Consider the following 72,089-nt stretch of genomic DNA (forward strand, 5'->3'; position numbering starts at 1 on the left):
GATTTTTACAAGAGACTTTTTTATATTATTAAACTAATAAATAAGATATGTTGTTCCGCGCTTTTTAGTCACAATTAAAATTTTGTATCTCCTAATTTATTTTTTATTAGTATTTTTTAAAAACATAAACTAATATGTAAAAAGGTATTTTTTTTTTTCCAATTAATATACATTATTTTAGGTGTTCCTTAAACATGTTTATCAAGATAAAAATTATTCTCCTATATCTCATTTAATAATATATATATTTTTTCATAATTACATGTAAGAATACATATCTTATATAATTTTTTTTCTTCATAATTACATGTAAGAATATTTTTATAATTGTGTAGACCCCCTCTTTTGGTCTCGTTTCTTTTTTCCTCTACATATATTATGTTTGTTTTAGCCATTAAAAACTTTTCCGGCCACTTCGGAAGCACCTGGAAGAGGTGTTAGTGCCTTGAACGAGTGGGGGGACCTGGCTGCTTGGAGAGATGAGCTGCGTGGAACACGTGGTGGAGCAGTTGGCCACAGCCATGGTGGTGGTTGGGGCTCCAGGTTGCTGAGCGGTGAACAGTATAGTAGCTAATGGCTTGCGGGAAAAGCTTTGACTGAGAAAGGAGGAGTGCTTTAGAGGGAGAGCTTGACGAGAGGAGGAAGGCAGGGAATGGGTTTTCTGAGTGTATTGGGTAGCTAGGAGAGCTAGGAGCAGCAAGCTAGAAAAAAGGTGGCAGAGAGCTTTTGAGGAGGGGTATTCGTTTGGAGGAGGCTACGAGAGGGTTGGAAAAGAAAAAACAGAGGAGATTCCTGGAGTGGCAGGGAGGATTCTGCAGAGAGAGAGAGGTGATATTTTTTTAGAGGGGAGCAGGAGGAGTGCTTTAGAGGGAGAGAGCTTGCTATTGAAGAAGAGGGAGGTGAGGAAGGTCGCTCGGTGAACTTCCAGGTATAGCTATTTTAAGTTTGGTATATTTCCTCTCTTAAATGCCCTGCATCATTCTTGGTTGATCCATGGATATCATTTTATGTCTTGTTGTGGACGTATTGGGCCACATGGTGGTTTGAGTTGAGCATCACTACCTGCAGATATTTTGCTCTGTTTTTTTTTATTCACTCTAACATTTTTAATCTCATCTCCTGTAAATTGTTGAATCCTCCTTTTGGTTTTGGTTTTGATAATTATATTGAGTATCTCCAGATCATCCCACCTGTTTGGAGCCCATGCATTGATTTTGAGATGTATCTTCAGTGGGTTTTCTACTCTTTCATAATTTTTCTTCATTCTCTGTTTTCTTCTCTCACTCTTTGTTCTCTTTGGGAGGGTTTAAGGGGATTTTTGAGTTTCACGGTGCCTATTTCATTTGTGTTTTATATGGTTTGAGATTTGTGAGAGGGTATACAAACCATCTGGACCCTGCTCGATATTCTGAGATGCTGCGGATGAAGCTGCTCGCAATTGGAGAGGTCTATTTTCAGGTTCTGGCGCTAGGCACCATTTTTCTTAAGGAAGCAGTGTTTTCATTGGACTCTGTTTCGCTTATATCAGTGAGATGATGAGTAGGGAATTTCTGGGCCACTTTGAGGAGATGAAATGCATGATACCCATATGTGCAGAGTTCAAATATCCTCCCAGATCACTTGTCTCTATCATGCATGCACTTATGGCTATCCTTCAACGTCCATTTCATGCCCATACCCACCATGCCCCTATACATACCTATTTTCTTTCACCAGTCCTTACCACCTATTACGTTCCATCTCATAATCTTTGTCTTCATGCCCCCAGCTCATACTCGTACCACTATACAACCCATTTGACTCACCTCATTCATGATACCCATTTTTTTCATACCCATCCTTCCAAACCTCCATGCCCATGGCTCACTTCTTCATACTCATTTCTCTTTAACACTACATGTCTTATAACCCCATGCAATATACCCATTTCTTTCCACCACCTTTCCTCTCTCTAAAGACCACACCCATTTTCCACTTGCATATATGGAGTCTCGTTTGCCCGGTTGCCCACCACACCCGTGTCATGCTCATCCCCATAGGAACCCCAAAGCCATGCATGCAAGCTCCTTCCCCCGCGGTTCCTATTCGCCCACACCACCGGCAGCCCTCCACTTCCCAACCAGTCCGGCCACCTCTCTACGCTTATTTTTTTTCTTTTTGCTGGGTGAATGACGCGAGTAGGAGCTTTTCTGTTGCCTTCCTAGCGCCGCCGGAGGACTTTGAAGGCCGGTCCCATGGGCTAAATCCCACTGGCAGCTACTCCGCCATCTCAAAACCGCCGCCCTTTCCTTCCCATCCATGTCGCTGATGGTGGAGACCTCATCTGAGGGTGGCGCCCAGCTGGAGATGGCTGCCTTGGGCTTGCCCATGCATGGCAGTGGACTTGGGCTCAAGTTGGAGCCCAGGCCCGAGCTCTAATGGTGATGGTGTTTTGGGTTTGCTTTTGGTGACAGTTTTGGGCCTGATTGGAGCCCAAGCCCAGTTGCATTGATGAAGGGCCTCATGCCCCCTGTGCTGTTCACTCTCATGGCCCATACTCATTTCAAGCTGGCCCATCTGATTGTTTCCACCTTATATAGTTCACTTTCTCTAAATCACTCATTTCTCAATAAACTCTCTAATTTCTAATTTCCAAGCTCAACTTACAAAAATTCAATCTTCAAATGACATTTCAAAATTCAGATTTTTAACGTTTAATTCCAATTTTCGAATTCCCATATTCTCATTAATTTATTTGATCATTAGTATTTCATTTATTTATTTCAAAGCTCCTTTTTAAATCAAATTTTTTTAAAAAACTTCTGATTTCCGAATTAAATTCCTAATCCCGAAAATTCCCATATTCCCACTAATTTATTTAATCATCAGCATTTTATTTATTTATTTCAAAACTCTATTTTAAGTCAAATTCTAATCCCAAAAGTTCCCATATTCCCATTAATTTATTTCAAAACCCCATTTTAAATCAAATTATTCAAAACCTCCAATTTCCGAATTAAAACTTCAATCCCAAAAATTCTATCATCCATCTTTATCCGCCTAAATATTATTTTCGTTAATTAGTATTATAATCTCATACCTATCTATTTATTCAAAGTCATATCCTTTAAAAATCCAACGCCCTAATTCAAATTCTCAATTAGAAAAATTCCACTAATCTTTTCTTTTATTATTCGTTCAAACATTATTTTTGTTAATTAGTATCATTATTCCGTGTTTATTTATTTAGTTATTTCAATCATTAAAATTCAATTCTTCAATATCGGATTTCCAAATTTAATCTTGAGACTAAAAAATTCCGCCATTCACTATCATTCCTTCAAATATCATCTTTGTTATCATTATTATAAATTCCACATTTACTTGTTTCTTTCTTTTGAAAATCCCAATAATCAGAGTTCAATTATTCAAAGGCCCGACTTTCAAAATTTAATTTTCAAAATCCCACCATTCACTATTCATCCGCCCAAGTATTGTTTTGATTAATCAGTAACATTACTCCATACTTACCCATTTATTTCTCTTAAAAATTTCAATCATTAGAGTCTAATTCTTCAAAATTCCGATTCCTAAATTTAGCTATTTGAAATTCCAATTGTCCTATCTCCGAACTTAATTTCCCGTTTCCCATGCTCCAATTCCCGTATTTACCCCGCTACTTATTATTATCATTATTATTATCATCTTATTCATTATTTTTATAAATTCTGCCTTCGAATGATTTCTAAGATTTTCCATTTTTACGCATCAACTTTCATAATTTCTATGCCTCAAATAGCTTACGATTCTGATCCCTTTCGAAATTTAACTCCCATAATCCCAATTTTCGTAACTTAATTTTTCTTAAAAATCCCGAACCTTAAAATAATTCTTCAAAATCCCAATTTTCTTTCAAATTTAATTTCTAAAAGTTCTCATTTCTTACATATAATTCCTAAGAATCTAATTTTCAAAATAATCTCTAAGATTCCGATTCTCAAATGAATTTCAAAAATCTAGCTTTCCATCGAACAATTTTAATCCCTGCTTAGTGATGCATGTGGTATGTTTTGCGCTCTATATGGTGTACTAACTCTCTCTATTGATAGCGCATGACGGTTTGTTGCCCAGGTATGTACCTATTTTCCCTCTAATCGTTGTCTATGCATGTCTCGACTCTTACGTGTGCATGATCACTCTGAGTATTCATTGATTTTCCTCATCAATTACCATGATTGCTTTATTTTATTAGTAGAGACCCGACTTTAGGGACTTAAAGGGGTGCTACGGTTTGTACCGTACCTTCCCGATAAGTAACCTAACCCCCGAACCCGATCCGATTTTTCGCAGACCGCCTTTTCCAAAATAAGGAGTCATACTTAGAGTTTTTCTTTCTTATTTTGTTTACCCTTTAAAAATAAAACAAAAATAAGTGGCGACTCCAAGTCATTTTCTTAATAAATAAAAATCATAATTTTTCAAAACAAAAATCGAGCTCGCCATCGAGTGGGAAACGCATGAGCCGAAATGCGGGGTCCACAAATTGATAATACAAAATGCAATTTTTACAACTGTCTAGAATAATCCTATAACAAAGAATGCTTTTCAAATGAGTAGATGTTATGGAGTTGGTTCTTGATTTATAAAATAGGAGTAAAAGGGAATTTGAATATATATGTTGACTGCTTTTGAGTAATCTTTTAAGTGGTTATTGTTATTCTAGGCCCTATTTAGTGGGTTTGAATGGAGAGTTATCGGCGGTATCATAGGATGTTTTTGTTCTTCTCAATTCAAAGAGGGACTCTACATTGTTTTTCTTCTTTTACATTCGATGTAAATAATCACCACAATGAGAGATTTGTGCCAAATGCCAATGAATAAAGCTTTGAATGATAAGTGTCATGGGTTTATCCTTGGTTTTAAGGCTACGTTTGATTTCAAGAGCTTGAAAGGACAAACATAGAGAGAAAAATATGAATTTATAAATTTTTTCCCAAAGAAAATTAAAGTATTTTCTTATACTAATTTTTATTTTGGAAAGAAAATAGAAGATAGGTCTAAAAATGTGTTTTGATAATGTTTTTCCATATTCCAAAAAAGTGAAAACATTAAAAAAGATTCTGAAAAGAAAATAAAATAAAATCACATAAAAAAATATCATGAAAGCCATAATATAATATTTAAATATGGTGTCTTTCATATATATATATATGATGGTTTTCTTATTAGTTACAAATATTATTAGGGAGATTCGAAATATTATATTTGGTAATTTTAATATTTTAAATTAAAAATAAGTTAAGGAAGTTTAAAAAATCATATTTGGTATAAAGTTCTAAAACATGGAAGTAGAGTTATGGTAGTTAATATGCTAAGATGGTGTTTGTTTTTTAACTTATTGTTGAAAATAATTTGTTTTCAGATTTTAGATGTTAGCTTTTAGCTTTGTATTTAACTAATAACTTATTCTTAATTATTATTTTTCATTAAATAGAAAAATGAACATTTTTAAACCCACAAAAAAAATTTCATTTAGTCTATGTGCTTTAGTATTTAGTTTTTTTTAAAAAAAAATAATAATTAATTCCTTATTGAAATATTCATGCTCTCAAAGTTGTCAAATTTAGTTTTTTTTTTTTTTAATTAATCTCATTTAGTCTATGTGTCTTAGTATTTGTTTATTTTTTTTTAAATTTAATTGATTCCCTGTCGATATAATTGTGCTCTCAAAGTTGTTAAATTTAGTTTTAATTAATATTGTTTAGTCTATGTGCTTTAGATTTTTAATTTAATTTAATTAATTCCATGTTGATATATTCTTGTTCTCAAGTTGTTAAATTAATCTCGTTTAGTCTATGTGCTTTAGATTTTTTTAGTTTCACTTTATTTAATTTTATTAATTCCATGTCAATATGTTGGTGTTTTCAAAATTTTAAATTTAGTTTTTCGATTTGTCCCATTTAGTTTAAAAGTTTTTTAGGAATTTGTTTTAGTTTATTAGGTTATTTGTTCCCATGAGAATAAGTTGATGAATACATTTGTGAACTTTAAGAATTCAATTAAGTATGTGAAATGTGGCAGATTATAAGATATGTTAGTAGCTTGAATTTAAAAATAAAAGAATTAATAAGCGAATGTGAATTGTTGTGAGATGTTAACTTAGTGGTTTGGCTAAAGAAGTAAAAATCAATGAATTGAAATAACACATGCTGCCATGGATTGCTTGGTGTTGGTGGCCTACTAAAAAATAAAAATCAATGAGCTAAAAATGACGGCCTTGGATTTATTTGTGTTAGTGGTATTTGTTGAGTAAATAAAAATAAAAATGTGTTTTTATAATTTTTAGTTAATTAATTTAGTGAATCTCATGTTTGTGTTTGTGTGTTTCCGAATTTGTTAATTTTAGTTTTAATTTATTAATATTCAATTTTGTAGTTGATTATAGTTTTAGTTAGTTAATTTAGTTAATCAAATGTCATTGTTTTCGTGTTTTAAGTTTGGTAGTTTTAATTTTGATCCATTAATATTTAGCTTGAGCGTTTTAGATTTTTAGTTCATTAATTTAGTTAATCACATGCTATCATTTTCGTGTTTTAAGTTTGGTAATTTCATTTTTGATCCATTAATATTTAGTTTGAGTTTTTTTTTTTGGAATTTTAGCTAATCAATCTAGTTAATCACATATTATTGTTTTCTTATTTTCAAGTTTGTTGAACTTTAGTTATTAATTCATCATATTTTGGTTGAGTGTTTTTTCAGAATTTTAGTTAATTTATTTTAATTGGTCCCATGTTATTATTTCCATGTGTTAAGTTTGTTAGTTTTAATCCTTGATTGATTTTATCTTAGCTCATGTGCTTTTTGAATTCTAGATATTAGTTCTTGGTTAATATTTTGTTAGTTTGTTTGATCCGGAAGTCATTAGTTTGTTTCCTTGGGGATTGTTTGTCAAATCAATTTTTTTTTTTTGGAGGCGATCGGAAACTCATGAAGGTTGGCCTCTACTCTCACCATATTGGTTTGGTTGGTTGTCAAAAACTTCACTTTGAAATTTTGTTTTCCTTTAGGTTGCCTATGTTTGATCCTTGTGTATTGTTCTTTGCAAATAATTTCTTTCTTTTAAAAAGAAACCTTTTCTCAAAAGATCCCTTTGAAAATCTATTTAAAAAATTCATTTGCACTTTTTTTTTTTTTTTTTTAAATGTGAAATTATATCTCATTCAGTTTGCACCCTTTTGTTTTCAATAAAAATCTGGTTTTGAGTGGAACACGAATCTAAGTTTGTGGTCCCAAATAAATGGGATAATTATAAGCTAAATTTGTGCATATCAATTGAGGATTTGGTACGATCACTACATGAAAATCATTTTTCAAAAACATTTTATTGTCAACTTGTTGGATTTACTACACATCTGAAATAAAAATTTGATTTGACTCATTTAGAATGCTCCTAAATTTTTTCCTATGTTCTTATGATTTCTTTTTTACTTATTGAACTTGAATTTAGAACTTTTTTTTTTTAAGTTAAAAAACATTTTCAAATTGGACATATGAGTTAATCTTTTGACAGGTTCTGTTTCTGCCTAGTTTTGGACACCTAAATTTTTTTTATAAAAGTAAATTAATAGATGTCTTTATAAATTTGATTTGATATTTTTCCTTAATTTGTGACTTTTGGAAATTGAATTTTGACACATAAAATGTTGAAATACATGTCTTCTAGAGGGAGATATTATTTTTCAAAGTCGCACCTATTGCATGTGACCAAATGCGGATAACTAATGGATTATAGTGTTTTAAAAATTCTTGTGAAGGCTTTCTTACCTTGGATTTATTTTTTTTTTTTACAATCTAGACATCTTAAATGACTTGTATGATTTTTTTTTGTATGAATTTATAAGCCTTCTACCTATTTTTTAAACTTCAGTTTACACTAGTTACTGTTTTTTGCTTGGTTCTGGACCATCTGGAACTTTTGGGTGTTTTTGCTTAAATTTGTTATTTGAAAGAGTGTTTGGGAATTTTTATATTGTTCCATACGTGTAGGAGATTTTTTCTAAATTTGTTTGCAATTAAATTCCACTTCAAGGTATTTTGTTTTTTAAGATTTGTTTTGTGATGCTTCTTATTTTGACTACATGTTGATGATTTTGTACTTTACTCGAGTTTGTTATTTATTTTGGAGTTATCTGACTTATCTTAGCTCGACCTTGGCTCTGGTATTGTATGTTAGACATAAATAGGATGTTATATAATTCATTCCATGATTGAATAATGCTTCTAGGAATTTAATTAAGATTTTTCTTGTAAATGCTATTATTCTACCCCTTTGTCGCATGTCTTGTCTTGGTCACTAATTATGATTTTTCTTTAACTCTCTTGTACATTAGTTTAGGTTTAACCTTGAATTGTATGTATGTCATATACAATAGTTAATTTTATTTAGGGTCTCAAACTAATTTTTAACAATATATGAAGGTTTGTTTTGTTGATTGCATGAGATGTATGTCTTCGAGTTTATTTTTTTCCTTGTCATTCGATCTTGCTAAGTTCTTGCTATTTCATTTGAATTATGCATGTACAATGTGTATTGTGATTCATTATCATTATTATTTATCATTATACTTGTCCTAACCCATTTTAGCATTTTTGGAAGCACTTTGTAACTTATGCATGTTATCCTGGTATGCCTCTCCCTCTTTTATACTTTTAAATTCTATAAATTAATATGCTTTGTGTGTAAAGTACCTTTATGCTTGATTGTGTTTCAGATTGCTTTGACTAGTGTTTGGTCTTTGGAATAGAATAAAATGTATGTTTTACGTTATATATCTTGTTGCTTAAACTAACTTTGATGTCTTGTGATAGCTGTGGACCCTCACCCGATCCACCGAGGGCATAACTTGCTATTCTAAAAGTGAAAGGGAAAGCTGGTTTTCGAGTTTTTAAAAAAATTTCCCAGTACATAACGGTTTTGTTTGGAGTCGCCACTTACTTTTTATTTTTATTTTTAAATGGGAAAAATTTAAGTAAGAACAAAAACCCCAACATGACTCCAGTCAGGAAAAAGCGGTCCGCGGAAACTAGATTTTGGGTCCAAGGATCAAGTTACCTATCGGGAAGGTACCTCATGCGAGGTAGCACACCTCTAAGCTCGGAACTCGGTCTATACTAATGAACTGGGTATATGGGAGCATATGGGTCAAAGATCAAACAAACCTTGGGCTAAACAAATGACATAAATCACATAGACCCGCCTAGTATTTAGCATGCACATACACTCAACAAGCCAAAATTAGAGTACGCACCTGAGGTCCCCAGCCAAGCGCTATATAAGAGGTTAGTCAATAAGCTCAAATTCACAACAAATATGCATAGCAATCATGCACCAATCATTCAAGTGAATTTCATTATCCAAAGTCGAAGTGCATACCTGTGGTCCCCAGCCATGCGCTGCAAGGAAAAGGTGAGGCAAGTAATACAAGCATACAACATGCCCTCTCAATCAAGCATCAAATCTCATACCCAAAAGGGAGGGAAGTAGGTTGAAATGAAATAAATGGTTTTCTTTCTTTTGCACACATTCCTCTAAATTCCATCAAACCAAACCATGCTCGCTTAACCCATATTCTTCCCATCCATGAAGTGGGCTCACATGAAATCTAACCAAACTGAACTCTGACCCTAAAGGTGGCCCACAAGTACCTTGGAGCCTAAGGGCTCAAGCCACAACAAAAATGGGGGTCAAAACATGCTAAAATTGGGGCTGCCTAGCAGAACCTGTTGAATAGGTTGCCAATCGGTCCAACCAATTGAGAAAAATTCTAAAACTTTATTAGCAGATTCCTCGAAGAATAAGGAATCCAATAAAAAAACGGTGCTCAATTCCTAGCCCGGATGAGGGAGAACCGGCTAAAACAATACAATGTGTTCATAAAACAGGGCTGCCTAGCAGAACCTGTTAAACCAGTTCCCAACCGGTTCGACTGATTGAGAAAAATTCTGAAACTTTACCAGCAGATTCCTCGAAGAATAAGGAATCTAAAAAAAATGGCGTTCAATTCCAAGCCCGGATGAGGGAGAACCATCCGAAACAATACAACGTGTTCCTTGTAGAAGGCCAAACCCAAGCCACCCAACCTTTCTATAAAAACCGGAAAAACTTCAAAACAGAGTCTTCCTTCTCACTCTCTGAAAAGACTCCAAGAAGTTCTCACCAATCAAGAGCTCCTTACTCCCTCCTCTCTTTCCATTCTGGCTTTTTATACCAAAATCCCTGCTCATATGTATCCCGACGAGAGAAGGTGACCACAAAAGATAGGCGTCGCCCATGCCATGGCGGCAAAGGAAGCCATCCTGTTCGGGCACAAAACCTTCCAGAACTGGACACATTGATCTCTTATATCCAAGCCTTTGTCATTCTCTAATACAGGCTCAAACACATAGACAAGGACTTTAACACCGTAAAAAAGGAGTAGAAAACATAGATGAAAACATTAAAGAAAAAAAATCCAAGGGAAGGGTGAGCAAAAGATGAACATAAATAGCCTCATTTCAGGGGTAGATTCATGGGCTGAAATAGGGAAACGATTCAAAACATATTTTGAACATGAACAAAGTTAAATGGGATCAATGGCATCAAGTGTGATAATGCCCACTGGTAAGTCTCCTACAACTCCCCATTTAATCTTGCTCGCAGGTTGATTTTGGATGAGCAGTTGGGGGGAGGGGGGTTTGAAATAGTTGAGGAAATGTTTAGCGGGTGAGAGATCATGGAGGGGAAGAAATATTTTAGGGAGATATATTTGTACCCATAATTCAATGACGCTTTAGAAAAGTGCCAAGGTACATTATTAATGCTACGACACTGTCATTATATACCGAGTTATGCCTAGATGGCCCTTATCAAACAATGACGCTTCTAATAAGCACCATGAATTGAAAAATATTACACTAAACAATGATACTTTTAATAAGCACCATTGAATATAACATTATAATCTAAATAATGAAGCTTTTTAAAAGTGTCAAGGAATCAAACGCCTTTTTTTTTTTTTTGTATTAGTGTTATATCCACAGTTAATATTTAATGAAAATAAACGATTTTGTATCATATTTATTAACATATAAAAAATTAGAGATAAAATTTTAGGATCCATTATTTAATTGAATGAAAATCTTACCTTTATCCTTAATTGGTACTATTGTGTCATTTCCAAATTTTACCTCTAAATTAAAAGTCTATCTAACTTGGAAAGCATATCTTCTGTACCACACATATGACTACTATAGATTGTATCCAAAAACCATGTACTTTTGTTTTCATTCTTTCCAACACTATAAGCTAATAATAAGGTCTCTGAATTTTTACCTTTACCTTTTATAGCATTAGCATAGAACTTCCTTTCATTCGATCTCCAAGCCCTACGTTTTAACTTGCAATGACCATATTGTTTTTCAATTATAATACTATATATGAGATTTATTATTTCCTTTAGTTGAAATATTATCTCTTCCTCATTTTTAGCCTAATTTGGAATTTCCTTGTCTATTTTTCAATTCTAACCTTTCTTGCTTGATTTAGAATTATATTGAGACTCCTTTTTTCTCTTCTTAGACTTACTTGGCTTTTTAGTGCTTCTTTCGCCTTGATTTGAGACCTTTCATCCAAGCGTTGTTCATGGGTTTGCAAGGAACCTATCAATTCATTTGATGTCATGGTACTATGATCGTTATTCTTCAATTATTGTTACCTTATACTCAAATTGCATGGTTAAGGTCTGAATAATTTTCCACATAACTTGGAGATATGAAACATTTTCACCATTAGATTTCATTTGATTTTAATAATTTAGTCACTAAGGAATGTGATTTCAATGCTCATGTCTAATTTTATTGACTAAAAAAATTGCATTGGACAAGTATTGGGTAAAACCAAAGGTGGAGTTGTTCCCTATAAGGGGGAAGTTTTCATGTATGCTTTGCATGATGATGATGATATGCCAAGGAATTTCAAGGAAGCTCTCCTTTACTTATGAAATGTGAAAAGCTACAACCAACTCCATTTGGAAGTTGGTTGAACTTCCATTTTCAGCTTAAGATAATTAGGAGCAAGTGGGTTCTCAAGGTCAAATTCAAGATAGATGGTTCAATAGAGAGGTATAATGCTTGACTTATGGCAAAAGATTACATTCAAAGAGAGGATGTAGAGTATAAGGAAACCTTCTAATCGATTATGAGGTTTGCCTCAATTTGCCCAATTCCCTTCACTCCTTTTGAAGTAAAAGAAAGCTCCTCTATTGATAAGAAAATTTAGAGAGGATTTTAATTATTTGATATTTGAAATTCTTTTTAAAATTTAAAATTTAAAATTGGAATTCTCTAATTACAAACTTGCTCTTGATGTTGGCACATATGACATGGAGAATGTATTTTGATATGATTTGGGTCCACTAAAAATTTGAATTTAGTCCTAAAGGTAGTACTATTTATATGAATAAGTCCTTTTTTTTTTTTTTTTTTGCTTCAATATACTAGAGAAAGAGAAAAAAATTCAATAATGGAAATTAACATTTTTTTAAAAAAAAGGAAAAATTCATCATATCCAATACTTCATCTAAATAACCACAAAATATTCTTTGAGTATATTTTAGGTGATATTTCCTCAAAAGTTGGGAGTCTTATAAATTCATTTTATTGATGGCATATATAAATTATCAATTACTTATTAATTGAAATCATATAAAACCCACTTCGGATTATATATATATATATAGATGTACATATGTATGTATGTAGGTATGTGATAGATTGAAGATATTTAGGTACAAAAAGTACAAATATTGTTAAATGTATGCTCTAGTAAAAAAAATACTTGTCCAACTTTTATTTTTCTTTTTTTTTTGAATTAAAAACCACTTGATTTATTAAGATGATAAGAAGTTTTTAAAAATTTATAATTTACGGAAAAACCAAATCCTTATAATAAGATAACTTAACTAATCTTTAGGGTTTTTTCGTTTTTTTGTTTTTTTAATTCTAATACATAAAAAAGTTTGATATATAGTTTATTAATATATTAAAAAATTAGAACTCATATGTGTTGTCTTTGCTCGCAAACCTGAATGGGATATTATTCACCTATAAGATTAGAACTCATATGTATGAAATAAAATTAATTTATTTGTGAGATATAAAGCAAAATATATGATACTCCACCCAACAAAAATTTGACATGAAATGCAATAGAAATGGACAATATCCACTTGAGTTTTTAGATTACCATCAATAAGTATACCCAAAGCTTGTTTTAGGACTAGTCCAAAGGTCACATTACCTCTACATATATAGACAATCAAAATTTATACAAGCCAATTTTCTTCTTCTTAATCTAAATGTTATATAGTCTTGAATTTTTGGCATAAAGCCAATAGCTAGAGATTTGCAAAAAGGTCAATCTTACAAGAAAAAAAGTAAAACTTACTCATTATTGATGTGCCATTGGATGGTGTTGGAATGGCTATTGGAGGCAACATCTATAAGAGTAGCAAAGAAAGCATGAAATCTTGCAAGCTAAGATTTCATTACAAGTTATACATAAATTAATATAAGACCATAAAAGAAAAAGTACTTGAACTCTATTATCAATTTTTTGAATTGTTCATGCATTGAGAATTGATCATTTTGATATTATATTTTCTTATAATATAAAAAAATTATTAAAATTATCTTTATAAATATTTCAGGTGGGAAAATGTTGTAGGATAGAGATGATAAACTTATGAAGACTATATGTGATGGATAGAAATGTGACGACGAGTAGTTGGAAACATCCAGTGGAATGAGGGAACTAATAATACTTCATACTTTAAGATATAGATATAAGAAGTGTTGAAACATAAGATGTTTCAAGACTTAATAATTATATGTAGTTTCTATCCTCAATAATATGTTTGCACCAAGGAATTAATCCTTTGAGAAAGCTCAATGATCTAATTTGAATTAATAGATGTCATGAAATCTCAAATCTTGAAACGTAACACATTATATGAGGTATGCATTTTGGATTAATATGGTAATTAACTTTTATTCAAATGTTATTTATTTATTGCAGTTCAATCTCAAAACAATCAAGTTGTTTTTTAATGGGATAATCTCTAGCATAATATTTGAGGGCTCCATTCACTCTATTATACCAAAAGGAGCGTTCCTTTATTATTATTATTATTATTATTATTATTATTATGTTATTTATATATTTATTTATGGCAAATAAAATTTTTACTAATCTATTAGAAAGTGATTAGAGATTAAATTTTGGAAGGAATGGGGCAAAAGATTTTATGAATAATAGTTATTAGCCAAATTCTTTTATTTAAATATTCTCTAAATAGAATCCTTTAATGAGATATAGAATACATTTCTTTTTGGTAAGACATTGTTAGCTTGAATCAAGATTAATCAATGAATATAATGAGGGATTTCATTAACATATATATGAGATCTAATTGAACTGTAAACAATTTATAATTGAAGTACCAATTTTTAACTCATGTACTTATATTAAAATGATTAAAAAAAATTTATTCAACGATGTTTAATAAAAAAAGGCTCCACACTCCAAAATAAAATTACTTGTCCAACTTTTTATTTTTCCTTTTTTGTTAATTAAAAACCACTTAATTTATTAAGATGATAAGAAGTTTTTAAAAATTTATAATTTATGAAAAAAAAAACTAAATCCTTATAATAAGCTAACTTAATTAATCTTTAGGGGTTTTTCTCTTTTCCTTTTTTTAATTATAAATACATAAAAAAGGTTTGATAGCCTATTAATATATTAAAAAATTAGAACTCATATGTATTTTATGTATGAAATAAAATTAATTAATTTATGAGTTATAAGCAATATATATGATAAATCTTTACTATGATAAATCGGACTCTTTTCCTTTTTTTAATTATAAATACATAAAAAAAGTTTGATAGCCTATTAATATATTAAAAAATTAGAACTCATATGTATTTTAAGTATGAAATAAAATTAATTAATTTATGAGTTATAAGCAATATATATGATAAATCTTTACTATGATAAATCAGAGCAAGTATATTTTTGTTCGATTTCTCGTTTACAAGAGTACACCCCATAGAGAAATCAGGCTAACAGAATACAAGGGATTTATAATGACTACGACAACTAATTAGTCCTAGAATCACTTAATAAAAAAAGGCTCCACACTCCAAAATAAAATTACTTGTCCAACTTTTTATTTTTCCTTTTTTGTTAATTAAAAACCACTTAATTTATTAAGATGATAAGAAGTTTTTAAAAATTTATAATTTATGAAAAGAAAAAAAAAACTAAATCCTTATAATAAGCTAACTTAATTAATCTTTAGGATTTTTCTCTTTTCCTTTTTTTAATTATAAATACATAAAAAAGTTTGATAGCCTATTAATATATTAAAAAATTAGTACTCATATATATTTTATGTATGAAATAAAATTAATTAATTTATGAGTTATAAAGCAATATATTTGATAAATCTTTACTATGATAAATCAGAGCAAGTCTATTTTTGTTCGATTTCTCGTTTACAAGAGTACACCCCATAGAGAAATGAGGCTAACAGAATACAAGGGATTTATAATGACTATGGCAACTAATTAGTCCTACAATCACTCGAAGTTAAAAAAGGAATCACAACTCATGCCAATGGCCCCTCAAGTTTGAAACGGCCTTTATAATAAGCATATCTCTAAGTTGATCTTCTAACCTAACGAAAGGAAATTGAATGACTTTTTCTTCAAGATTCTATTTGATAAAATGTTGATCTACCTCAATGTGTTTGGTACGATCATGTGGGAATTCTTTTGGTAAATTTTCTTTAATTTATTTAATAAAAATTTTAAAAAATATTAATTTTTTGGGTAAAAAGTGTGATTTTGTTACTAATTTTTCTTTTTCTTTTTCTTTTTTTTATAAAAGGGGCAAATATTTAATTAGCAAAAATAAATATGACATGTTTAGATAATGAGAAAGCTATATGAAATACAATAAGAAGTGGATGTAATTAACTACTAATGGTATATTAATAGTGCTAACAAATAAAATGGCATAACAATTCACTAATTCTCTTCAAAACTTAATTTTCATATTATTTTCATTACTGCCATTTTATCAAGGATGTCATAAAAGCCCCAAGTAGGAGATTAATAAATAATTAATATTTTTTTAATTATAGAAGTGATATGGGAGAAGAGTTTCCAAAGTTGAGATAAGATTAAACTATCCAAATTATTTATCATATCTTCCTTTACCTAATGAAATCCTTATTTTTAAATTTAATTTGTTCATAAGATTTCAAAATATTACCTTTCATTGAAAAAAACAAACAAACAAACAAACAAACAAATTGTGCATGTTCCAATAAAATAAATTTCAAGACAATATAACTATTCTCTCCGTTACTTTTTATTAATGATCAATAAAACCAACATTATTTTTCTCTATAATTTTTTTTTTCCTTCATAAAGAAATGTAACCTCACTTCACAACCGTTAATTATTAAAAAAACAAAGTTGAAAATTAGCTAAAATAAAATAGGGAGAGTTGTGTTTTCAACTCATATAGGCTTAAGAATTAAGGTAAGGTCCTCCAACCACCAATAATTGATTATAAGGATATGAAATAGTAATCGACAAAAATACCAACTTGATTCATTTTTTTCTTTATTCTACCACTCTTCACATGTTACTATTCTTTCTTATTTAACCACTTTTGGATTTTTCATTATTTTTTAAAACTCTTTTATAAATAATTGAAAATTCAACATTATTTTATATTTTTAAATTATAAATAAACAAAAATTATATTAATGATTCAAAGACTATTTTGGAAAATACTTTCTACAAAAAATTTAATTTAAATAAATAAAAATTATCTTTTACATTTATTTTTATCTTTTACATTTTAGAAGTAAATAATTTAATGATTAAAATAAATATATTCACTATTTTAATTTCTTTTATACTAAAAAGTATTTTAAAGTTTTTTTTTACTATTATAAAATAAAACGTTTAATTTTTTTAATCTTCTTCCTTCCTTATTTTAATAACTTTTTAAACATGACTTTTAGTAATAAGTTATATGGAATGTTACAAATTAATTTATTAAGGATTTTTTTTAATGATTTTAATTAATTAAAAATTTATTAAAATAAAAAAATAAAAAAATAAAAAGAAAGAAAGAAGATGAATGGATAGTTTTTATTTTAAGTACTCAATTAAAATGTTTTCATATGACCTAATTTTAGAAGTTGATTATATCAATACATAGTAGAGATTGAATTTTTCTTATATGAAAGGGTTGAAAAGAATATTTACTTATTTTAGATGAAAACAAGTAGTTAAAAATTATATAGATTATATTTGAGTTTGGTTTTAAAATATTTTTCTAGTTTTTATTTTTTATTTTTTATTTTTTCATTTTTTAAAATAATTTTTATTTTCTATATTGTCTCTTTTTGAAAATATGTTTCATTAAAAAATGAAAACTATTTTTAAAAATGAAAATTGAAAACCTTGTTTAGTACTATTTTTTATATGAAAATTTTAAAAAAAAATTATTTATTCATTTATTGCACCACTGTACAATTATATTACACTAACTGTACAAGGGAAATGTATTAAGTTTACAAAGGTGTACAAGGCTACCATTTGTAAAATATTATAATTGATTATGAATCATACCTTTATTTTTCTGTTCACTCATGAATTGTACACATGTCATGCACTTTATTTAATTCTATCATGGAAATTCCAATATCTTTATTCAAAAATATTTAGGATTAGTACGGAGAGCAATTAGGTAATTTTGGAATGGAGAAATTTTGAATAGTTTGAAGACTTTAATTTAGCCAATTACCCTATTTACACTTTCAAAATTACTGTAAAGTTGGTAAATTAGTCTTAAACTTGATTAATATTATATATATATGCATGTGAGTGTTTACATTATTTTCGAAATAATATGAGAAATAATAAACACCATGTGTCTCATTTGCAAGTTAGAAAAAAAATAATTAATAATATTTTATGAGGTATATTTAATTTGCAAGTTAGAACGAACAAATAATACTAATATTTTATGAAGTGATTAAAAATTATTTAATATATATGAGAAATAATATAAGTTTGAAATAAAGAATAATATTTATTATATATTATGTAAGTTTTCAACATATTTAAAAAATATTTATTATATATTATGTAAGTTTGAAAAAAAGAATAATATTTATTACCCAAATTAGCTGGGTTCAAAACACAATTCTCCTGATAAAATATGATCAAGAGTATTTGAAATATTACAACCTATCAAAATAGCCCAAACATTATAAAGATAGGCCCAACAGCAACAAAACTCATCGTCTCATACTGGAACACTTTTGGCTGTGAATAAAGGGTCGAGAGCGGTGATTTCAGCGAAGAAAGAGATCTTGTGTTGGAGTAGGGTCCGGTGTTGGAGTTGGATTCTGATTTTGTACCTGATAGATGATGAAGAAGACTCAGAAGAAATTGCCGAATGAGAAATTGCTGATTTCACATTCATCAATTTTTTCTCAGTCTTCATCATCTATCAGGTACAAATTCTTTAATCCTATGTTTCTTTTTCTTGATATCCTTGACAAGTTAATTAGCTGTGATTGACAAGTAAGATCCACGACTGTTTCTTTCTCAGTCTCTTGGTCAAGAATCTGAAACTCAATTTCCCTTGGGAGTTGTTAATTTCTTTTTTTCTAATCAGATTCCCTCTTCACATGGAAGCAGTTGCTTTCAAATTAATCCAACATGTGTACATTCTAATCAGATTTCCTTTTCTTCCTTCCTTTCTTTCGTTCTCTCTTTCTGTAGAGATCCATTACAAGTTCATGTGCTTTGTTTCCTATATAAGATTCATAACTATTTCTCTATCACTTTCGCTCACTTTCTCCAGAAAATTGAATTGAAGTTTGCCAGTTTTCAAGAATCTGATTACTTGGCTGTAGTTGATTTCACATTCAATAATTTCTTGTCTTTTTGGTCATCACTCCGGAAAAATTCTCCTAATGCTTTACTTTCTTTCTTTCTGTAGAGATTCATTTCAAGTTTATTTGCTTCGTTTCCTATATAAGATTCATACTGCAGGATCCGTCAAGAAGAGTAGCTGTTAATCTTTGATATTCCAAGTTCCAATGGCGCTTCCACCAGAAATTGCTTTTGACAACAATTTTATTCAGTTAGTGTTTCTTTTCTGTTATATACATGATTTGTGATTTTAATTAAGATTTGATGCTTAATTAATTAATTAATTTCTTTGCTGTTCTTGTATGATCTTTTCTGTTATAGTACTTCGCTTGAGAATTTGTTGAACTTCCACTTAGGCTCAAGACTATTAGGGTGTGACTATGAGGAAACCTCTCATCGATATTGAGATTTGTCTCAATTTTCCCCATTCCCTTTCTCCACCCCTTTGGAGTAAAAGAATGTACCTTTATTTATATGCATGAGAGTGATTGTGACAATGACAATTATTGTGATTAGACTGATGAACAAAACGGTGCTTATCAAAATCATCTAGCTATTGAGCGTGAGAATCTTATTAAAAAATATTTAAAAAATCATGATATTCTTCATGCTCACAAGCTAAGATTGAATTGCTTAATGAGGAAACGACTAGTTGCCTCGAAAAAAAATTTGATTTCTCAAGTCTAAACATAATTCTTTTCTTGAGAGAAATAATGCTCTCATTCTAGAGATTGAAACGATGAAATCCTCTTCTTTTGTTAATGAAATCTTTCGCCCTAGAACTAAAGTACTTAATGTAATCTTTGATAAATGTAAAACCTATGGTGATAAGAGAGGTTTGGGATATGTGAATAAAGTTGAAATTGTCACTAGTGGAGAAATTATTTTTGTTAAAGGCAAAGATAATTTAATTCTTACTAATTAAATGAATATAATGAGCATGTTTTACTTAAGCAAATATTTTATTATTATCTTTTTTGTTTTGAAGTTGACTTTGTGATTTTAATAATTACATTGGATGATTGAAAAAATTACATTTGGAAACACCCCTAAAAGTGGATATAAAGGTAGTTCCGACTTTTATAATTTTTCATTCTAATTTGCTCCATTGGGCTTAAAAGACATTTTTATTTTATAATTTTTTTTATAAATAATATTGATTTGAAAATGACACATATTATAATAAGATCGAAGATTTTTGTTATTGGTGGGATGAAATATAAATATTGGAACAAAATTGATACTACATGTTTCTCCTAAATCAAAATATATTTGAATTTTTAAATAAAAAATATATTTTAAATTGATTTGAATAATAAATTATCTTAATAAAATCATTAAAAAAGTTTATTAAATATTAAATAATTATATATAAATATTAGAATATTAAATAATTATACATAAATATTAGAATATGGATGGAGATTTATTTATAACAATAAAGTTGGTGTTTAAATTTCTAAAATCAAATTGATATTTATAATTATTGAAAAATAAACTTTCCTCCGTGCCCAGGGGCAATGAATGATCCCACAATGACACGATGGGATTGATTAGAAGAACGCCGCTCCAAAGCCCTAAACACACCAGAAATTGAACGAGTCCTACACTGTGGGGGACATCACGAGTACGAGGGTACAACGTGCCCATTATTATTCACTGCTGTAAATGTTATGGTTAATTGTACGAAAAACACACTTCCAGCCACTTAAAATTTTTTAACTTAACTACGAAGTAATCATTCAACCTGGGTTTGGACAATTCTTAGGTGGCATTTGTTTGTTTTTTTGTTTTACTTAGTTATAAATAGAATTTAAAATTAAATAGTATTTAATATAATTAAATATTAGTTTGTTTATTTTTATAATATTTTATTCTATTAAATATTAAAAAATAAAAAAAATTCATATATTATTTTTTTATTAAAAAAAAGTAAAACATATTGATTTTTTTTATTTAGTAAAAAATTTATAATAAAATTATAAAAAATAAAAAACCCAACAATTTAAAGTCTAAAAATAAATTATTTTCAGTAAAAAGCTAAATAAAACAAACACCCTTTGAATTCATTCAATAATTTGCTTAATCAAATCAGATTAATATTCAAATTTTTAGGAAATAAAGCATTCAGAAAAAACATATGTTGAATTTTTGAAAAAATTAAGTAGAGTAAAATTTTATTTTATAGTTCCTCCAAATTATTATATATAGAATTTAATATTTTATTGTACTAATGCTATAAAGTTATAAAAAGTTGAGATTTAGATATTACCAAAAGGGTTGGATGCTTGAAACTATTTTATGTTGGTGGATAATTTCTGTATGATTTAAAAAAGGAAAGAAAAGGGTATGGGCATATAAGGGCAAATACTAGATTTAATGCTGTTGTCAAATATTACTTCACAACAAGGACAATACATATGAGAGAAAGTAAAAGGAGGAGACCCTGTGTTTGGCCATAGAAAGGAATCTTCTCTTCTCCAACAGTGGTCACTGCTCTTTCTCAATCTTTCTTTTTCTCTCTTCCAAACAATTGGTGGCTGGGAGTGTGGGGTTTGTGACCTGTCCACACAACTGGAAGCAACATAGAAAGGTAAAAATGGAATGGAAATCTAGATAGCCAATCCACTATGCTAGCTCCATCTGTGAAAATTGCAGTGCTGATCAGCCCAATGTCTTTGGAATATTGCTAGGATTTTTCTTTTTCCTTCAGCTACCGCCTGGCTCCTTCAACCTTGGTTTCTCATCCAAGTCATATCTTTGGCTTTCTTTTTCTCTCTTTAGGCTTGGTTTTAGATTCTTTGCTTAATTTGGAAATGTGCTTCTCTCTTTTCATGTATGGTCGTTCGTTTATTTTTTCTCTTATCTCACACCCACATTTTTTTTTCTCTCTTTCCAAACCCCCATTTCTCTTTCTCTCACTCTATTGAATTCTCTTTGAAGTACCAGTTTGATCTGTGAAGCGTCTGATTTTTTTTCCTTATTTGTTCTCTCTCTCTCTCTCTCTCTCTCTCTCTCTCTCTACATATAAGGAGTAAAATGGTCCTTTGGTCTGATACGGATTTGTGTTGATTTTTTCTGTGAAGGTTTTGGTTGAAAATTTTCGAATGGCGCGGCAGAAGATTCAGATCAAGAAGATCGACAACACAGCAGCAAGGCAAGTGACCTTCTCAAAGAGGAGAAGAGGGCTTTTTAAGAAAGCACAGGAGCTCTCAATACTGTGTGATGCCAAGATAGCGCTTATTGTCTTCTCAGCAGCAGGAAAGCTCTTTGAGTATTCAAGCTCAAGGTTAGTTTTATCATCTCTCCCATTCCTTCTTTTTATACATAGATATATGAATCTCAGTGCATTTTGCAGGCAATCCTAGTACCCTTTCTTTAGTTGTTCGCAATTTAAATTTTTTTTTTTTATCAAGCTCAAACCCTAGTTGTCCTATGCATTTGGAAAAGCATCATCAAATCTAATAAACAAATGGATACCCTCCCAAATGCACAGTAATGTCTGAATTGTTTGGTCAGAGTGGAGAGTATTCTACTATTTAACACTGTGTTATGTTACGTATAAAAAATTAAGTTCAACATCATTCTCTATGATGTAGCTGCTTGTTAATGGTGATTGTGCTATCCTGATTGTCTTCTGCTTACCCTCATGTTTTATATATCATTTTCTCAGCTGGTTTCCCAAGATCACCTGACAGAAAAGAGAAGAAAATTTAACCTCAGAAGCATTTTTTTCCCACTCCATTGGAGCAATCAAAGCTTTACAACCAAGAAAAAATAATGTATAATTTTCTTTCCTAGACATACACATTGGAAAATAACTATACATGGTACGTTTTCTGTGAAATAGTATTTAGCTTAGGGCAGTGTTTGATCCAATGTTCTTGGGTTCATTTGAAGGCTCAAACTTTTTCAGATCTTTCAGTTTTCCTCACACAGTGGTTCTATTTCTTGCCAACTGTAAGCATGTGATAATATATGATTTGTGAGTCACATGCATGTACTGTAGTACTATTAGATATGATACTCTAGTGAAGTATGAGCTATGAATTAATATTCCTTAATAATTAATCATAATCAATAATTAAGGTTTCTTCCTGCTTTTAATTAAATTAGGCATATATCTAATTATCCTAGACTGAAGATATGGTTTTTTTTTCTAACTATCATCTTTGTGTTTTGTGTATTGTCCTTCATTTTGACAAGGTGCTGGTTTTCTTCCTACTGACAATCATTAAGATGATTTTGTAAGGAATAAGAGGGATTAGGGAGACAGATGGAGCTTGAAAGAGCATCCTTTGTTGGGTAGATGTCACAGAATAATTAGTTGGCTAAGCTTGGGTTTGAATTGGTCCCATGATTAGCTTGGGTTTGACTTGACTTTAAGAAACCTATTATTTTTGTATACCTAATCCGAGTTTGAGCTCTGTGAGAGGTAAAAGCTTGGGAAATCAATGCCATATTAGATACTGTAGGGCTTTGAAAAAGGAGTTTTACATCCAAGGAGTTTTACACGGAGAAGAGATATATACATTTATGAACATTTACATACAGTTCTCTCAGCTTTTGATCTATGAACTTTTGTTTTTGTAAAGGTAGTCTCCTTACAAAAGAGAAAGTACTACAAATGCTCAACAGTGAGATTACAACATATCATTGCATTAAATCTCATTACTTCATTGTACTACCTTGGATAGCTTTGAAACTAGGATGTATGAAAAATACTGAAAATAGCTTCAAAATTTGGCCACACATGCATGGAAAAATCAGTCCAAAAAAAAATCAGACAATAAGTACTGCATTTGTCCAATTACATGCATGTTTGTTGTGTGTATATATAGACTGGAGTGTGCTAAAAGCCTAGGTGCCATTTGCGAAGTTTACTTTCTTGTTTTTTCTCATTTGGTTGATTTAGCAGAGAAGATTGGTGAAGGTAACAGGAAGTTTGAAGCTTTCCTGAACTCTTGTTGTTTAGTTGATGAGTGAAGAGATTCAGAAAAGAAGTTCAACTCAAATTTGAAGGGAAAATTTTCCCTAGACAATTTAAGCACCATAGTTAATTAGCATAAGGTATATATGCAGAAATGCCTGCTTACACAAACAAAGAAAAAAATAAAGGAATAATCTCCTCTTTCTTTGTTTCTGTTCCTCTTTCATTTTCCTTTTCTTTCCCTTATTTAGTTATGAACCAAAATTTTCAAACAATGATGAATATTTTCATTTAGATTATAAGAAATTTATACAAAACGACAACATAGAGTAGTACCATTCTGTAAACTGTATTGAGAAACTATATAGACCATCAAAATCATGTGTGTACAGCCCTCTAACAACTGATGATTAATGAGCTTGCTAACAGTCTCTAATAAATAATCATAAAGTTCTTGAGAACATAACTTGGTAATAGTTTTATGATTTTAATCATTAAGCTTCTACCGATCACTTTGTATTGAAGCATACAGCTATTGCAGGAAACCTCAAAGCCAGAAAATCATGCCAAGCTTGGCTGATTCTGTTACCTGATCAGTCACAAAGTCATTCTCAAAATCCATAAAATCATGCCAAACTTGGCTGCTTCTGTTGTCTGATCAGTCATTAAGTCATTACAGCCTCTGACTTCCATTTCAATATTTATCCCAAAGGGCTTCATCACTTGTATGTCATTGTAGCCAAAACTATGCATACCCTACCTTCATTTTCTGTTCTTGTAGTTTACTCATCTTAATTTCTTCTCCTAAACCAATGCTTTGGATTCTAACCCCAAAATTTCTTCATTCTCCCTTGCCTTGAAAAATATTTCTCAGTCAGATCTCCATCAAACTTGAATAGCATATCCACATAGTTTAGAGTGATGGCATCAAGAAAGTCTTTTGAGAACATATCTAATGTACAGCCTCCTTTTCACCATTGCCAACTACATTGCCAACATATTTCATAGAATCAATAAATGACTTGATAAAAATTAGTTTGTGAAGAGTTGCATGAACTTGATCTAGAGTACTTGGGAGCTCAAATACCTTCAGCATCCCTATGGCAAAAGAGGTAATCAATTAATCGTCCTTTCAGCTGTTATACCAACAATCCGTAGCCTCGAAACCCTGTCTTTGTAATAAATTAGAAAATCTGATGAAAGGGGAGATGCTGGCCTTCAACTTTGCTGTTATTCGGTAACAATCATTCATGCTTGCTCTTCCAAATGTTGTTTTTGTTGGCAGCTCAAACCTACTAGATATATTCCAAAACATACATGTGATAACAGCTGTTTTGCTGAAAGCTCTTCTACATGATTTTTTGTTAAGTATTGCCAATCCAAAACTCCTACACTAAGGCAACCGCTCTTTATCTTTTCTGACTTATTACACTTTTTAGAGCATTAAGAAGTAATTAGCATGCTGCGTGTCTTTGTTCTTATTACAAACTTCTTTGCTTACCCAGAAAACTTTGATCTGCTAGCTGTTTACAACAAAAGAAGGGGTTCCTTTTCTGCATCTATTAAAATTTCAGTTGCCTTTTGAAACTCTGAAAATACCATATAGATGCAAAAAGGGACACTACTACTGTCACATGTGAATCAGTTGATGGAGTAGCCACTTGTCACAATTATCCAAGATTTCATAGAGAAGTTATTTGAAAAAAATGTCATAAAATTAGGCATGGCACCACAATTGTTGTCTTTCACCACTCGTATTCAAAAATTACATTGTAGATATTCACACTTAACAAGGCAGAAACTTGTAACAGCAAAAATATAGAAACTCCTATTAATAAAATATAGAAATCTTTTAGTACTCAACTACTTAAATATAGAAACTAAATCAACTACTCGAAATAAAATGTTTTCTTTGACTTTTAGAAAGTAAATCTAATTATAATATTTAGAAGCTTTCTAAATCAAGTTTAACTTTCCAACATGCTCCCTTAAACTTGATTTATAATTCTAAGTAACATCCTTAGTCTTCTAAAATTTTTAAACTTGAGAAGCTTTGTAACATATCCACAATTTGATCTTAAAACTTTGAAAATTTTAATTGCACTTCATCTTTCACTAAAATAATATCTTGTATTGATGAGCTTGCTTCAATCATGGAAATTAGGATTTTTTTTGTACATTGCAATAAATGATTTCTTGTTCACCTAATCAATGCCTTGTTATTGCTCATGTCTCTTAGCCACCAATTTTTCTTTGTATCTATCTACTTCTCTATTTACATTCTTCTATGTCTCTTATATTCATCTTATTCTAATTGCCTTTTTCCCTTTTGGAAGAGGTATTATTTCTCATTGACATTCGTCTTTATTGTTTTTATTTTCTCGTCCATAGCCTCTTTTCATCTTTTATTTTGAATTATTTTTTCAAAACATATTGGTTCCCTTTTGGAAGAGGATTAGACTGTTTTGATTTTTTGTTACCTCAAATCTCTTGTAAACTTCGAAAATGTGTTGTCCTTTCGTTTAAGTTTTTCAATGAAGATGATGTTGTTAGAACTTCAATGATGGAGGTGTTGTTGAAGGAGGAGTAACAATCTCTCGCAAGCTTTCTCTAGTTTATTCTTCTTCTTCATAGAGGGGAGGAATATCGTAGTTATCTTCTTGAGCACCCTAATTTTATGTTTCACTTTCATTAAACGTGATATCTCAACTAATAATAATATTTCCATTGTTTGGATTGTAGAACATGTAGTCTTTGGAGCTTTAGTCATAATCAATGAAAATATTTTTTTGCTCTTGTCATTTGATGTAAGTTGCTTTTGATCTAGAACATGACCATATGCAATACCTTCAAACATTCTCAAATGTGAAATACTCAACTTTCTTTCATTTCAAGCTTGTTATGATGTTTTATTCCTTACACTTCAATTAGAAAAATGATTTAATAAATAAACCACTTTAGCATAAAATTCTTTACTCATCTTCTTATTTTTCTTTCAACTACATCACTTTGTTGTGGAGATTATGGAACTGTTAAAGGTTGACAAATCTCATGATTTTCACAATATTTTTCAAATTCTTTTAATGTCAATTTAACTCCTTTATCACATCTCAATGTCTTTATATTATAGTCACTTTCCTTTTCTACAAGTGTTTTAAATTCCTTAAAAGCATTAAATACTTAAGATATTTCCTTGAAAAAATGTACTCATGTTTTTCTTCTAAAATCATTCATAAAAAGTAAAAAAATGTTTTTGATGAATTGGGTCCATACATCTAATGAATGAGCTTTGAGGTCCTTTGCTCTTGTCATTGCTTCCTTTGAAAAACCCTTTTTAGGGACGTTTTCCAAGTAAGCATCCTTCACCTAATTGATTCAGGGGATATATTGAGGTCAATCCTTTCACTATATTTTCCTTGTTCAACAATTTTAAACCTCCAAAATTAGATTTTCAAATCTTAAGTATCAAATTCTAGAAGAATCATTGACATAGGATTTTAGATATTTTACATCATTTTGAATGTTTAATAAAAATATTTTATTTTTTTAATCATAGACACATTCATAATTAAATTGACATGTTGATTTCTTATCGAGAGACTTTGATTTTTCACATGAATATTATATTCATTTTTTTAAGAGTTGACCTAAACTTAATGTATTATTTTTCATATTGGGCACATGGTAAACATTTGAGATAAATTGATGTTTTTTATGTTTCAAATGAATTAAGATTTTATCTTTACCGTTTACTAAAATTTTGGATGCATCTCCAAAATAAACATGGCAACTTTTTGATTCATTCAGTTCCACAAACATATTTTTGAATCCACACTTATGATTGTTTACTTTGATGTCAAGATATCATGTGTTTTTCTCCTCATTTTCTCTTTTATATGCCAATAATACAATAGCTTCTCATTGATTTTTCTTTTCAATATAGTTGATTTGCCTTTCCTTATTGTTAGTGGCACTTCTATATTGATAAGCATAATGACCTTAGTTTTTATCGTTATAACATTGAATTTTGGATTTATCATACTATTGCCTTTCATTTTATCTTGAGTTGCATCATTTTCCATTCCCTCTCGAGGAATATGAGTTTTGGTTTGTTCCTTCATGTTTGATGAATTGAAACCATCTCTTCCTCTATTGCCTTGATCACGTCCACACCACGTCCACAATTATTTTGACTTATTTTATTAAGATTTTCTTCATGCTCTTTTATTGGCTTCTATTATTAAGAGTTGATATAAACTTAATATATTATTTTTCTTGTTAGGCACATGGTAAATGTTTGAGATAAATTGATATCTTTTATTTTCAAATGAATTAAAATTTTATCTTTACCTTTTATTGAAATTTTGGATGCATCTCCAAAAGTAACATGGTCACTTTCTGATTCATTAAATTCCACAAATCTATTTTTGAATCCACGCGTATGATTGTTCGCTTTAATGTCAAGATACCATGTGTTTTTCTTCTCATTTTCTCTTTAATATGCGAACAATACAGTAGGTTCTTCTTGATTTTTCTTTTCAACATGGTTGGCTTGCCATTCCTTATTGTTAGTGGCACTTTTATATTTATAAGTATTATGAACATATATATATGTATATATATATATATATATATATATATATATATATATATTTACAATTATAATATTAAATTGAGGACTTATCATACCTTCTTGTCTCATTTGTCTTGAGTTGAGCCATCTTTCAATCCCTTTTAAGCGATATGAGTTTTGGTTTGTTCCTTTATTGTTTGATGAATTGAAACCATCTCTTCCTCAATTGCCTTGACCACATCCACAACTACGTCCATGATTATTTTGACTTCCTTTATTAAAATTTACTTCATTCTCTTTTATTATAAGTTTTGTTTGGAGAACCTGTTCTAATTTTTCTTTGTTCTTCTTGTTCAATCTCTCTTCATAGGCTTGTAATGATATTATAAGTTGATCAATGGTCATAGAATCTAAATCTTTAGATTCTTCAATGGCCATAATAATATATATAATCAAACTTCAAATCTAAAGATTAAGTATTTTTTCAATCACACGTTTAAACTTTCACTTTAATTTTCCTTTTAATAAATTTACAATAGTCAATACTTTAGAAAAAATAATTGGAGATTAATTATGATACTTTCATGTACAAACCTTTAAGTTCTCCTTTAACAGTTTCAGCACGAACTTTTCACACCTTATCAACTATATTTTGATATATCTCTCTTGCTTCTTTGGAGATGCTTGTTCTTAAATCTTCTTAGAAGTAACTTTATCCATTGCTTCATAGATGATGGTGAGAGCTTTCTTGTCTCTCTTTCTTATATTTTTCAAAAAATCCATTTGATTTGGGGATAGAGTTGTTTCATTTGATGACTCTTTGTAACTTTTCTCCACAACCTCCCATACATCTTGTAAACCAAACAAAACTTTCATCGTAATACTCTAATTATCTTAATTGTTTTTTATGAGTTGGGGACTTGAAACAGATATATTCCACTTGCTATTTTTTTTGTATGACTGATTCTAGTCTTTTGAAGTAATAGTGTTGAAAGAGAAAAACAAACAATTACATAAAGGAAGATAAAAAATCAAGGAGAATTACAAATTTACCACCTTCTACCACTTTTGTTTAAATGTTACATCATCTTTTGTTTATATATACTCAAGTTTAACAAAATAAAAATTCCTAATAATAAAAATATACAAATTTCTAAGTAAAAATAAAATCCTTTTAAGATTCAACTACTTAAATATAAAAACCAAATCAATCACTAAAATTAAAACGTTCTTTTTAACTTTCAGAATCCAAATCTAATTTTAGCTTTTAGAAACTTCTTAAATCAAATTTAACTTTCTTACACTGCTTTGGCATGTGAATTAGTTGATGCAGTAGCCACTTGTGACAATTATCTAAGATTTCATAGAGAAGTTATTTGAAAAAATGTCACAAGAATTAGGCATGGCACCACAATTGTTTGTCTAAACATTCTTATACAGAATGAGTATTCAATCCATGAGGAAAGGTGATAATTAAGAAGCTTTTTCTGGTCTATTAATTTTGTACTAAAAGTGCTAATCTTATTCATTGTGGAACCTGGGAGCCACCCCTTATGATATGTATTGTTTTTAATATTGTATCATTTTATTGAACAATATTACTCATACATCACTTGGTTTCATCCACTGGAAGACACAATTCAGATGCTTCCACATGCTTTTGTTGTTTAAACACAAAGGCTGAAAGCATCTTTTGCAAATCCTCTTCAAGATGATGGTGCTGTGAACTATTGCTCTTTCATTGCATGTGAAATTCCTTATCCCATTTTGCATTTGTCCTATGGGTACTGCCCATGCTGTGCTTTTATTCTTTAAACTGATGAGTCTCATGAGATGTTATAATTTGGTTCCATGTTCACATTTCAATTTGGATTAAATTAATTCTAAATAAAATTTTGTCTTCTCCTAATCATAATTTCCAATTTATCTTATTTTATTTGTTATTATTTTTAATTGCTTATTGAAGGAGAGAAATTATGCTTTGCTTAATTCTTATTTGACTTCCCAAAAAATTTAATTAATTAAATCGAATATTCACATAATTGATTTGTGCAAATAGTGGGTATAATGCTATTTTAGTGAGACCAAGTACATAAATGAGTTCATATATAGTGGATTTATTTCATTACAAAGAGGCTAGTATGTTAATATTATGAGTTCTATTAATTAAAGCATCTAAAAAAAAAAAGGTGTTCAATCTTATATAATGGCATTCACTTTTCATATATCTCACCAAAGATAATGTAGTGTAGATCTATGTGTAGAAGAATATGATTAAATTTGGATGGCATTACATGTAATTTATAATTGGGATAAAAATATTCGCAGTTGTTCTAACTATTTATAATTTAAATCTATCTCACCATGATTTATATGAGCTCGGCTTTTATGTGGTACTTGAATTTGAGTCTATAATAGAAACAAAAATATTTTCTATTTAACATTCCTTAAAATTACCTCGGTCAGATTGTAGAAATACCCTATCTTCTATTTAACACTCATGCATGATCATTCTGAACAATGATTAGTAATCTGCTATCACTCTTGTTGTCGATCCTTCACCTTGTACCTACAAGTTATCCGTCTTGTTAGCCCCCTCACCAGTAGACCACAAGACAAAGGTTGTAAGCCAAAGGCTATTTTTTTATCATTCCAGAGGGCCCCCTTTCTCTCCTCTTTTTCTGTTTTGAATTTTGACTCTGGAATCCAAAGAAACTGCAATGTTTTTAGAAGGGTCCAAACAAATGACAATGTTTGAGTCCTGATTCGGTCAGATGACCTTTTTTTTTATTGGTCCAGTTCTTGGATGTGCATCTGTAGTGCAACCTTTCTGCTATGGAGGCTTGTTTCTCACTCCCTTGCTTGTTCTAAAACTGGGAGTTCTCAGAAACAGGTCCACCCTGAAAAAAGACTGACACATTTAATCGGATGAAACACCAGTATACTCCTGCATTTCTGTTCATTTGTATGATTAACCCACAGCTTGTATTTCCTGGATGATGTCTTCCATGCATGATTTGAATTTCAAGACCTTCCTTTGTATTAAAATAACATTGATGTTTGCCCTAGCTCATCCTTGGATGAAAATATTTTGTCTGGATGCAGATGAATATATATCCCTCCAGGCCTCAATTCTACAGAAACCTTCAATTTAGTTGTTAACCCTTCTATAGTTCTTGATGGGCACTTCCACAAACACCACTTACTTCACTGTGAATCAAACATTGAGCCCTTACAGTTTTCATCAAGCATCTCAACTCTTTACAGAAATTTGCAATGACTGATCTTGGAGACAACCTTTTTCCCTTGGGGATTGGAGGTCTAGCTCTTTTGGTGATCCTATTTCATCCCAAACCAAGTACACCAAGTAAGTCAGATGAACTTGCCAACATAAAATGCCCCCCAGACAAATGTTATTTCATAAAACATCAAGCTTGCTTATGTTGACCACTTTTTAAGACTTGTCCTTACTGCTACCATTTGTTAGAGTATCAGACTGACACTTGCAAAGATTGCATGCAAACTAACTACTTGTACATATGCTTTGACATTGCTAAGGAAGTCATAGTTAGTTCCATAACAAGTGTACATTACGACCTGTAGCTGTTAGAGACTTATCTTTTGTCCCAACAGATTAGATGAATGTCAAAGTGATCATACGTGTATCTTCCAATATTATTTTCTTAATTTGTACTTGCTTTTGATATTCTTGTTCGAATTTTCTATAGGAAATTGTAATAGCCCATCTAAATATGATGTTTGTTTTTTATTGTAAATGTTGTATGTTATCGAGGATGTGAAAATTGTCTATAACATCATAGCAAGGTTTATTGAATTTTTTTGAAGTTTTGAATGGAGAATTGAGTTTTTTGGTTGTATGCCTAAAATTTGTTTATTACATCAAGAAAAGTTTAAGGTTGTCAGCAATTTCTTATTTTAACGGGCCTCTTAATGGAGAATTGAATTGTTTCCTACATAAGTGCTTGCCGAGACATGACTTGTGTCACTACTAGTCTTTTGTATGTATAATGAACCTTAGTAACCTTAGGTTAATCAGAAGAATATGTACTGCAAAAGGATCACATTACTTCAGTCAATGTAGTTGGCTGTACTGGTAGCACAAGTCCACCATCATTTTTGATCTTTTAACATATAGATGGAATCATCTCCAAAACCTAGCCTGCAGCAATGAACTCTTACATGCAAACAAATTAGTTTTCACACTCTGGTATAAAGAGTCTTTTAATAGAACATATAGACAAGGGCTGGATGGGACCTTTGAGGAACAATTTTTTCATGCATTATTCATAAGTAAACTACAATTAAGAGAAGAGCTGCAATGAGATAGCACTAAAACACATGCTGGGAAGCTTCAAGGGGTTTATTTTAGCTATATTCTGGCCTCTAAACTCAAAACCTTGGAGATGGACCTAAAAGCTTGGAACAAAGAGGTTTTTGGTAGTTTCGTAGTTAGGAAGGAATTGGTGTTTTTTGAATTGAAAGGAGAGGTAAGCTAAGCACTTTGTTGAAGAGGATGAGGCTAGAAGGGTGGTAGTGGAAGAATAAGCTGGCTATGCTGGGAAAAAAAGAAAAAGAAAAAAACTTCTCATAGGCAGAAGTCTGGAGAGTTTGGTTGAAGGAGGAGAATAGAAAGACCAAAATTTTCCCCAAAATGGCTGATGTTCATAGAGGAAGCAATTATATGACTAGAACAAGAGTGAATGGTTTTTGGCTCATAGAGGATGTTGAAATTAAGGAGGTGTCTAATTCCTTTCAAAGTCTCTTATCTAATCTAGGGATTAGGGACCTAGTATCAATGGGACATCCTTCGATACTTTATGGATAGAGGATTCAAGGGGTTATAGCTGTCTTTTCATGATCAGAGAAAGATGCCTTCTTTCACTTTATCCTAGTTGTTTAGGAATAAATCTCCTGTGCTGCAAGAGAGATTTCAGAAAAGACTAGCTATGCATAAACAAAAATTCTTATCTATCATGCTAATTTACTTATGTCATAGTTTGAAATTCCAAGAAAGGTAAGTTGAGACTTGGGAAAATTCAAAGAGATTTTCTTTGGAAAGGAGGAGGCCTTGAGAAAAAGTTTCACTTGATAAAATAGTCGATTGCTTGCATGAAAAGAAGGAAGATAGACTCAGAATCAAACATATTTGTCCTTAGCAAGACTCTTCCTAGTGAGTGGAGCTGGTGGTTTACTTCAAAAATAGAGCCCATATAGAGATGAGTTATTATTAGGAAGTCTATGAAGAAGTTGGCTGTTCGTATTCATGTAAAGTGAGGGATGAGTTTGAAGTAGGGTTATAGAAGGCAATTAGGATGGGTAGAATATTTTAAAAATATAACTTGTTTTATTGCGGAGTATTAGAAGGATATGTGATGTGGTGATTCAGCTTTGAGCACTTATTTTTTCTCACTATATGCCATAACCAACACAAATGATTCATGGATTTCAGGTATGTGGAGATGTTGAAGAATTTGTTGCTTGAAATAATTCCATGATTGAAAGTTGGGAAAGTATCAAAGACATTTATTTTGGTCTTGCAAGGGAGATCAATTTGAAGGGATAGTGAGAAAAAGGTCAGTGGGATAAATTCAAAGAGCAGAAAATTCTCAATCAAAGCCTCATATTCTTTTTTTGAGTTTAAGGTAAAATAGATTTTTCATATTAAATAGTTTGGAATTCTTAGGTTCAGATAAAAATAGGGTTCTTCAATTAGGAAATAGCTTGCGGGAAGATTGTGACCTTGGATCAGTAAAAAGAATAAAAGACAACGGACCTGAATTAGAGTAAGTTTTATCTTTGCCAATATGAAGAAAAATCATTTTATCACAATCTCATTCAATGTACTAAACCAAGATTCTTATGAAAACTCGTATTCTCTTTGTTGGGTAGAAAGTAGTTGTTGCCTTCTCTTGTAAGAGAGATTGATATTTTAAATTGGTATAGAACTTTTGTAGGGAAGAAGTAAACGAAGGCATGGAGGGCTGCAATTTTTGTGCTTAATTTGGACATTTTGAAAGGAGAGAAAGCAAATTATTTGAAAGTGGATCCAATGAACCAAGCTCGCAAACTCTAATTTTTTTTTTCTACCCTTTTACTCTAGGCAAGAAAGTACAAGAAAGCTTATAGATGAGACTTTATTGTCTATGATAAATTTTGTTGATTGATTTGTTACTTAGCAAATGGAGTAAGTTTTTCCCCCTTTTTTTCTCTTTTGCTTTGTGGCTTTTTTTTTTTTTTTTGCACCATTGTATTTGTCTTATTTACTAAATGTTGTTATTAATTTTTTTTTTTTGTCTAGAAAAATATTACCATGGAAATTTTATATAATGTCTCAAATATTAGTATGAAAATGTTATAAAGTTATTAGGAATATTTATATAAATATTTTAGGTTATGAGATGGAGATAGATTTATGAAGATTATATTATAAAGCAATGAGCTCATGGTTTAAGGTGTATATTCAAGGAGTAGAAAAACATGGGATGTTTCAAACCCAATATTATTGTTGTTTAGTTTTTATCCTTTATAATAGAGTGGAATTATCACTTTCATCCGTGCATGTAGGAAAAGTTGGAAAACCTTCTGTATCTTTGCATATATATTATTTTATCTTTGTTTTTTTTTTTGTATCAATATGTTGGTATTAAAACTATAGCCTACACAATTGGTACAACCAAAATTTTAACTCCTCAAATGAGACTAAAAGGGAAAAGAGAAATTCATCATTTCTCAAGCTCATTTTCAAAACTATCAGGGGATCTTATTCTAATGAACTTTTCTGGAATTGATTCAAGATATCGAAATTGTGAAATACTTTGTATCCGTGTAAGTTTTAATCACTTAGATTGTTTGTATGTATATTCAATTGGAGAAAAGTTGAGAATTGGCCTTAATAACAATTAATGACCTGATTGATGGAGAATAGTATCTTAACAAAGGAGCCACTGCACATATAGCAAATGTTCTAGGTAATCTCAGCCACTTCATGGATAAGGTTTTTTCACCTACTTCTTCTTCATGTTCTCTCCTCAATATATTAGAGAAAATCTTTTATCTATATCCAATTTTCTATTGATAATAAATGTTTATTTTTCTTCTATTGTTATATCTATATCAACAAGCAATGAGGAAGATTCTAGGAAAAAGATGCAACAAGGAAATCTATGTTTGATTGACCCATTTCTTTAATTTTATTTTAAAAGTAACTTTTACACTGTTTGGTTTTGAAAATTTTGAGGTAAAATATAAGAAAAATAAAATAGAGAGGAAAAGTAGAAGGAAAGAAAAAGAAAAAATAGATTTAAAGTCGATCAATTATTTTTATATGCTTTCTCAAACTCATTTAACTTATTTTTCTCCATTATATACAGATTAAATAATTAAAATATACGAATTTCTAATTAATTTGAATTATATTTGATTTTCTTTCGTATTTTTCATAATGAAAGGAAATATGAGAAAATTATTTTTTTTTTCATTTTTTTTTCCTTAATACTTTTCAAGAACCAAACATAGTCTTAGTCTAGGGGTGGTATTCGTGTTTGTGGGTTGTATTCATATCATGTCAAAACTTAGGTATTCTATTACATAGGTCAATCTAAACCTAACATGAGTAATAATTGTATAAAAAATATAGACCCAAATGTTATCTAATTATTAAACAGGTAACACGTTTGTATAATTCCTTTAACCCATTTGATAATCTGGTCCTATTTAATAATTAGGTAAAGTTAGGTCTCATATATATCTATATGATTTATGTCTTAATCAAACATGCTTATAACTTAATTGACATATTTATTTAAAAACAAATTTAAAATGAGGTACATATGAATTAAATAGTTTAAAAATATAAATAGGTTAATCAATAAGATTATTCAATGGATCATTTCAGGTCAAATTTGTATCATATAGGTTGATAAAAAAAACTACTTATTTAATAAATGAGTTATACAAGTCAACACGAATTTGACCAAAACCCATTTCTAATCAACCCAAACTCGTAACAATCATGTTGAGTTCGAATTGTGTTGACAAATCGTATCATTTTTGTTGATGATTTTGTGATTTTTGTTAGTTTTATCCTATATAATACACATCTTATTTTCCTTTTTGGTTTCTTATATTTCAATATTTTGTAGTAGATTGAGATCGCCGTATACATGTTTGTTTCTTGGATGACATGTATTTAATTAGTTGTGTGGTTTCCTTTGGTTTTTAGCCTTTCTTTTTCTTATCTATGATGACCGCTAGTAGTACTCTCTATGCCTGCCTAGTAGTTTGTTTTTATCATTAAATTGAAATAATTAAGATGAGCAACCTATGAACGTGCTGGAGTAGATAGAGCCTTTTTTGTAAGAATTTAGGAACATCATCAGCTACCAGTCGAGCATCCTCCTATATAAGTCATCCGACATCAAATTAATATGATTTCCATGAGTCTATTCTTCAAATGAGTGCAAAATAACACGATCAACTCAATTAATAGAGCATAAGATTTTCAAATAATCATGCTTCAAAGTTGTGATAGGAGATTATTGATTTGGAAGATCAAGATACATCATCGGTATCAACATCTCGATTGAATATTGGATGATATGTAAAATAAGATAAATAAAATTTTAAAATTATAAAAAATATTATATATATATATATATATATATAGTTTTAAAAATTAATAAAAAATATTATGAAATTTAAAATTATTTAATATTTAATATTCAAATTGAAAACAAACCCAACTCTTCATTTACAAAATTCAATTAAAAAAAATGAAAAAGTTGGAATTTTATACCACAAATATTCATTAGCATTTAAAACACATTAGTAATATTCAACATATATCACACCTATCAATATTTAAAACCGTAAGAGTCCATGTATTCAAATCTCTACTTGTGAAACCCACATGAGAAGTTGGAATTTTATACCACAAATATTCATTAGCATTTAAGAGAGAGAGAGAGAGAGGAGCACCCCAGCTTGGCAGAGGCAGAGGGCTACCTCTACAGCATCCAATGAAACAAAGAGATAGAGAGATGGGAGACCAGGTTGTCAACGGAAGGGGAAGGATATGATATTTCTCGCCAGTCACCACAATGGCACCACTGACACGAAGGCATTGCAGTCCACCATTGTGAGGTTAGCGATGAAATACTCTCAACATTCCCACATGAGAGAGAGAGGAGCGCCCCGGCTTGGCAGAAGCAGAGGGCTACCTCTACAGCATACAATGAAGCAAAGAGATAGAGAGATAGGAGACCAGGTTGTCAATGGAAGAGGAAGGATATGACATTTCTCGCTAGTTACCACAATGGCACCACCGACACGAAGGCATTGTAGTCCATCCATTGTGAGGTTAGCGATGAAATACTCTCAACCTTTCTTTCTTATACACCTCAAAGACAACCACGGGTTGGATTGAAAAACTTTTCAGAGCCTTCATAGGACCATCTTTTTCATCACGTGTTTTCAATCATGGGTTCTGAAAAATTTTCCCTTTTGAAGAGAATCATTGATTTTTCAGATATTTCTAAATTTTTGTTGTTATCTCGTGTTCTTTTGCTGTTATTTTGAAGGAAAAATTTAATTTTTTAGTAATGATTTGGCAACTCGGACGACTTGGCCCGAGTCCACTCAAATGGCATGGCTGAGTCGACTTGGCCGAGTACCGAGTATCGAGTCTACCCAAGTTTAATTGATTTTTGACTAAATCTTTGTTTAAAATGGTATTAGGTATCAGACTTGGTGCAGAAAGGCCAAGTCGTATCGGACTCGGACACTTTGAACTTTGCAAAGAACAAGATAGTTGTGGTGGTAGTTGTGCAATTAGGCAGTTTTACATTTTATAGTTTCTGATTCTGATATTATATGATATGTTTGTATGCTTTCTAGAGATCTAAGTCTTCATGGTTTTGAAATTCATCATGGGTCAAACTATCTGACTAATGGAAGACCATTTTCAAAATCCTTGAGGTTGTGTGGATAGTGATTCGTTCCCAATTGGTGTCTCAGCTGATTCATGTCCTCTCAATGGTCCCTGACAGTGGTGCCATTTGATTCGTGTCCAGCTGGTGTCCCTTGATTGTGGTCCTCAGGGAGTAATCAACAAAATTTATAACCTATTACACCATGTACTAGGATAGCCTTAGCTAGCATAGCGTAGTGGCTCTAGGGTCATTCACTAGGATGGGTTTTCACTTCACAATTGATATTAATTCAAAGATGAATTGGTGCCTTTTCATTTCAAGGTTAGCTTTAAAAGAAAACATAAAGATGTTTAAACGAAAAAGGTTTGGTTTTAAACTAACCAAAAATAGTACTGATTTTACTTATAAAGAAAAGTGTTTCTTGGAGTTTAGATCACTAGGCTCAGGTTCCTCATACAAAAGGGAGAGTTCCGGTCACTTGTTTCTTTTCCTCGCATTAGAGAATTAACATATAGTTAATTCTCTAACCAGTGTGGTACAGATGCTTCCCTTTAATGAGTTCAAACACTAAATCCCTCTCACTGATGCAACTTGCAATGGCTCGTGCCTCTCACCTAGCATTTGCCATTCAAGGTGATCTTTAACCTTGGATTACCCGTCAAAAGCTCGCAAGAGATAACTAATGGATGTCTCCTTAGAGTCCAAAAGCTTACCAAGTGTAGGCTATTCTAGAAAATCCTACCTCTAAACCACCTCCCAAAGGCTCGCAAGAGATAAACAAGTGCATCTCAATGGATGGAGATCACTTGCCTTACCAAGTGTTGGCCCAGGTGATTTAAAGGCGTTTTAAGTTAACTAAAAAGATAAAAACCATTAACGGGTTACACTTTCTCTTCATTAAAAACTAAAACAACAAAACTTCCAATTTATCCATGTGGAAACTTACCCGACTTTCTTTACTCCAAGAGACAAAGAGCCTAGCCTCTCATCCTCTAAGGAAAAATCCTCAGAGTTTGGTTGGCTAGAAATAAAAAGAATGAGAAAACAAAAATATGAAGAAGAAACAGAGCAAGTGCTATGTTCGTCGATTTCATATATCTATATTCTATATATTATGTATATTCTTTACATTGGTTCAAAGATATATATAGAGAAGATATTTTCTAAGAAATATCCCAATAATATCTTTGACTGATTACAAGGAGAAAATAGAAATTTACACAAAATATCTTGAGAGAAAAAATCTAACTTAGTCGGTGGCAAATATCGAGAAGCTTCAGGAGAACACCGCGGCACTGTGCAAAATCCGGGTAATCTGAAATGTCGGCCGCATGCTCTCCGGGTCAACGCTATAGAGGATCCGGACATGCCTATCCGGGGAAGTTGAAATGCCTCTTCTCCCATCCGGATGTGAGATATCCAGATGAGGTGGAATGCCAGCCGGATAGAATTCTTCCCGTGTGCAAGGTGTAGGGACCCTCTCCCGGATGACACGGAGCGCGCAAGGCTATCCGGATCAACTCCATCCGGATTCCCCAAGAGGACATGCGCCGCCATGCTATCCGGAGAAACTCCATCCGGACGATAGCATATCCTATCCGGATATGTTGTCCGGATGGAAAAACATTGACTAAAGCGAGCAAGCCTTGCTACTTCATTCTGAAAGCCTGTCACAGCCCACGTTCCGCTGCCCTTCGATGGTGTGTTCGGACGCCCTGTCCGGACATCTTTGCCATGGATTCCAAAGAACTCTCCTCAATCTCGGATTGCTTTGGTGATCAAAAAGCTATCAAAACACCAAAACTTAACACAATTTGATTAGAATTGATTGCAAGGGTCCTTAATATGTTAATTGGGTTAAAAGGTGATAACTACTACTCAAAAGTGTTTAAAAGAGTTAATCACAAGCTATGAAATAGCACTTTTTGAGTAGTAATCAGATAGTGTTATGCTGCGTGATTCTTATTCTATAGAGGAAAATTTAATCGTTCCCATGAGGAATAGGCTTACTTTATGTGGTTTCTTATTGGTAAACTAAGGAACTTACTATCTCAAAGCCAAATTGATTGATTAATTGCAAAACATGAAAAAGGATATTTACCAAGCCTTGATAACTTGGACTATTAACCATCTTTCAAAGGGTGCCTAATATTTACCTTTTTTATTCCTTCTGTTTTTTCTTTCTCTGTGTTCTACTGTGCTATGGTCATAAGCAGCCAAAATTAATAATCTCTTCATCCATTTCAACATCTAATTGAAAACAAAACTCTTTGCGCCACTAGAGAAAATCAAACTAGAGTATTCCCACCCAATATCGGGCTATAGGGAAGCAGCCAAGCAATTTGATGATCATGGGATCTGGACACGATAACTGTATTTCCTCAACAGCCTTGTGATGAAAGAGATTATGCAACTCTCACTGCCCACCATATGTAGAAGTTGCATCAGAAGCCTTCTTTTGCTCTGGTCCATGATAAATATGGTACTGCATGCAAAGATTTGGCTCTGTAATATCAGGCTCTCTCACACCTGCATTTCTAGTTTTAGACAATGTCTGTTTTGTATTATTTTTCTTATACTAAAATGGAAATAGAAGTATTGTATAGAAATTATAATTGACAACAACATCAGCACATGGCGTTTTTAAAGCAAAAGAATAGATAGAGATAAGCAGACGTACAAAATGGCTAGTGGTGGGTACTTCCTGATATTACTTGAAAGTTCACCTTCATATATGTTCTATTCATTTTATTTATCAAGTGAATGTGCCATGCTTTTTGTTTTGAAGTGTGAGCCAGGTGATTGAAAGGCACAATCAGCATCCACAGACTCCAGAGAAACCAGAACCACCATCTCTGGAGCTGCAGGTAATATGTGGCCTCTTCTACAGTCCTTGTGTATATTAAAGTGTTCTCTGTGTTTGGACAACATAAATAAATGAACCGAAACAAAGGGAAACCTAAACTTGCTGGATAAAAAAAATTCTAAGATCATAGACAGTGTTCCCTTTAACATTTCATTATGGAAGGCATTTGATAAAGTACTTTTTCCTAATGTTTATTTGTCTCATATGTATACTTGTCAGGTAAATAGTACCTCACATAATCTCACCATATCTTTGATTTGTATCTTTACACATCTTGGTTATTTTTCATTCAAATACTTCCTAAATATTAGGTCTTGGTGTGTTTGGATTAAATTCTTTCCAATTTTCTTAACAAAATGATCCAATACATGCATGCACCTAACAGGGGGATTTGAAAAGTCCAATGCAAAGCAATATTGTTTTGTCTGAAGTTTGGTTCATTGATATCTGAAGCAATTTTAGGGAGATGACTTCTAATTGTCCCTGCAATCATATTACAACATGGTACTGCAGATGCCTTTCTTGTGAGAAAGGAACAGTGACTGCAAATATAATGCACCTGAAATTGCAACTCCAGAAAAGCCCTTAAAAGTTCTTCCTTATGGCGGGTAATGCCTTTCTTTAAACAGGGACACATCCATTCCAACCTTGACAGGAGTGGTACATGATCCTAGTTTTGTAAGATCAATTACAAGTCATTTTCTTGGGGGTTACTTGCAAGAACTTTAAGTTCTGTACTGGACCAACTAAAGTGGGAACATGATCTTTAGCTTGCATAAGATCATTTGGAATTGGTTTTTCATGGGAGTTACTTGCATGCACCCTAATTTATATTCATAGTGTATATAAATACTAAAGAATTTTCGATTGAAACTTTTTCTAGCTGGAGAACAGCACCTGTGCAGCCTTGAGCAAAGAAATTGCCCAGCAGACTCAGAGGCTGAGGTATAACAGTACAACTATTACATTACTGGGATGTACAGTAAAAAGATGCAGGGGATACATTTGATATTATCATACTTCCATTCACTTTCTCCATTACATACCACATTGTAATTCTAAGACATAATCCCATCTGCAACAGGCAAATGAAAGGAGAAGAGCTCCAGGGATTGAAAATAGAAGAATTGATTGAACTAGAGGAATTACTTGAAGCTGGTCTGTGCAGCGTTGTGGAAGAAAAGGTCTGTTTTATCGAATTATGATTATGACATTTTCTGACATACTTTAACTTGTTGAACTTTCTTTTGGTTTCAGGCTGAAAGAATTCGAACAGAGATCAGTGACCTCCAGAGAAAGGTCAAGAACCTAACTTCTAAATTTTCCAAAGCATTCCATATACAAATTTTTAGAGTAAAAGAGAAAACCGAAGAAAATGGAGACTAGCTAGTATCAGGTTTACATTGAAAAGTTTGACTTTGTGATTGGTTCTTAAGCGATGATTTCCACGATTTATGATGCTTCCTGGCTCTTTTAACCTTTTGTTAAAAGTCTTAACTAATTACTATTGCAACTGAAGTAGTGCCAATACAAGTTGCAATAAGTCTATGAAGATCAAGTTTGCTATTTGAAATAAATATTTCAAGGAAATTTGCAAAAAGAAGGTTTGAACCTGGAAACTACAACAAATTCAACAACGACGAGACCAATAAAACTCAGGAGGGACTTGGGACTTGTTGGATTACGCACACTCTGATTGTTTTGACAATAGCTCTAGGAAGGCTCAAGACGTAATTAGATTACACAAACATTTTTTTTTGGGATGTCTTGCTTGTTTGTGTACGCAAGATTTCCCAAGCCCAGGGTTTGCTAGTTTGACACCTCAAAGGGTTCCCAAGTGAAAGGGAAGATCACATGAGGGCCTCCCCTTAATAATTTTAATTTGTTGACAATAATTGTTGAAAAGTACTTGATAAAATTTAGTTAGATGCTTTGGTTAATGAACATCTTAAAAAACAAGGTAAAGTTTCTGCACTTTTTTTAGATTTTATGTAGTCAGGGTCAAGATGCATGCTTTATGCTTTCACTGTGCTTTCTGTAGAAGAAGAGATGGAAGGAATAAAAGGTATAAAATTCTTTTTTTTTTTTTCGTTTTCAGCCTATACAGTGACCCACATATATACAAAAATTCCTAACAAAAAAATTAGGAACTTTCCTAACCTAATTAAACTAGATCCTTTGTTAGGGTATTGCCTAATTTTCTTCTCAATTACAAAATTATGGTTTTCCTAATTTCATTCTTCCACACTTCCCCTCAAAGCTGGTGAATAGATGTTTTTCATTCCTAACTTGGATACACTTACTTGAAACGTTGTACTGCTTAAGCCTTTTGTGAGTATATCTGCAAGTTGGCGATTGATAGATACACAAGGAGTACAGATCAATCCACTATCTAGTTTTTCTTTAATAAAATATCTATCTATCTCTATGTATTTCGTTTGACTGTGTTGCACTAAATTATGGGCCATGTTGATTGACTAATTGCAAATTTGTTGTTGCAATGAAATCTCATTGGGTCATCCTATTTAATCTTCAAATCTTCCAAAGTGATCTTTAACCATAGTAGTTCACAAACTCCTTAAGCCATTGCATGAAATTCCATTTCTGCACTGACCTTGTCACCAAACTCTATTTCTTACTCCATGTCACCAAATTCCCACTAAGAAAGGTGCAATACCTAGTGGTTGATCTTTTGTCAACTACAAATCCAACATAATTTGCATATGTGAATGCTTCAAGTACTAGTCCCGATCTTCATTTAAATAGGATGCCCTTTCGTGGAGGCCCTCCCCTTAAGGTACTGTAGCATTGGATTAGCAGTTTGTAGAAGAACCTTTTTTGGATGTGTATGAATTGACTAATCACACTCATAGCATATGCTATATCTAGTCTTGTGTGAGAGATAAATGAGTCTTCTTACTAGATGTTGATACACCTTTCTATCTACCATAACATGTTCCTTAGCCTCTCCAAGCTTATGATTAGGATCTATTGGTGTGCTTGTTGGTTTACACGACAACTTCCCTATTTTCTTGAGAAGGTCTGTTTCATATTTTTGTTGAAAAATAAAAATTCCTTGTTTAGAAATAAAAATTTCTTACTTAGGATGTACAATCTCGATTCCTAGGAAGTATTTCAACATTCCTAACTCTTTAATCTCAAATTCCTTGGTCAAGCATTGCCTCAAAGTCTATCTCTCATTTCCATCATTTCTTGTCATGATGATGTTGTCTACATATACCAGAAGGATTGTAACTCCTCCTAAATTTGAATGCTTAACAAACAATGTATGATTTTCTTGACTTTGTTTGTATCCCATGTTTTTCATCACTTTAGGAAAACCTTCCAAACTACACCATTGGAGACTGTTTCAGCCCGTATAGAGTTTTCTTTAGTTTATACACATTTTTAATGGTTAGGTTACATCCAAATCCTAGAAGGACTTTCATATAAATCTCTTCTTCTAGATCTCCATTGAGAAATGCATTTTTTACATCAAGCTATTGTAGATCCCAATTATAATTTGTTGTCAATGATAACAAAATTATGATTGTGTTCATCTTGGAAATTGAAGCAAATGTCTAGATAATCCACGATATATGTCTGAGTGTATCCTTTAGCCACCAATCTTGCCCTATACCTCTCTAATGTCCCAACTGCTCTATACTTAATAGTATAAACCCACTTACATCCCATTGGCCTTTTTCCTGCAAGCAAATGTACCATCTTACAAGTTTTATTCTTCTCCAGGGCCTCCATTTCTACATTCACGGTTCGACTCCAATTTTCAATAGATAAAGCCTTGGATAGAGTGGTAGGGATATGAATATGGTTCAAACTTGTAAGAAAACTTTTAGGAGATGGAGACAACTTTTCAAATAACACAATATGGGAAAGTAGATACAAAGGATGTTTAGTGCATTCCTTTGTTCCATTCTTGATGGCAATAAAGAGGTTTTGATGTATGGGTTTTTCAGGCTAAAGTTCTAACTTAGTTTGTAAGGGAGGATGAGACACTGTTACCTCATTTCCAGAAGCTGATTCAAATTCTTAGACTTGTATAAGTCTTGGGATTGCAACTTTCTTCCTTGAGTACACTTTGCTAGTCATTTGATTCTTAGGTACAGGTTCAATGGACGATGACTCAGGTTCGGAGGAGGGTACAAATATTGAATCAGATACTTTAGGAGGGTCAATGAGAAAGGGATCAATGAAATAGGAATCTCGATGATTGTCTTCCTTGATGGAATCCTCCACCTAAAAATAAGGTTGGGGAAAATAAGACTCACTTTCATTGAAAGTAACATCAATTGAGACAAAAAACTTTCTAGATAGTGGATGGTAAAACTTATATCATTTTTGAGTTGAATAATATCCCATAAAAATACATTTGATTGCTCTTAGGCCTAATTTCCTCCTGTTTGAACTATGAACATGCACAAAGGACATACACCCAAATACTTTAAGAAGGAGATGGTTCGTGGTTCTCATATGAGGATAAAATAATGAGAGTATTTCCATGAGACTTTTGAAACCTAAGACTCTGGAAGGTAATTGGTTTATGAAATGTGGCGGTTAGAACAGTTTCACCATAATAAGATTTAGTCATATGTTTTTGGAACAAAAACGCTCATGTTGTATCGAGAAGGTGGTCATTTTAAATAATTCTTTCCATTAAGCCTGTATGCTGCTTGGATATTATGCAATTATCTTGTGTTGTGATCTGTAATTACACTTTTAGATTGAGTAGTGACAACAGTAGTTTTTGATATCTTGGACATTTTTCCTTCTTTTTTTTTTATGGAAAATATAAAAGAGCTCTTAGGTAAAAAAAAAAAAAAACTCACTAAAGACTACCCATAGGGCTCAGAGAACCATGTTAGCAATCCCATTGGCATTGATGTGGGATATTGGTGGCCGCAGCAGCTGTGTCGGAGGTCTAGCACTCTCGGCAGTCACAAAAGTACGTTGAAGGTCTAACACCCTTGATTTTCAACTATATTTATAGTGCAAGGAATGCCTTTAGAAGGAAAAATCTTCACTTGCAGCAATAGTGAGAAAGAGATTTAGTGTGAGGCGGAGACGTTACATGCAAGAATCCTCATTGTTGGTAGAGACAACCGGGTGACAATGAGGGTTTTGTTGAGGTCTCTGACTATTTTCACGATCAGTTTTGCTAAGGCTTTGTTTGCAACAATGGCACAATGCAAACGAGAGGCAAATTGTTAAGGTCGACAATAAAGATTGACTATGATCTCCAACTTGGTAATGAAGGCCAAAACAAAAAATATTCTTCTCTTACTAGATTCACGAGCCTAGAGCTCTAATATTATGTAGAAGAGAGATGGAAGGAATAAAAGGTATAAAATTCTTTTGTTTCATTTTCAGCCTATACAATGACCCACATCTATACAAAAATTCCTAGCTACAAAATTAGGAACTTTTTAAACCTAATTACACCAGATCCCTTTGCTTATAAGATTGCCTAATTTTCTTATCAATTACAGAATTATGGTTTTCCTAATTTCATTCTTCCACGCATGTTAATTTCTCTTATTTTCTTTATATTTAATTTTCATGCAGGGAGACCTGCTGCGGGAAGAGAATGAAAGGTTGAGAAAGGAGGTAAGAACTTTAACTATACCTTCTTTTTGCTTTTTATTTTTCGATCTTTTGTGCTTCATGTTTACAAGAATGCTAAACATTCCTTTTGCAGATGGAGAATATTTCTGAAGCACAACCTCTTCTTTAACAGGGCCACTCATCTGAATCAATCACAAATAATATTTGCAGCTTATCAGATCCTAATCAAGGCCATCACAACTCTGATACTTCTCTCAAGCTGGGGTATGTTTATTTGATATATTTGCATGTCAAATCTGAGATCTTATTTCTATTCAAAACAGTCAGTAGTATTGCCTATGCATATGCATTTTTTATAGGTAAAGGAACATGTGCCCATGCATGAAACTTGACTGCACTGTGAAATACTTTGGAAATTTAAATTTTTGAGATTAATGTTATGTTTGGTTCCCGGAAATTACCAAGGAAAGAAAAAAAATACCAAAGAAAATGATTTTTTTGTGTTTGATTATACTGTAAAAAAATATGAAAAAACATTAAATACAATTAAAATTAGTTAGAAACTTATGTATATTTCAATTATTTAATCTCTAAGGCTATGTTTGGTTTTCGAAAAATTTGAGGTAAAATGTAAGGGGAAAAAATACAAAAAAAAGTAGAAGGAAAGAAAAAGTAAAGAAAAATAAAAAATAGATTAAAAGTCGATAAATTATTTTTATTTACTAATTCAAACTCAATTTACTTATTTTAACTCATCAATATAAAGATTAAATCATTTAAAAATACATAAGTTTTTAACTAATTTGAATTATATTTGATTTTTTTATATATATTTTTTATAGTACAATCAAACATGAAAAAAACCATTTTTCTTTAATTTTTTTTGTTTTTTAGTATTTTTTGGAAACCGAATATAACCTAAATTTTAGAGTTAAAATAAGTGAAACAAGTTTGAAGAAACATATAAAAATAATTTAGTGACTTCAAATTTAGTCTTTATTTTCTTTTCCTTGAATTTTTCCTCAAAATTTCCTGGAACCAAACATAGTTTGTCTTTTCTGGCCTGAGAGCTGCTTTCACTGTCTGTCAGGTTACCATTCTCCAACTGAATCTGAAGGGTATGGAGAAGCAAGAGGAATGGATGCCTGAGAGAAACGAAGAATAAAGAGTGGAGAGGCATGGGGAATAAATGGCGGAGCTTAATCATTTTGAAATAAAAGACATACATTTTGATGGCATCTCTATTTCTAATATTTATGCTCTGTGTAATCCGCAGCTACCTCATCCCATGCTACTCAGAAGTCAGAACTGCCTTGTTGTACATTTTTAGATGCTTGTCTATCAGAACTGTCTTTTTGTAATTACTATTATTGTTTCCCAAAGTGAGTTAATGCAAAATTGAGTTCTTAGCTAAGATTAACTCTTGTATACTTTACAAGATTCAATCTTTAAATATATGTTGCTCACTTGCAACATTTGGAAACACCCCTAAAAGTGGATACAAAGGCAACCATGAATACAAATAAAGAAAAATATATAGAATCATGGTTGTATAGTGCCTCCACTTAAAAAAAAATTAAAAAAAATATCAAATTAAATGGGAGTTAAGTTATGTTGTATGTAGATCAACAATGTCGTATTAAATAGAAATCTGATGATCTTAGAAGAAATCAATTAGATGTGTTCTTAATTTGACCAAAGGTATGACTTGATTTTTTCTAAAAATTCTATCTCGAAATATATATGTGGACCTGCATTTTTCATAGGCTTTCTCACTTGATGCCAAGTTTGGCTTTTTAATGAAAAACTAATTTTTATAAATAAAAAAATTAGAGTTTCCATTTATTTTATATATTTTTTTTAAGTGAAAACAAAAGAAGAATAAAATCCTAAAAATGACTTCTTATTTTGGAAAAACATGTCTTTAAAAACCGAGTCCAAGTCTGGGGGTTAGGTTACTCTTTGGAAAGGTACTAGAAGGTAGCACCCTTTTAAGCCTTAAAACAGGTCTCTAATAAGTTAAGGTAACTATGATAATTGATTTGTAAATCAGTGGATACCAAAGATAATAAAAGTGATTATGCCTAATTCTTTATAGGATGCTATTCACACCAAACCAAACAAATCGAATGAAATCAATCACATGTAAAAGAAAAGGATATGAGCATACCTGAGCTGAAATCCAAAGCGCTTTCATGAAAACACTAAAGCTAGTCTAATAAATGATACAACATGCAATTCATATCATTCAAGAAAATCAAGCAATGATTAAAGCATAGGAAAGTATAATCAAGCATAAAGATGTTTACAAACATAGCATGTCTATTTATAGTGTTAGAGAAATAAAGGAAACAAAGGATGTACCTTGATTGCATTTATAGCTTTCAATATGCCTGCATATAGCTAGAACGATTAGAATAAATCATGATAATAAATAACTAAAATAGTTAGCCTTAATTTACATGGCATATGTATGGCTCAAATGAAATGAAAAGAATCTTTAAAATATCAACTATTATATAAGATATACACACAATTTATTATCAAAGATAAACTAATTCACAAGAGAGCTTAAAAAATACCAAAATTAGTGACTAAGTCAAAATATGCAATAAAGTGAGTGAATAGTCAATAGCTTTAGGAAAAACATAAATAAATACTTAAAAGCAATATTTCATCATGAAAAATTTTAGGTATGCTAAACAACACCAAATTAAATAACAAAGCAAGCATTGTACTAGAATTTCAGCATGTAATTAGAATAGAAAGGTTCACAAAATAAATCTTAAAAAATACCTATAGTATGAATTTAATTATAAAAGTTTTTAGGGAATATCTCATACATGTTTATTTTATTATCCAACTGACCAAAAAAATTTAATAAAGCTCCAATTAATTCTAGTTCACCAAAATATCCTAAAAGGTCCAAAACATGACTAAATTCTATAGCATGCATAAATAAAATTTTTTAACCACTCCATAAATGTGATAAAATCATATAAAAAATCATAGAACAGTTTAAGAGTGTATATTTTACAAGAACAATATTGGTAAGGCAATAAAACATATGTATAAATTTTATAAACAACCAGACTTCCCCTTGGTTCAAAATTGGGATAGTGTAGTGGGTGAAAAAAAGGAAAATTATATCTTCCAATTGGGAAAATATTTTCCAATATTTTATGTGTCAAAGATTAATTTGAAGATGTCTAGAATCAAATAAAAAGATCTAAAGAACTTAAAGAGATTATTTAATAATTTAATTTTGTAAAGGCATTTTGAGTATCCAAAATAGTGCTTAAACTATATCTGTTGGAAAACTAAATTAAATTTATTGATTGGAGAAGTGTTTTAGGTTAAAAAATAAATAAAATTGTTTCATACATTTGATGAGTCTAGAGCAATATCCAAGAATTGAAATAATTGTAGGGTCTCTAGGTTATTGAATTCCAATTTACAAGTTCAATGGTGTAGTGGGCATTCAACATGGCAATAGGAAACCGATTTTTGGAAAACTTTGTATATAGGTATCTATCAAATCCCTTTTTTAATTTCCATGAATTCATCCATAATTCTTTTCCTTGAATGATTATTATAAGTTCACAAAGGTTAAGGGTGACTTCATTGATTGGAGCTATAAATTTTAATTCATGTATCATTCAAGATCAAAATTCATTTTAAAACCTTTTTAGTATGCATACTGATTACTACTCAAAAAGTGCTATTTGATAGCTTGTAATAAACTCTTTTAAACACTTTTAAGTAGTAGTTATCACCTTTTAACCCAATTAACATATTAAGGACCCTTGCAATCAATTCTAATTAAATTGTGTTAAGTTTTGGTGTTTTGATAGCTTTTTGATCACTAAAGCAATCCATAGATTGAGGAGATTTCTTTGGAATCCATGGCAAAGTAATGAAAAGTTCAGAAACATGTAGAACCAAAGCTTTGAAGTCCTTTGCCATAAGCAAATCCGGAATGCAAGGAGCAAAAGATGTCCGAACAGGGAGTCTGGACACACCATTGGAGAGCGGCGGAACATGGGCTGTAGCAAGGCTCGCTCACTCACTTTAGTCAATGTTTTCCATCCGGACAACATGTCCGGATAGTATATGCTATCGTCCGGATGGAGCTGCGCTGGATAGCATTGCGCCGCCTTTTCTTTTAAGGAGTTCGGATAGCATTGCGCCGCATGTCCCTCTTAGGAAAATCCGGATGGAGTTGATCCGGATAGCCTTGCGCACTCCGTGTCATCCGGGAGAGGGGTCCCCCTTGCGCAGCATAGCTCATTCTAGCCGGGGAGGAATTCCGTGCGCCGACATTTCACAGCCGGATGGGAGAGGAGGACGTTTCAACTTCTCCGGTCAGACTTATCCGGATCCTCTGGTAGCACCTACCCGGTCAGACATGCACAGCTGCAGGGTTCTCCTGAAGCTTCCTGATATTTCTGACCAACATCTTCAGATATTTCCGACTGACATTTTTGAGATATTTTGGGATATTTTGCTTTAGATATTTGTTGTCTAAATTCCCAAAGTCTCCTTGTAATCCACCTATCATAGGATTCCTTAGTCTTTAAGCAAGAAAAAGGGTGAATAACCTCATATATATAGTTTGTAATTTTCTCTACAAAGACATCATGTAGGATCATCTCTTATGTGATCTATTATGTAATCAGTAGAAGAAAGAAATATATTGTACAGAGCACTTGCTCTGTTTTTCCCTCATATATTTGTTTTCTCGTTAGTTTTCTTTCTAGCCAAACAAGCTCTGAGGAAGTTTCCTTAGAGAATGAGTGGCTAGACTTTTAGTTCCTTGGAGTTAAGGTAGCCGGGAAAGGTTCCAAGTGCATGAATTAGTAGCTTTGTGGTTTCAATAATTAATGAAGAGAAAGTGTGTTCCTTTAATGATTTCTATGTTTTTAGTTAACTTAAAACACCTTCAAGTCACTTGAGCCAACACTTGGTAAGGCACGTGATCTCCATCCATGGAGATGCATTTGTTTATCTCTTGCGAGCTTTTGGGAAGTGGGAGGTAGGATTTTCTAGAATTGCCAACACTTGGTAAGCTTTTGGACTCCAAGGAGACATCCATTAGTTATCTCTTGCGAGCTTGAGAAGGGAAGTCCAAAGTTAAAGATCACCTTGAATGGCAAATGCTAGGTGAGAGGCATGAGCCATTGCAAGTTGCATCAGTGAGAGAGAATTAGAGCTGAAATCCATTTAAAGGTTATATCTGTACAACACCGGTTAGAGAATTGACTATATGTTAATTCTCTAATGCGAGGAAATGAACCAAATGACCGGAGCTTTGTTTTTGCATAAGGAATCTCCCCTGTGAACCTAAACCTCCAAGGAATGTTTTTCTTCATAAGTAATTTCCATTACTTTCTTTTTGGTTAGTTTAAGACCAAACCCTTTTCACTCAAACATCTTTATGTTTTCTTTTAAAGTTGACCTTGAAATGAAAAAGCACCAATTTACTTTGAATTGGTATCAGTTGTGAGTTGAAAACCCTTCCCAGTGAACGATCCTAGAGCCACTATGCTATAGTAGCTTTGTCTTTGCTACCCTAGTTCATGGTGTAATAGGTTATAAATTTTGTTGATTACTCTCTCAATCAAAGAGCACCAGCTGGATATGAATCAGCTGAGACACCAATTGGGAATCACGAATCACATACCGAATAAAATAGGGTTGCATTGTCGTTTGGAAAATTGAAATTTCATACCTAAAGGAAAATTACTCTAACCACAACTTTAATTTATCAAACAATCAACATTCCATCACCTAATTTCCTAAATGTCAAATTCTAACAACACTCATGCGGCCCAATTTGTCCACAGCCAAACCTAATCTAAGGTATATGAAATCAATGAGAATTTATAATTGAAGAAAAACAAAATTAAGACTAAACTTCAGCAAACTTACCTTAATATTCTTCCAAAGCTGATAAAGTATTTTCCCAATATGATTTTTTTTATATTGATTTCAACCATCTCCTCCTTCATCACCACCATCACCACCTCCTCCTCCTCCTCCGTCATCACCACAACCATCACCACCTCCTCCATCATTACCACTGCCACCTCCTCCTCCTCCTCAGCCATAATAGCCCAATGACATGGCTCCATATATCTGGTCTGGTCTCTGTTACTAAGAATCTCAATGCAGTTATCCAATGTAATGTGCTTGTGATGTAAATACTCTGGGAATACCTAGCATTAGATGATGAGTTTTGTTGTTGTCGTGAACATCTTTGTTATGTTTTGGCTATTTTGAACTTTGGTTTTATACTCGACCATAATCAAGTTTTAATAAACATTCTGATCGAGAACTTATTAACAATATTAAAACCATCATAACTTCTCATATCTAGAATCCATTTCTTAATGTCATTATCATGTGAATAAAGTTTTTCAACTCCTTTTACGCAAACTATTTATCTCTCTTTAGCTCTTTTTTTATAACCAACAGCATAGTCCTTATTTGGCCGACAATAGTTAAGTAAGGTTTTATATTTCTTTATATCATGGAGGAAATATGAAAAAACATAATAAGAATATAAGGAAAAAATAATGTTGGTTGTTAACATCTTTTACTTCTTTTTCATGGCCATTAATAAAGAGTAGAGGAGTGAATAGTTATATTTTTTAAAAATTTATATTACTAGAATATCCACATTTAGTTTTTTTCCCCTCTTTCTTTTAATGTTAAAGGTGCAATAATAATATTTTAAAATATAGGCATTCTATATATATATATATATATATATATATATATATATATATATATACAAAAGGGGCCTTCCACGTTCTAGGATTGGGTTGCTATCTTTTGCATGTTTTTCTATGTATGCATATGGAAGCAATGATATATCTTTCATATGAAGCTATGCTAAAAAGTACTTTAAATTGCTAAATGTATCTAAATAACTATGAGATAGTTTGAACGAGAGTTTATTAGTAACCTGAGTTTTACCATCATAAAAATGGGGTACTGTTTAGTCCATGGGTATTGTAAACCTAATTTTGTTAATAATAAAGCAAAGGTTAAACATTGGTTCAAAAGAGGTATATAATTTTATATGCTACAAGAATCGCTTTAGGAAGCAAATTGCAAGATTCAAGGGTTGGTGAAAGAAGATCTCGGATTTTTCACAAAGGTCCTAGTTAGGTTTTTATTTGGTTGATTTTGCATGTATTTCAAGTACTTGTTCTCCACATAAGGATGACTTAGGCTACCTAGTCAAGGAGACCCCTTTGAACCTCAAGTCTTTCATGAGAAACCTTAGGTTTTCTTAAAAACATTTTCAACTTAACCAATTTGTTCTTAAACTTGAAAATATTTTGTTATAATGTAGGCGGTTACCTGGCCTAGACGTTCACTTGCTCCATTTGTCTTCTTTATCTGTGCATCATAACCATCTCTACACCAGTAGCACATTATCTTCATTGACAAACTGCAACTGCAAACCACATCTTAAATCCACCAGATACCAGCTCATCATAAACGCATCACCAGCACCACCAGTTGACCATCTGTAACCAAAAGCACCACCAGGCTCATCCACCACACACCAGTACATATCTCAACTGCACATCACACAACGCCATCATCTTCTCACCTCAATGCTCCATCATCATTATCACACGAGCAGCACACAAGCAGTGGAGCACCACACGAGCAGTGCACCATCACTGGAGCTGCACCACTGCACATCTCCAGTGGCTCACCACTCACCATTTCATCGCCAAATTTGCAGACTCCAGATCAGTTTTGTTTTCAGTTTTGATTTTAGTCTCTTTTTCTTTTCTTCCTAACATAATTATAGAAATATTAGGATGTGTTTGGGTGTGGATAAATTAGGCCACACATGATTGTTGTCAGACGTATTGTTTAGGTGGATATGTGGTTGATTCTTGTTGTTTGGTGATTTAGAATTGAATTTAGGCCAATTCATCTCTATTTATTTTTACCTAAGCAAGCCATTTGATAATCATATGAGAATTGGCTTTGAATGAGTATGTTGATCTTGATTCACATGTCATTTGATTTTGTGTTTTTAGTTAATTAATGTTTGCAAGTTCACATGTCATAATTCACATACACACTTGATGTAAATAGGTGATCACATGCTTAGATTTAATTAGGAACTTGTTTAGGATTCTTTTGGTACTTGATTTGGCACTTAAAATAGGTCTTTAATTGGTCACTTATATGGTTGCATATTTGACTTACACATTAGGATTCTTTTGTTATTTTGTGTTTTGGTGTTCTTGAAATTGCTTTCAACCTTTTCTAAAATAAATCAATCCTCCAACTTCTCTTTAAAGTTCAGCATAGGTCATTAGGTATGAAAATCCATTCTCAAAAAGCTGTCCTACATAGCTATTTCATTTGGTATGCAATTTTCTGTTGATTTTGAAATGAAATTCAACTTTGAAACACATGAAAATAAAGTCATGGATCCACATCAAAGGAGTAATTCCTTACCTTGGTGAACTTATCCATGATCACTTGAGGTTAAGGAAACATGGATTATTTTCATGGACATTAACTTGGGAATTGGTAAATCCCTACATTCAAGTTCTTGAAAAACAAGTATCCTATTGACTATTTGGTTGATTTGTTGAACCTTTTAAATGAAAAATTAGATTTGGATTATTTTGGTCTTATGAGTGCATGATGTTGTACACTTCCTAATATATTAATAGAACTTGGTTTGAGTCAAAGATCATTTTTCAAATAAGAGATATCAATCAATCTTTAAACCCTCAACCAACCTCAAATTTGTGATTGGTCAAAATAGGTTGGCACCGCCAAGCTTGACACAACTTTGCTCCTTTAGATCCATTTATGCTCTATGATGTCACAAGGGGTTTCCACAACCATCATTCCAATGAAAATAGTTGTGACAGACTAAATGAAAAGTGTGGGAAGATCAATCATATGTAAGGTAGCATATAATTAGCTACTTGTAGTGTTTGTTTAATATTGAATTTGAGACTAAGATATGATTTTTGTCTTCATTACCATGTAATGACATCAATCAATTATGGATGTGAATGAAGAATAAAGATGATTATATCTTCAAAACAATCATGCAAGATTATAATTAATGTACTCAACCAAGTTCATATTACTATTTTGCCCTTTCAAGTTTTATAAATCTAGATCCAAGAAAATTGGTATATGTTGTTGATATGTGTTGTTTAAGTACATTTCAGTTTATTCTACACTTGATAATAAGGGCCAAGGATTATGAACAAGAAATCTGTTGAGGGTTAAGATTCTAAACCAAAAAACATGGTCACATGCATTTTTTTAGCACATATGTTAATCCTCAATATTATTAACATGATAATATGCTAAATCCTTTTTAACTGTACTTATATACTTCTAACTTACTTGGATATCTTTTTTATACATACACTCATGTTTGTGTATCTTTTGTACACATACATTAAAGGGATTTGTACTAGAAATTTAGAAATTGTTATAAAAGGTTTATATTTATTGAAAAGAAATTATATGAAGTAATAATAATTTTTTTATTTTTATTTTAAGATCAATTATAATTATTATTTTTCACCTTAATAAATAATACTATCTCACATTTTTATTCTAAATTTAGAAAGTGTCAATTGCTACAAATTTAAATTTTTTGAAGGAGCCTCCATGGAAGATGCTCTGAATTGTTTTAAATATTTACATCAATTACCTTATTATGGCAATAATTTAATATTTATATATAATTTGATTAACTCAACTTCCATCAATTATCTTGTTATTTCAATAATTTAATATTTATATATAATTTGATTAACTCAACTTTGTGTAAGCTTGGGATACATCGGAGAAAATTAGTTTTTATTCGTTTGATGAATTGAGACATTGATATATGCTATTCAAGTGCATTTTCACTTATTCTACATACGATAATGAGAGAAAATCCCATAGAGAAAAAACTTGATGTTTTTCATGGAGTCAAACACACCATTTAGTTCAATGTTGATAGGAGGCAGTCCTATATTCCTAAATGAGTGTAAAATTGGATATTAATATGATTTGAAACAATATTTTATACGTACACATTAAAATTTTTTATTTTTTGCCTAAAAATTTAATCTTTTTTTCAAGTGAAACTTTTTTCATAAAAAATTTGAAGTATGATAGATAAAAGATGAAAAAATGAATGAAAGTGAAATGGAGAAAAAATTAAGATCCATACTATGTACATGTCATGTCTCTCAACCCAAACAAAAACACTTATATCTCCTACCTATTTTATCTAATTTTCAATCAAACATGATATATCAAACAAAGTAAGTGTGGAACTGCATTCAATTTTGTTAAATTTTGACATAATCATTTTAATTTTTTTCCATTTTATGAAATTGTACTATTGATAGTTCACATTGAACATCATCCAAGGTCCTTAATTTTTTTCTACTTCATAAAATTGTACTATTGATAATTTCCATTGAATATCATCCCAGGTCCTAAACATAGGGGATGTATCTAAGCATCTCCAGTTGTCCAAGCTAATAGTCAAAATTCTTTTGGTAAATTTTCTTTAGTTTATTTAATAACACTTTTGAAAAATATTCTTTTTCTTTTGGTAAAAATTGTCATTTTTTCTTAATTACTAATTTTTCTTTTTTCTTTCTTTTTTTTTTTTTAAAAAAATGGTCAAATGTTTAGTAACAAAAATAAATATGATTCATTTAGATAATTAGAAAGTAAGTTGTATGAATGATAGTAAGAAGTGGATGTAATTAAACTACTAATGGTATGATAATAGTGCCAACAAATAAAATGGCCTAATAATTCACTAATTCTCTTCAAAACTTAATTTTCCTATTATCATTATTATTTTTACTACTATTTTTTTATCAATGATGTCACAAACGTCCCAAGTATGAGATTAATGAATAATTAATATTTTTTAATTATAGAAGTGATATGGGAAAAGAGTTTCTAAAGTTGAGGTAGGATTAAACCATCCAAATTATTTATCATATCTTCCTTTAACTAATGTAATCTTTTTTATTTTATTTTTAAATATTACCTTTTAATTTTAAAAGTTAAAAAACATATATAAATAAGTTGCTTAGATTTTAAAGTAGTATTATTGCACCTTTAACATTAAAAAAAAAAACCTAACAAATTGTGCATGTTATAATGAAATAAATTTCAAAACAATATAACTATTATTTTCCTTACTCTTTAATAGTAATGGTTATAAAAAATAATTAAAAGATGTAAACAACCAACATTATTTTAAGGGTTTATTAAACTTTATCCCCCAACCTATAACATGTTTTGCACATTGCCCCCTTGAGTTCAAAATTGAGCAATGTACCCTCCACAATTTATAATTGCATGTAATGTGCATTTTTTAAGTCATGACGTCATATTTTTGGACAAATGGCATGTGTTCTGGCAAAATAGTCATTTTTTAATGAGGGCACAAGGGTCATTCCATTTTTAAAACGTCAACCTGCAACCCTCTTCTCCCCTGTCGACCGTTTCTTCCCTTATTGTTGTTGGTGAAGCCCTCTCCCATTCTTCCTTCCCTTCGAAGCCCTAAAATCCCAATCCTACAAAGCTACTACCAAAAACCCCACATAATTTCCCAAAATTCATTGTTCCTCCTTGTTTGTGGGGTGGAAATTTGCAAAATCCCTAAATAATTTTTCCAGCCCTGGAATCCCACATAGCTCCTTGAAGCAGCTATTGAAGCTAAAGATTTGTCCATTAAGGTTGAGGATTTCTGAAGGCAAACGACAATTGGAAGATTAATGGATTCTCCAGTCCATTGTTATTATGGTAATAAAGCTCGTGTGATGACATCGTGGACAAATTTAAGTCCTAGTAGAAGGTTTTTGGGATGCCAAAATTACAAGGTAATATTATGTTTGTCTATCAAATTCTTTCAGATTTATCCTTGGAGTTTTTATAGACATATGTTCAAATTTGGTATAGAAGTTGGAGATTGTAGATTTTTCCTAAGCTATGATGGTCCCATGTGTGATAGAACAAAGCAAATAATTCATGGATTTTTGAATGTTGTGAAGAAGAAGGAGAATGAAGTTGTGGTAAATTGAAGAAAGATTAAATGCATGTTTTGGACGATGATGATATCATGGGCAATCTCTTTGCTTCTTTTGGTCATCCTGATATAGAGAAATTGTGGTTTTTTGGATCAAGACTTTCCAAAGTTACTTGGAAATTAGAAGGCTCATTACTTGGTTTAAATTTTGTATTTTGTGTAAACATTTTCAATAGATGAGGAAATGAACAATTTTTGAAAACATTTTGTGTAAACAACATGTGGAGGCCTTGATGGAATTACTATGTAATTTTGTGGTTAAAGTAATGAACAAATTGAATTACAAATTTGCAGCTTGGTTTTTTACATTTTGATATTTAAGTCATGGTGTTCAAATGATTTATGTTGGCACTCTACATTATGCATTTTTAGCAAATGCAGCTGTTTGGAATTAGTGTGCAATATTGATTAGTTAACTTATGAATGATTTATGGAATTAGTGTGCAATTATTGTGCAAATGTTGGAGATTGATTTATGGATGTTTTGTTAGGATAGAGCCCTTAAAAGCATCACCTGATGTAATAAACTCTTGTTTTTTATTATTTATTTAATAAAGTTTCAACTCACTTTTATCTATCCTTTTTCCCAACATTATATCTTGTAAACATTTTGGCTTGAATCTTTTGCATTGTACGTGACTTGGGTACATTAGGAGTTGCACAAAAGATCTAAGTCATGGGTTCCTTGCAAATAGATGACTTGTTCATAATCGGTTCATGGGCCTAGGTAACCCATTAGAGGCTATAGTACATCACCTCCTAATTGGAGGGATGGCTGGTCTTGGTTATTGGGACAGGTTTCCCATGGTATGTGCACTAGTGTGTATGGTTGGTTACACATTGGACAGGACCTACGATGAGTCATGACTTAAGACTATCAAGTAGTCATGACCTCACCAAGCTACGTCATTGTGTTATCTCTCAACCTTGAGAGAATATTAAGCTTGTGCTAAAGTTAGTAATGACTTTGACCTACGGGTGAGATCGTAAGCTGATCATATATTCCCTATGAATTGGGTCATTGTTGATGGAAGCCGGTAGTAATAGGTATTCTCAATAGAGGCACCATGATATCTCTTGGGATTGAGACTGTTTATCCCCTTAGGTGATCCTAAGGAGGTCTGTTCATGGAAACTATGGCCATAGTAGTTCCTTAAGTGGAACTTGACATAGGCTTTTTGAGAGCTAAGATATGTCAATTGAACACACAATAGGAGGATTTGTAACTTAAGGATGGTAGAGGTAGTCGTGAAAATGTAATTGCTTTCACTTTGTTAGACGTAGTTGATACTTATGGGATTAGTGTGCAATTACTATGCAAAATCCATAGTTGATATTGGTTTGCAAATTATTCATCCAACTTTGAAAATGGAAATGGACTATTCTCTATTTTCTCTTACTCTCTGTTATTGCAACCAAGGTGACTTCCATAATCAACAATATAGTGGTAGTTTAGATTTTGAAGTATGACTATCAACAACCCGCTTCATTTTAGTATTCGGGATATGCAAATGATATTCAAATGAATTTAACTTAAAGAAAATGCAAATGAACTCCTTGATATGCATAACTACCAATAACCTGCTTCATATTAGTATTAAGGATATGGCTCATACATAGGGATATTTATAAGGTTACCCGTTGGGCTTAAGTTTCTTAAGCCTATCAAGGCTTGAGTCACTTAATCTAGCCCAAAATGAGTCTTAATTAGTTAATTAACCACATAAGGCCATCAAATCCTAATTAATTAATTAACCACATAGCTCAGAATGAGGACCACTAGGACCCATAGGAGTACTAGCTTCATTAAAATCCAATTATGAAGTTGATTTAACATTCCACTAAAGAGAATAAACTACTCTTCAGTACCATATGTAAATAATAATGAGACAAAGCTTGGGTCCGTGATCTACTATCCACTGCATGCATACTCCCCATGAACTGGTGTCTGTAATTTAACAAGGTAGTCCTATCATTTATCAAGATTACCTCTTCAATCCTTGAGTTACAAATCCCACTTTTTATGTAATCAACTGACATACTCTAGCTCTAAGGAGCATATGTCAAATTCCACTAAAGGAATTATTGTGGCCATAGATTTCATAATTGCATGTCCTTTGGATCACCCAATGAGACATACTATCTCAATCCATAAGATATCATGATGTCTTTATTGAGAATACTTGTTGCCACCATCCTCCATCAACAATGGCCCAATCCATAGGGATATATCACCACTTTAGGGTCTCACCAATAGGTCAAAGCCTCTTATTGATTCCTGCACAAACTTAATATCCTCTTAAGGTTGAGAATCCATGCAGTATAGTACCTTGGTGAATCATGACACTTGATAGCCTTGCATCATGATTCACCCTAGGTCCTGTCTAGTGAGCATCATATAGACTGGTGCACTCACCATGGGAAACTCATCCTAACTACCAAGATAATTCATCTCTCTAATTAGGAGGTGGTGTACTACAATTTCTACTATATTGCCCAAATATATGAACTAATTGTGGACAACTTATCTACTTTTAAGGAACCCATGACTTGTATATTCTATACAACTCCTAATGCATCCAAGTCATGTACAATGTAAGAGACATGGGTTGAATGCTCAAATCAATGTCAATACACCAAATGGATAGCAAAAGGACAATTAAGTCTAACTTTGTTACATCATGTCTTGCTTTTAGGAACTCAATCCCAAAAGGCAGAACTTTTTTCTTAGGGAAAAACTTATTATTATAAAATTAGAGTCGCCACTTATTTTTATTTATTTTGAAAAGGGAAAATAAGATAAGAAATAAAACCCTTAAAAATGACTCCTTATTTTTGGAAAAAGCATGTCTTTGAAAAACTTAAGTCTAAGTTTGAAGGTTAGGCTACCTATTGGGAAGGGACTAGAAATGATAGCACCCCTTTAAGCCTTAAAAACAAATCTTTAGTGACTAGATTAAGGTAAGTATGACAATTAATCAATGAATCAAGGGTATTAGAGATAGCAAAGGTCATTCTATCTAAATCCAAACATGTCAAAGAATCAATAACATGAAAAGGGAACACAAGTGTACCTAAGCTGCAACCCGAAGCGCTTTCATGAAAACATCAAGGTTAGTTTAAACAATAATATATACAACATACAACATGCATTCTATCTCATTTAAGGAAAATAAACATTAATTAGAGCACAAAAAATAATATCAAGTATGAAAAGATTCACACACAAAGTATACATCTTTGCACAATTAAAGAGATTAAAGATGTGAGGGACGTACCTGGATAACATGAATTACTTACAAGATGCTTCCATAAAGCTAAAAAGGGTTAGCCTATAAACAATCATAATTTTTGAAGAATTTCATGATCAAAGCCTCAAAATATTACATGATGTATTACAACCTAAATGAAATGCCAAGAAACCAAGGAAATGTCAAATATCACAAAGGACATGCATACCAACTCATTGTACAAGAAAGATAAAATACCAAAATGAGTGTCTAAATCAAAAAAGTAGCGAACAAGGATGAAAATATCAGTAAACACGGATATATCAATACTTGGATTTTACGAATATATCGAAAATATTGGTAAAATATCGATAGGGTAGAAATTGTTTAAAATTCATGAAAATGCTTGGAAAAACTAAAAAAAAAAAAAAAAGGTGATAAAATAAGCAAGAATATACATATTAAAGTTATTTTGTAAGTGCAATTCACATAGGTATGGTCAAGGATAATATTTATCAAATTTTTTTAGAAAAAAAAAATTGTCTTAAATTCCTTTAATCTATTTATCTTCATTTATTTTAAAAATTAAAACTACTTTTATTAAAACATGTTTTATTACATTTAAAATAAAAAATTAAATTGATTTATATAAAATATTTTATTTGAAATTTAATTTCTAAAATTTTATTACAAATTTGTGGTGATAAGTTTTTGCTATTAATATTAATTTATTTAAATAATTTATATTAACAATTTATCTTATCAAATTAATTTTAATTTATAAAATATTAGAACTTCATTATTTTTTTATTTTAGAAAATTTTTAATAAACTTACATTTTAAATATTTTAAAATAAAAATATTTAAAATTAAATAATATTAAAATTGTTATAAAATATGAGATTTTATTGAATTATGAGAACTTGTGGATGATTATCCGTATTGATGTATATCTCTCTATGACTCCCTATAAAAGAGAAATACCTCTAATGAAAATTTATTTCGTTTTCTTCCTACATTTTAATTTCTCTTTTCATTTTCTTCTCCTTTCACTTTATTATTTTACAATATGTTATCAGCACAATGCTCAAAGTACATAGAAAAAGAGAAGAATGCTCGAGGTAGAAAAGAAAAAGAGAATAGTTCATCTACAAAATTTCTTATAGGTATGTAGTCTTATTCTCTTTGAATGAAATATGAATAGTATGCATTGTATTATTATAATTTTTATTTACTTTATCTCATAGTCAGAAGCTATGTAAATCATATTTCATATAATTACAAATATTTTAATTATTTAATAACTAGAAGTTATGTTGAAAAATTTTCACAACTAGAAGTTAAGAAAAATATGTATAATCCTTATGACAAGATGTTATGAGGTAAATTAAAAAATTACAAATACATAACCGAAAGCTATGCATATGATCCCTAATTACTTTTTAATTATATTGTATAACTGAAAGTTATATAAAACAACATTATATGGTCAAAAGCTATATAATGAATAGTTCATAACCTAAAGCTATTTACAAATTTATACAATAAATAATTCATAGCCTAAAGTTATGTACAAATCCAACACTACAAATACATAGCCAGAAGCTATGTATATAATTCCTAATTATTTTTTCTAAATTATATAGTATACCTAAAAGTTATACAAAATAATATTATATAGCCAGAAACTATAAAATGAATGGTTTATAGTTTGAAGTTATGTACAAATCTATATAATAAATAGTTCATAGCTTGAAGTTATGCACAAATCTACATAATAAATAGTTCATAGCCTAAGTTATGCACAAATTCACACACACATACACATATATATAGTACATGGTCAGAAGCTATGTACAAATTTGTACATTTTTTATTTTGATAAAATAATCATAACCCAAAGTTATAAAAAATATTAGCTTTTAATTTTTATTTCTCATTCACTTATTTTTCATAATAGGAATTATGGAAACAATTTTTATTAACAATTGTTTCATAGCTAGAAGCCATACATACAATTTCTAATTTTTTTGTGCAACTAGAAATTATACAAAATAAAATTGTCAATTAACAATTATGTAGCTAGAAGATACATAGACAATTTTTAATTTTGTTATATAACTAGAAGTTATATCATAACATAATCATTAATTGTTTAATGTTATTATAACATTATTCAAATTTTAATTATTCATAGCTTGAAGCTATGAAGAAAAAGTTAGTAAATTAATAATTGTTAAAACTAGTATAGTCAGACGTTACATGAAAAAAAAAGTTTATTATAAATTTATATTATATAACCAAAAGTTATATAAATATTATTATTTATAACCCAAAGTTATGAAAATAAGAAAATTAATATTCTTTGTGCTAATAAAAGGTTACGCCAAAATTGTTAATATGTACTTTTTAATAGTTAGAAGCTATAAAGAACAAAATTAATTTTGTACAAGTTTATGAAATTCATGCAACCAAAAGTTATAGTAAAATATATTACAACCTAAAGCTATGATAATAAGCGTATAGATAATATTTACATATTATCAAAGGATTAATATTTTGTATGTCAAAATATACAAATAGTTAAGTGCTTGATAATTTTTTATGAACTCCTATTATTAGAAGTTATACCGTTATTAGTAGAAATATTTACATATAGATGTGGAATTTTTGGGTTGCATGAAAGTATGATATTTATATTTAATCTTCTTGTGTTAGAGGTGATATTTTAGAGTTTTTTTTATTCTAATTTTTTAATACACAATAATATTTTTATATAATAGTTGGATTTTCTAATATCTTATATAAAATGTGCTTGTTTGATTAGAAAGTTGAGCTTTTTGGATAGCATGTGTACTTATATCTTGAAAATTCTAGATAACATCTTTTATTTGGATTGACTTATTGATAATTTAATATGAAATTATGTGTTGAAAATTGTGATTATTATTATTATTCTTTTTTTGGATATATGTGAAATATATGACTTGATCATATGATTAATAAATTGATTTTGCATCTCGATTTTCTTTAAGAAATGTTTTTATGATGGAAAAATAAAATAATATATATTATTGCATGTTATCACATATGGTATTTTTATTAATGCAATAATTTCATTGTTCAAGAATAATTTTTCAATTACAATAGATTTAACTATTGTTTCTAATATATTCTGTTATATCTTTACATATATATACATATATATTTAGATAGATTTGTAGTGTTTCAATTAAAGTTTTGAGACAGCAAGATGCTTTAAATCATGATATGTCCTCCTGACATTTTGATTTATGAATTAATTTTTTTACATTGATTTAGATCATAATAATATTTTGAATAATTTTATTGATCTATCACTACAATTAGTTTGATTATTGAAATAAGTCCTAGTTATTTCATGTATATATTCCTCCACACTTACAAAATCAATTGTATGAGAGATGTAAGAAATATATAACTTTAAATTCTTTTTCATATTTGTTTCGTTGTGTTCTATATGCTCTCATTGCTTTTACACAACTTATAAAGCTAAGTCATCATTGATGACTAATGTTTTGTTTTTTTTTTTAATTTTAACTTCTTCCTCCTTGATAATATTTCTTCAATTCTATAAAGGCGAGACCTTTATGATATGTTTTATGACTTGTTATTTTGATGAAACTCTTGTCTCATTAATTGCACAACATTGATGACAAAAAAATGTTAATACTATATATGATGATAGAAACCCAATTAAAGGCTCCAAAAGAGCTTATACTATGTCACTAGTAGTATTTGATTCCATGTGAATGACACTTTATACGATGCTAGAAGAATCTTGTAAGACCAACTTGGTTCATCATGGTAAACAATGATACATTATTTTTTTTTTTTGAAAAGTCATAGGGATGTACATTATAAAACTAGAAGTTTTTATCTAGTGAATAGTTTACCTATACACTTGAAATGTAGAATAGCATATTGTGCAGATTATCATTTTAATGAGACAATTCTCCCGTCGTTAGGAAGAGAAGAGCCAGTTCTAGAAGAATGACGTGAAATTATTTAGAATGCATTGATTTTAACTCATTTTGATCTTCTTACTAATCAATGTGAATTGGAAGTTCAAAAAGATTATTCATTTGCAAGGACTTGCAAATCAACTACCAAATGCTTTCACTAATGCAAAGAAAGTGACAAAATCATTTTCACTGACCTAGAACATTTTAGTACGAATTGATGTCCCTAAAGGACAACTAAATAATGAGTTGATATCCCTGAAGGACGATTAAATAATGTGTTGATGTCCTTGAAGGACAATTAAATAATAAGTTGATGTCCTTGAAAGATAATTAAATAATAAGTTGATGTCCCTGAAAGACAATTAAATAATGAGTTGTTGCCCTTTAAGGACAATTAAATAATGAGTTGATATCCCTAAAGGAAAATTAAATAATGAGTCTAAGGCACGTTTAAAGTGTGGTAGACCTTGCAGAGGCAAACACATTCCCTAGAAGAGGAAAACACAAGAAAAGATATATGAAAGGTGGCACTCTTGAAGAAGTTGCATATAAAGTGAGTTATTAAAATGACTGATAAATCTAAGCAGCCCTGAAGAGGTACAATTTAAAAAAATAGCTATAGGAGAGGCATATGTTTTGCAATTAGCTCATGAAAAGGTACAAGTGCTTGATAATGATGAGATCTCAATTATCTACTTATAAAGGTACAATTACATATACTAATTTTCTCTAATCTAGATATATAAAACTTGATAGGCCAAAATGGTTATATGAAGTTGGTTAAGTATATTACAATCTTGCATGATTGTTTTGAAGATATAATCATCTTCATTCTTCATTCACATCCATTGTAAGACCAACTTGGTCCCTCGGGGTAAACAATGATACATTATTTTTTTTTGTAAAGTCGTATGGATGTATATTATAAAACTAGAATTTTTATCTAGTGACTAGTCTACCTATACACTTGAAATGTAGAATGACATATTGTGCAGATTATCATTTTAATGAGACAATTCTCCCGCCGTTAGGGGGAGAAGAGCTAGTTCTAGAAGAATGACGCGAAATTATTTGGAATGCATTGATTTTGACTCATTTTGATCCTCTTGCTAATCAATGTGAATTGGAAGTTCAAAAAAGATTATTCATTTGCAAGGACTTGCAAATCAACTACCAAATGCTTTCATTGATGCAAAGAAAGTGACAAAATTATTTTCACTGACCTATAATATTCCGGTATGAATTGATGTCCCTAAAGGACGATTAAATAATGAGTTGATATCCCTAAAGGATGATTAAATAATCCGTTGATGTCCTTGAAGGACAATTAAATAATAAGTTGATGTCCTTGAAAGACAATTAAATAATGAGTTGATGTCCCTAAAGGACAATTAAATAATGAGTCTAAGGCACGTTTGAAGTGTGGTAGACCTTGAAGAGGCAAACACATTCCCTAGAAAAGAAAAACACAAGGAAAGATATATGAAAGGTGGCACTCTTGAAGAAGTTGCATATAAAGTGAGTTATTAAAATGACTGATCAGTCTCAAGTAGCCCTTGAAGAGGCACAGTTTAAACAAATAGCCATAGGAAAGGCATATGTTTTACAATTAGCTCATGAAAAGGTACAAGTACCTGATAATGATGAGATCTCAATTATCTACTTATAAAGGTACAAGTACATATATACCAATTTTATTCAATCTAGATATATAAAACTCGAAAGGCCAAAATGGTAATATGAAGTTGGTTGAGTATATTACAATCTTGCATGACTGTTTTGAAGATATAATCATCTTTATTCTTCATTCACATCCATAATTGATTGATGCTATTATATGGTAACAAAGACAAAAATCATATCTTAGTCTCAAATTTGGTATTAAACAAACATTACAAGTAGTTAATTATATGCTACCTTACATATGCTTGATCTTCTCACACTTTTCATTTAGTCCTTTATATCTATTTTTCACTACAATGATGGTCATGGAAACCCCTTGGGACGTCATGATAGAGCATAAATGTAGCTAAAGGAGCAAAGTTATGTCAAGCTTGGTGGTGCCAACCTATTTCAATCAACCACAAATTTGAGGTTGGTTGAGGGTTTAAAGATTGATTGATATCTACTATTTGGAAAATGATTTTTTGACTGAAACAAAGTTCTATTAATATATTTAAGAAGTCTACAACATCATGCACTTGTAAGAAAAAATTTAGGACAGTTCCAAATAATCCAAATCTAATTTTTCATTCAAAAGGTTCATAAAATCAACCAAATGGTTAGTAGGATACTTGTTCATGGATAAGCTCACCAAGGCAAGAAATTGCTCAATTGATGTGGAGCCATGAATTTATTTTCATGTGTTTTAGATTCGAAATTCATTTAAAAATTAATGGAAAAGTACATACCGAATAAAATAGGTAGAATAACTTTTTGAGAATAGAGTTTCACATCTAAAAGGTTGGAAGCAATTTCAAAAACATCAAAACACATAAATAACAAACTCAGACAATCAAGGAAAAGTGCATGTGTGTGTATGTGAATTATAGCACGTTAATATGAACTTCAAATGTCTTAAATAAGAACCTAGGGTGCATCTATACATAAGATCAATTTGTGACCTAAAAGCAAACCTAAAGGAGCTAATTACGTGTCTCAAAGTGACCTAAAGAAGTGCTAAAACAAGTTGATCATAGAGCACACCAATGCATCAAAAATTAGAACCAATTGTGCATCAAATTGAGAATAAAAAATGTCCTAAACAATAGATAAATGTGACCTAATGTGAAACCATATAAGTGACTAATTAAAGACCTACTTTAAGTGTCAAATCAAGTACCAACAGAATTCTAAACAAGTGTCTAATTAAATCTAAGTATGTGATTAAGGACATACCAACCATATAGAGACCCCTCTTGATACATGGATAGAGGTGGGTTTTTGAAGATTTTAGGAAGTTGAGATTGAGGGGTCTTAAAAGGAGCAGACCACATATAAAGATTTTTCAGGATTGATTATTAGGAGCTATCACATATGAGATTTAAGGAGGGAGGGGAGCAAGGTACATGATTTATTTTTTGGAGGGATGACACAAATGGAATTATTTATTTATTTATTTATTTATTTATTTATTTTTAAGGGAGGGCTGCCAATGGATTTTGGAGATTAAGGGGATTGACTTTAGAGGAGTTTGGGAAGATTCCTTAGAGAAGAACATGTGATTTAGAGAAAGACGCATGGAGGGGTTGACACATTAGAGATTCAAGACTAGAAAGGAAGATTGAATCCAAGTTGCAATTTTTTTTAAAGTCACATGTGTGATATTAAATTTGAGAACTTTTGATTGATTATATATTGATTATCCATGAGTTGAATCCAAGTTGCTATTTTTTGAAAGTCACATGTTTGATAATAAATTTGAGAACTTTTGATTGATTATATGTTGGTTATTATTCTTGATGGTGTTAAATTCCAAGTTGCCATTTTTTGATTTATTATATATTGATTATTCATGAGTATGATTCCACATAATTTGTCATTTTCTTTTATTGATCATATATTGATTATCCATGAGTTGAATCTAAGTTTCTATTTTCTGAAAGTAACATGTTTTACATTAAATTTGAGAATTATTGATTGATTGTATTTTGATTATCTATGAGTTGAATTCTAAGTTACTATTTTTTTTTTTTTTAAAGTCACATGTTTGACATTAAATGTGAAAGCTTTTGATTATTTATATATTCATTACCCATGAGTTAAATCCAAGTGTGGAACCACATTTTTCACGTGTGTCCCCACTTGACGGCAAGACTTGACTAGAGTCGCCACTTATTTTCATTAATTTTAAAGAGAAAATAAAATAAAAAATAAAACCATTAAAAAAGTACTCATTTTTGGAAAAACACATCTTTGAAAACCCAAGTCTAAGTCTGGAGGTTAGATTACCTATCTGGAAGGTACCATAAAGGTAGCACCCTTTAAGTCCTAAAAATAGGTCTCTACTAACTAGGTTAAGGTAAGCATGATAATTAATTATTAAATCAAGGATAAAGGATAGCAAAGGTGATTATATCTAAAGCCAAACAACATGTTATCACATTAAAACAATCATATAAAAAAATCAAACATATGAGAAAGGAAGAGAGGCGTACCTAAGTTGCATCCTGAAGCACTTTCATGAAAATATCAAAAGCTAGTTTGACAAATAGTACAACATACTATTCATCTCATTTAAGAAACAAGAAATAATAATCAAAGTAATCAGAAGAATATCACACATGAAGATGCCCATACACGAAGTTTTTCCTATTTATAGAATTAAAGAGATAGGAATGTACCTAGATAACATACACAACTTATAATGTGCTTGCATAAGGCTAAATAAGGTTAGATCAATTATTATAACAAATCACTATGGTAGTGAATCCTAATATACATGGTAGTACAACTTTAAATGAAGTGACAAGAATCCAAAGAAATATGAATTATCACATAGGACATGCATTCAACTCATCGTCAAGTTTAAACTATGTACAAGGTAGCTATACCAAAATTAGTGACTAAGTCAACATAAGTAGAAAAGGGGCAGAACAGTAGTATCCATAAGAAAAATCCTAAATAAATATTTAGAAGTACTATTTCATCATGGAAAAAAAAGGTAACAACTTCATAATTGTGTCTATATTACAATACAAAATTCGGAGTCAAGTCATGAGCTGTCAATTAACTCCAAATTAATAACAAGTAACACTATACAAATTACTAACATTTGGTCAGAATAGGAAGCTTCACAAAACAAATCTCAAAAAATATTTATAAGGGGAATTTACGTACACAAAAAATCAGAGAACCTCTCTTACATGTCTCAATTATCATCCAAATGTCCAAGAAATTTATTGAAGGCCTAATTAATTCCAATTTACCAAAATCTCTAGAAGGTCTAGAATAAGATAGAATTATAAGGCATGCATAAACCAAAATTTTTAACCAACCTAGAAGTGTGATAAAATCATGCAAAAAATAATGCATGTTCAAAGTGTCTAATTTACAAAAAAAAAAAAAAAAAATAGTGGCAAGGTAAGTAAGTACATGATCAATTTTAAAAATAAGCAAACCACCCCTCTGTTCAAAATTAGGACCATGCAGTGGACACAACAAAGAAACAATATGTCTCTCAATTGGGAAAGAATTTTTCAATATTTTATGCATCTAAAATCAACTTCAAGAAGTTTCGAATCCAGGAAAAATATCAAAACAATATTAAATAGTCATTTAATGTTTTAGAAACATAGAAACAAGTTGGAACTAAGTGAAAATTGAACCACTTAAAAGATTCATTCATAACTCTTATTTGAAAAATGTTTTTTGACTAAATTTTTTTTCCAACATCAAGTTCAAGAAGTCCACAACATCATACAATCATAAGAGAAAAAATTTAAGAGCATCCTAAATTGGTCAAATCAAAATTTTATTTTAGAGGAACAGTAAACCAAGCAAGTTGGCAATGAAGGTTTTAAAAAAGGTAGTTTATGTAAGGGTCTCACCAAATCCCCATTTGATTGACACGAATCTAGTCTATGCATTCCTAACCTCACATGAGTATTGATAAACTCATCAAAGCTAAGAATTATCCCATTTATTTGGGACCACAAGGTTGAATTCATATGCCACTTAAAAATGGAATTTTATTGAAAGAAAATGAAAACTGCAAACCGAATGAAATCTAGTTGCATGCTTTTTTTTTTAAAAAAAAAAAAAGAAAGAAAAGATTTTTGACCCTAAG

The 72,089-nt window shown here is 31.1% G+C and overlaps 1 protein-coding gene across 2 annotated transcripts; it reads left to right on the forward strand.

Annotated features, from left to right (window-relative positions):
• The first annotated feature begins 21,534 nt into the window (after positions 1–21,534).
• LOC117932755 (MADS-box protein SVP-like) lies at positions 21,535–47,147 on the forward strand. 2 transcript variants are annotated; one of them, XM_034854084.1, is made up of 8 exons: positions 21,535–21,640; positions 22,134–22,336; positions 41,289–41,367; positions 42,250–42,311; positions 42,451–42,550; positions 42,624–42,665; positions 46,950–46,991; positions 47,083–47,147. In XM_034854084.1, exons 2-8 carry the CDS (start codon positions 22,155–22,157, stop codon positions 47,116–47,118), a joined length of 543 nt encoding a protein of 180 aa, XP_034709975.1. In that variant the 5' UTR covers positions 21,535–21,640; positions 22,134–22,154; the 3' UTR covers positions 47,119–47,147. The 2 variants fall into 2 exon arrangements, with proteins under 2 accessions (XP_034709975.1, XP_034709976.1); XM_034854085.1 differs by lacking the exon at positions 21,535–21,640 and adding an exon at positions 21,689–21,798.
• The last annotated feature ends 24,942 nt before the right edge of the window (positions 47,148–72,089 follow it).

Source organism: Vitis riparia, chromosome 15 (genome assembly GCF_004353265.1).
Source record: "Vitis riparia cultivar Riparia Gloire de Montpellier isolate 1030 chromosome 15, EGFV_Vit.rip_1.0, whole genome shotgun sequence".
NCBI lineage: Eukaryota > Viridiplantae > Streptophyta > Magnoliopsida > Vitales > Vitaceae > Vitis > Vitis riparia.

Coding starts and splice junctions, on each gene's coding strand:
- LOC117932755 (XM_034854084.1), top strand. CDS start 22,155: ATGGCGCGGCAGAAGATTCAGATCAAGAAGATCGACAACACAGCAGCA. Junction 42,666..46,949: donor TCAGTGACCTCCAGAGAAAG/GTCAAGAACCTA, acceptor ATTTTCATGCAG/GGAGACCTGCTGCGGGAAGA. Junction 46,992..47,082: donor ATGAAAGGTTGAGAAAGGAG/GTAAGAACTTTA, acceptor TTCCTTTTGCAG/ATGGAGAATATTTCTGAAGC.